Source organism: Ambystoma mexicanum, chromosome 4p, assembly GCF_040938575.1.
Source record: "Ambystoma mexicanum isolate Mex_15411 chromosome 4p, UKY_AmexF1_1, whole genome shotgun sequence".
NCBI lineage: Eukaryota > Metazoa > Chordata > Amphibia > Caudata > Ambystomatidae > Ambystoma > Ambystoma mexicanum.
The window spans coordinates 139,068,322-139,140,410 of record NC_090927.1 but is presented as its reverse complement, the minus strand read 5'-3'; the positions used below and the strand labels follow the sequence as shown (position 1 = coordinate 139,140,410).

The 72,089-nt window shown below is 45.9% G+C and overlaps 1 long non-coding RNA gene across 1 annotated transcript; it reads left to right on the top strand.

Annotated features, from left to right (window-relative positions):
- The first annotated feature begins 36,300 nt into the window (after positions 1 to 36,300).
- LOC138452554 (uncharacterized) lies at positions 36,301 to 71,854 on the top strand. The gene is made up of 3 exons (XR_011260216.1): positions 36,301 to 36,367; positions 40,171 to 40,221; positions 71,792 to 71,854. It is a non-coding gene; the product is annotated as an uncharacterized lncRNA (long non-coding RNA).
- The last annotated feature ends 235 nt before the right edge of the window (positions 71,855 to 72,089 follow it).

Here is a 72,089-nt window from a genome sequence, read left to right as displayed (position 1 = left end):
GATCCTCCTTGTGTCTGCAGGTGTCTGCAGGTGTCCGCAGGGGACGCCAGTTGCCAGTCAGTCTTTCGGGTTAGTCCTATGAGCTTCCTGCCACCTTCAGACCTTGTCTCGGGTGTGTTGTATTCCCTGTGATGTGAAATGCCAGTCCTTTGTCCCCTTTTAGGATTCTCCCCGTGTTGTTATAATATGCACTGTATCAGTATTTAAAAATTGCATTGTGAAAAATCAGGCCTTTTCTCCCCTATTTTGGATTCCCAAACTTATGTGTGGCCTCCCACCTGTCTCAAACCAGCGCATTCTGAAAACTCTTATCCAGAATGTTGCCGTCTGTCCTTTTGCTGAACTCGCTTGCCTCTCGCTGTCTTGTCTGCCTACTCCACTGACCTCTGTAGTGTCTTCCCCTCCCCCTTCCATCCCCCTCCTCTCCCGCCTACTCTATGGTGCTCTCTGTCCCTCCTATCTTTTCAAACTGCTTCTCTATTGACTATCCTGCTCCCCTCACTAAGTCTGGTAGGAAGAAGTTTAAAAAGGACATCCTGGTCTCCAACCCAGGCCTATCGCCGACACCTACACCAGTGCCTCCTCCAAGGAAACTCTCACCGACATCCTCTTTGTCGTGCCTTCGCCAGACCTATGGACCCTTCATATGGTCTCTGTGCTCTCCCCCTTCTCCTCTTCTCCCATTAATGGTGGCACCCGGTGGGATGCCCTCCTGGCATCCTTCCATTCCTCTAAAGTCATCATTATTGTTTACTCTAATGGGACTGCCCTTGCCCAAGGCCCTCAGGCCAACCTTCACCTCTTTGACAGATGCTTCCCGCGCCTCATCAACTTCCTTTCTTCTCCTGCTGTCCCCTCTCTCCTGTCCTTGACTACCTCGCCCCCCCTTCTGCCTCCTCCTTGGCTACCTTGCCTTCCCCTTCCCTCTCTTCCCCCTCTCGGGCTCCTTCTACACCTCTGCAGGGCGTACCTCTGATCTGTACCCCTCCTCGGAAGTCCTTCAAGGATGGCAACCTTCTCCATATTGCCACTCTAAACTCTCGTTCTGCTGTCAAACACTCCTTGGTATCTGCCGCCTTCTGGAAGAACTAGACCTTGATGTCCTCGTTCTCACCGAGACATGGTTCACGGCCAGCTCTGTCACAAGCTTTGATACGCTCCTACCTGACGGCTACATGATCCTCTCCGCACCCAGGGCCAACCGCTCTGGTGGTGGTGTAGACCTGATCTTCCCCGAGTGGATTCCTGCCTCTGTCACTCCTACGCAGGCCTACTCCTCTTTTGAATGCCTCATCTGCAGGCTCTCTCTCTCCCCTAGCCAATCACTCACTGTGGCTACTATCTATCGGCCACCTGGTCAGATTTCATCCTTCCTTTCTGAGTGGGCTGACTTCTCCGCCTCACTCCTGCCTCCACTACTCAACTCCTCCTCCTTGGAGACTTCAACATCCACCTGGATGCCTCCTGTCCTCCCTCTGGACTCTTTCACGACCTCTGCGACTCTCTCTCACTCTCCATTCTCCACCATTCTCCCCTCTGGTCCAACTCACTCTGCAGGGCACACTCTGGATGTTCTGATCCCTTCAGACCTTCCCCTCTCTGTCCCTCTCACTACTTCTCTCTCCTGGAGTGATCACCTTCTCCTCTCCTCCCACCTCACCCTCTCTACCCCTCAGGCCAAGCCACTTCCATCACTGCCACCCACCTTCTTGGTCATCCGACCCTTGAATCGCGTGTCAGCTGAGGCTTTTGCCACCACCTTCTCATCCCCCACCCCCCTGGGCTGACTCTCATCCTGACCCAGCCCTCTCCACGCTCCACTCTGCTATATCTGATACTCTTGATATCCTTGCCCCTGTCATGAGAATCCACTCGAAACCCAAAGCCAAGTGCAACTCCTGGTTCGACTCAGACCTCGTCACCCTTAAATGCAAGTGTAGGGTGGCCGAGAGGAAACGGTGTGCTTTATGTACATCCTCTGACAAGCTGGCCTGCCGCCTGCTGCAATGGCAATACCGGCTCTCTGTCCTAACCAAGAAGAGAGCGCATATCCAAGCCCGCATCTCTCTGGCATCTAACAACTTGCTGAACCCTTTAAAATCTGCAAGGAACTGGCCATTCCTGCCGCAGTCTCTACCTCTCCTGTCCCCTCCCAGGCCCACTGTACAGCACTGGCTTCTCACTTCATCTCTAAAATTCAGGACATCCTGTCCTCTACTCCTATCCCCCCCCCCACTCCCTGCTCTTGCTCTGGCTTTTCTGCAGCTTCCTCACCTCCCTCTTTCCCCGTCTTTCCCCTGTTCTCCGCTGACGAGGTTTCTAGACAAGTCTAATCTATAAAATTCTCGTCAAAACAGGTTCACCCCTGTTCCTCCAAAACCATAAAGGACTACATTGACTCCCTGGCTCTTGCCTTGGCTGATTTCTGCAATCACTCTTTTGCCACTGGAGTCTTCCCATCCGCCCAGAAGCACTCCCTTGTGCATTCCCTTCATAAGAAATCGTCTGCCAACCCCTCCTGCCCCATCTCCATCACTCCCTTGCTGGGCAAGCTCCTCCCAGCTTCAGCTTAATCTACACACTGAATCTGTTGGTTGTCTTCATGACCATCAGTCTGGCTTGAGAGCTGCCAGAAGCACGGAAACTGCTCTCCTGAACATCTGTGAAGACCTGCTCTCCAACCTTGACTCTAGCACCCCTTGCGTCCTCATCCTGCTTGATCTCTCTTCTGTCTTTGATAATGTCAACCATGCGATCCTGCTCATCCGTCTCTGTGATAACCTCGGTATCACTGGTCAGGCTCTGGCGTGGCTGACTTCTTTCCTCTCCGACCGACCCTCCCAGGTCCAACTTGGGCCTTCCTCTCTGCTATCTTTTTCTCTACCTGTGGTGTCCCCCAGGAGTCTAACCTCTCTCCCTGGCTGTTCAACCAATACCTGGTACTCCTGGCCAACCGCATAGCTGCTCTCTGCCCCAAATTTCAGTGCTACACGGATGACACTCAGCTCATCTTCGGGCTACCCTCGGCCTTTCCTCTACTTCCCTCATCTCTGACAGTCTGTCTGCTATCCAGGAGTGGTGTGCCGCCAATGACTTCTGCCTTAAAGCCAGTAAGACTGAGATTCTCCTCATCGGCACACCCGCTCCCTGCTTTCCTATAGCTCTCTGGCCGGCCTCCCTTGGTCCCCTCCCTGGTCCCACCTGCAAGGCTAAATGTCTCGGGGTCATCTTCAACTCTACACTCTCCTTCTCTCCTCACATCTCTGACATCTCTAAGAAGTCATACTATCAGCTGCACCTCCTCAGAGGTATTCTTCCTTTCCTCTCCTTCCCCCAGAAGCTCACTGTCTCCAGAGCTCTGGTTCTCTCCAGGCTGGACTATTGCAACAGCCTCTTTCTAAATCTGCCTGCTTTTACTCTCCTCCCTCCGTAACTTATCCAGAACAGGACTGCGAAACTTGTCCTTGGCCTCAAACCCAGGGATTGTATCTCTCCAGGACTGAAATCTCTGCAGTGGCTCCAAGTGGCTGCGAGGATTAAGTTCAAAACCCTCTGCATCGTCCACAAGGCCTTCTGGGGCCTGGGCCTCAATACCCTCAACTCTCTCTTCCTAAATACCTTCCTTCTAGAGCTCTTCGCTCATCTGCCTCCAATTCCCTCAGGGCCAGTCGCTTCTACAAGCAACGAGTTGGTGCTAGATCTCTTTCTTCGGCTGGGGCCTCCCTTTGGAACAGCCTCCCTGCCTCCCTGAAACTTGAGGAGAATCCTCTTCAGTTCCGGAAGCACCTCAAAACCTTTCTCTTTGCGTCTGCTTTTTCTCCTCCTCTCCCTTGCTGATTTCCTAGCTGACACTGAAACTGCACTGGTTACCTGGCCACCCTGTGATCTCGGGCCCAGGTCCAGTCCCCCGCCAGTCGCACTCCTGCACTGCCTTCCTGGCAACCCCCGCACTTGTTGACTGTTTTCTATATCCCTATGGTCCCACTTCCAGCTCTTGACACTTGCTGTCTGCACTTACCCCTTTCACTTGCCACCTGCTGGCCATACTTTTACTTATTGTTTATTTATTGTCTTATCCCATGTACTGCATTGTCCTCTCCCCTTCGCCCCCACACTTCTCCTCCTTCCCCTTTCCATGCACGTGCGATATCTGAATGACCCCTGGCTAGTAGGATCGCTGTCCGTCCTCCCTTTGTTCCCCTCCCTTGCCTCATCGCACCTTGAAACACTTGTGTATAGGCACGTTATAAATGCCATATCATATCATGTCATTGATTTGTTTCTCATCATGTTGCAGCAAAAAGATGCATTTGCTTCCACTGTGCCTTCTGGCATTTGATCCCTGGCTAGACTTCACACAGCACACAATGGGGACTCTGGCACTGTGTGAATTCTTCGCCTTCTCGGATCCTGTTCGGCTCTTAGTGCCAAGACAGATTGTCTTGCTTGGCTCCAATTTGGTCCCATCTTCGAAGTCCCACCTATACAGCACACTATACATTTGACCTCCCTTCACTCTGGCCTATCAACTTGGTCTGCCCGGGCTGACGCAGCCCCCATTCTCACCTCATGGGGGCATTGCCATTTTGCCATGCCAATTTTAAATAATGGGTCAGCGGATGGCCTTAACCACTGTTTAATGTCCTCAGTTTCTCTCTCAACATTCCGCACAAAGGCTCATGTCTCCCTCAGCCAACATTCTACCCTGACCACGCGCACTGGCTTTTCTTTTTATCCTGCTTTTGCTATTTTGCCATGCATGATCATCATTACAGCGTTCGCTTCAGGGCGATAATTTAGTTGTATGTTGGTACAGCTCGTTATAGCCTTCCCCGCAACTCTAAGGCGGTTAGATTCCAAGTGCATCTCTGCCCAGCCCGCACAACAAACTAAAGAGCCTTTAGAGAGCAGGCAGCCATTTTGTAGCATTCTGCCCTCCATCTTATAGTGAATGGTGCTGCTTCTAAAATGCAGTCTTGTTCCCTGCCGTAAGGAGTCCCTGTTGGGGCGAACACTTGCTCACTAAAGAAATACAAGAACCCAGCCCAGCCCAGCATTTGTTTAGGAGCACGCACAATTCTATTTTGGTGAGAATGGAAGGTTGAACGTGCTCCCGCTTTGCAGGTTTTCCTTATTCAAGTTTGCCGAGTGAAATGCGCTCAACTGGAGCAGTTTGCTTTGGCTTTTCCAATGCAAATGAAGGGTGGCTACGACAAACAGCGATGGCGAAGGCTTAATTAGTTGATTTCGGGACGTGCTGAAATACTGGCCTTGAATAAGATTCTTAAAAACCCTTTTATTTCTGTCCATTTTATTGTCATTTTTTCCGCTTAGTTTTATTTCTGTTTGTTAGTTTGTACGTGGTCAGAAATGTGTATATTGGCACTGGGGGAGGGGCTTGCTGATCAACAGCCAGCACAGAACTCATACCCTGGCTCGGACTGGCCTATAGGGCAATAGGCCCATTGCCGAACCAAAATCACAAAATGCTGGTGTGGGCCAGTTTTTTGGGTGAAAGTGATGAGTTAATTTACTCTGTGGCTAGAAGTTTTAACCAGTGTTGCTAAATAAATATTCTTTAAACTGCACAATTTGCATCACATTATTAAAAAAACTCCCCCTTGGTTACTATTCAAACAGTGTCACAAAAGGAATAAATTCCCATTTGCAACTGTGGGTCACTTTTTCATTGGTGCCTGAGACAATTGTATGGTCCATTCCGACTCTGCTCTTACCCACGCCCATTTCAGTTTTGGCTCAGATGTGATACTAGCCACAGACATGAAAAACAAGCACTGACAATGCCAACAGTTTCGGCTTTTGTGTAGGCATGGGAAAGGCAGTTGCCAGGCACTGCCATAGTGGTATTAACTGCCCATTGATGATAGCAGGTGCAAAATGGTAGTGCCTGGCAAATGCCTAATACTTATGCACAAGCCAAAACTGTTGGCGTTGCCAGTGCACATATTTAACAGGAATTTAGTTAAGGACACACATCGTGCTTATAAATCGAGTGGCTGAAGGCAGACCTAGTTTAGATGTTTTTATTAGAGCAGTTTTTACACCTCCAATTAAGTGATTAACCCTCAGAAGACAGCTGTGAAAAACACTGGCAGGCACTTTGAGTTCAAAGTTAGTTGGTAAGGCTTTTGAAAAAGCAAGCTCGAAGAGCTACCATGACGAGGTGTTTTGGGAGGGGTGCGGCAGGAACTGGGTGGGAAAAGCCATAGGGATTACATGGCCATCGGATGGGCAAATACCCAAAGAACACCTTCAATCTGTGTGTCCCTCCTCATAGGTCGCTTCTCCCTATCTGTACTGTAAGGCAATAGTGTCTTAGAAGTAGATCTGCCACCTAATAGCCCAAACTAAATAACTATTGATAGAGGGCATATACATGGGTGCAGGGGCATTTGCAGAGGAAAACACATGCATCAGCAGCATAACTAGTGGCATTATTATTGTATTATCAAGCTTATTGTCACATTAAGGTACTGCAAAGCAACATTTTCTGCTGAAAAATTGTAATGGGCTTATTGGAGCGAACAGAATTTTGGGTTGTGGGTGGGGACCATGCGCTCTTGTTGACACAAATGTATGTCTTGATTGAAAGATCTCTTCAAATCACATGTATTAAAGAAGAGTAGATTTTATTCATAGTCTGGACAGCCGACAGGTGTTTCGACCTACGGGTAATTCTCAAGGCGCATATATCGTTCCAGTTCAAGTACTGCAAATATGTTGCCGAACCATCATTCAATAGAAAACATGGCATCCATTGCCTTGCAAAATAACAATCCCTTCAATGGGCTCCGGACATCAGTACATCAGTGTCAAAATTATATATATAGAACCTATCGGTCCGGATAGAAACCAGTAATCAATGGGCCAAATCCCTGCAACAATGTATATTGGAGCGCTTGTGTTGCACATCTAAAGACTTTTCACATGTAAAAGTGAGCATGTGTTCTCTTCAGGACAGCCGCGAGTGCCACTACGCGTGAACAACCCTTTCCAATGCCTCCTTTTCATGCTCTTCTTTGTACTCTACTGACTGTGATCTTGGAAGCTAGCAGACAGAAATATGATTTATCCTATTAAAGGCACCATCTCTGGGAGATCCTGTGTTTATTGTGCTTTTTTTTTTAAAAACACTGAGATGCGCTTTATATAATCGTTAAAGTAAATCCCACATAAGATCTCTCTCATTTGCCATAAGCAATAAAGTGGAAACAACGAACTTGAGTCGAGCATGACCATCCCCACCGCACACGCCCAGAGAGTACAGCATGGGTAGGAGCCCACCTTCCCCATCACAAGAAAGGCAGGGCAGCATTAAGCTTCCCTCAGGCATCACCGTGTACACCACCAGAGGGCTATGAGCCTGAAACAACACGGGGCGCAGAAGTGCACGCTTTCTTCTCACATCGATGGTGCATCACCGTGTACACCACCAGAGGGCTAAGAACTTGAAACAACGCGGGGCGCAGAAGTGCACGCTTTCTTCTCACATCGATGGTGCATCACCGTGTACACCACCAGAGGGCTAAGAACCCGAAACAACGCGGGGCGCAGAAGTGCACGCTTTCTTCTCACATCGATGGTGCATCACCGTGTACACCACCAGAGGGCTAAGAACCTGAAACAACGCGGGGCACAGAAGTGCACGCTTTCTTCTCACATCGATGGTGCATCACCGTGTACACCACCAGAGGGCTAAGAACCTGAAACAACGCGGGGCACAGAAGTGCACGCTTTCTTCTCACATCGATGGTGCATCACCGTGTACACCACCAGAGGGCTAAGAACCTGAAACGATGGTATAGCAAGTGCTGCAACTTTGCAAGCCTCTTGGGCTGAGAACAGCCGGAGGCACTACAACATCCCTCGTCTCGCACACGCAGAGCAGAAAATAGCATGAGCATCATAGCCATAAACCCCCGCAAACAGGGCAGGCATGGTATGTGCAACCATTATGCAACCTTCCTGTGCAACCATTACGCAACTTTCCTGTGCAACCATTATGCAATTGTCCTGTACAACCATTATGCAACTTTCCTGTGCAACCATTATGCAACTGTCCTGTGCAACCATTATGCAACTTTCCCTCCGTTCGGTACGTCCAGTGGTGGCTGGTGAGTTTTTAAAGTGGACATAAATGTTTTTCCTGACCAGAACAAACACCCATATTTCAGGGTACACCCCCAAGACTTGTGGGAAAATAATACATTAAAATGGCATATTGTATGATACCGGTTACGGTTGAAGTCTATGAAAAGCCATAGAATTCGCCATCAGTTCTTTGGGTGGTCCGTTGAAATATTTCAATAGAATCCAGGTTGCTCACAGTACCCAGAAGCATTTTGCAACACATTTTAATGTGGGCCATCCCCAAACAAAGCCATGTGCCTTTGCCACAGTATATCTCAGCACTGGCATCATATAACACGTTTCCATACATTTTGTGCCCAACAAATATCATCAGCCAATGTTAACTATCCTCCATCGCGCTGCTTTTGCCCAACGCTTATCACAGTCACAACATTATGGGCAAGTTTTACCCCCTTATGTTGCTTGCACCCAAAGAATATCATACGTCCAGTCAGACCAATGCATGCAAGTGCTGCCCCCCTTATCTTACTGTGTGTGCACCCAAAGAATATCATACGTCCAGTCAGACCAATGCATGCAAGTGCTGCCCCCCTTACCTTACCCTGTGTGCGCCCAAAGAATATCATACGTCCAGTCAGACCAATGCATGCAAGTGCTGCCCCCTTATCTTACTGTGTGCGCGCCCAAAGAATATCATACGTCCAGTCAGACCAATGCATGCAAGTGCTGCCCCCTTATCTTACTGTGTGCGCGCCCAAAGAATATCATGCAGCCAATCAGACCAATGCATGCAAGTGCTGCCCCCTTATCTTACTGTGTGTGCGCCCAAAGAATATCATGCAGCCAATCAGACCAATGCATGCAAGTGCTGCCCCCCTTATCTTACTGTGTGTGCGCCCAAAGAATATCATGCGGGCAGTCAGAACAATGCATGCAAGTGCTGCCCCCTTATCTTACTGTGTGCGCCCAAAGAATATCATGCAGCCAATCAGACCAATGCATGCAAGTGCTGCCCCCCTTATCTTACTGTGTGCGCACCCAAAGAATATCATGCAGCCAATCAGACCAATGCATGCAAGTGCTGCCCCCTCATCTTACTGTGTGCGCGCCCAAAGAATATCATGCAGCCAATCAGACCAATGCATGCAAGTGCTGCCCCCTTATCTTACTGTGTGTGCCCAAAGAATATCATGCAGCAAATCAGACCAATGCATGAAAGTGCTGCCCCCTTATCTTACTGTGTGTGCGCCCAAAGAATATCATGCGGGCAGTCAGAACAATGCATGCAAGTGCTGCCCCCTTATCTTACTGTGTGTGCGCCCAAAGAATATCATGCGGGCAGTCAGAACAATGCTTGCAAGTGCTGCCCCCCTTATCTTACTGTGTGTGCGCCCAAAGAATATCATGCAGCCAATCAGACCAATGCATGCAAGTGCTGCCCCCGTTATCTTACTGTGTGTGCGCCCAAAGAATATCATGCAGCCAATCAGACCAATGCATGCAAGTGCTGCCCCCCTTATCTTACTGTGTGCGCGCCCAAAGAATATCATACGTCCAGTCAGACCAATGCATGCAAGTGCTGCCCCCTTATCTTACTGTGTGCGCGCCCAAAGAATATCATGCAGCCAATCAGACCAATGCATGCAAGTGCTGCCCCCTTATCTTACTGTGTGTGCGCCCAAAGAATATCATGCAGCCAATCAGACCAATGCATGCAAGTGCTGCCCCCCTTATCTTACTGTGTGTGCGCCCAAAGAATATCATGCAGCCAATCAGACCAATGCATGCAAGTGCTGCCCCCCTTATCTTACTGTGTGTGCGCCCAAAGAATATCATGCAGCCAATCAGACCAATGCATGCAAGTGCTGCCCCCCTTATCTTACTGTGTGCGCGCCCAAAGAATATCATACGTCCAGTCAGACCAATGCATGCAAGTGCTGCCCCCTTATCTTACTGTGTGCGCGCCCAAAGAATATCATGCAGCCAATCAGACCAATGCATGCAAGTGCTGCCCCCTTATCTTACTGTGTGTGCGCCCAAAGAATATCATGCAGCCAATCAGACCAATGCATGCAAGTGCTGCCCCCCTTATCTTACTGTGTGTGCGCCCAAAGAATATCATGCGGGCAGTCAGAACAATGCATGCAAGTGCTGCCCCCTTATCTTACTGTGTGCGCCCAAAGAATATCATGCAGCCAATCAGACCAATGCATGCAAGTGCTGCCCCCCTTATCTTACTGTGTGCGCACCCAAAGAATATCATGCAGCCAATCAGACCAATGCATGCAAGTGCTGCCCCCTCATCTTACTGTGTGCGCGCCCAAAGAATATCATGCAGCCAATCAGACCAATGCATGCAAGTGCTGCCCCCTTATCTTACTGTGTGTGCCCAAAGAATATCATGCAGCAAATCAGACCAATGCATGAAAGTGCTGCCCCCTTATCTTACTGTGTGTGCGCCCAAAGAATATCATGCGGGCAGTCAGAACAATGCATGCAAGTGCTGCCCCCTTATCTTACTGTGTGTGCGCCCAAAGAATATCATGCGGGCAGTCAGAACAATGCTTGCAAGTGCTGCCCCCCTTATCTTACTGTGTGTGCGCCCAAAGAATATCATGCAGCCAATCAGACCAATGCATGCAAGGGCTGCCCCCGTTATCTTACTGTGTGTGCGCCCAAAGAATATCATGCGGGCAGTCAGAACAATGCTTGCAAGTGCTGCCCCCCTTATCTTACTGAGTGTGCACCCAAAGAATATCATGCAGCCAATCAGACCGATGCATGCAAGTGCTGCCCCCCTTATCTTACTGTGTGTGCGCCCAAAGAATATCATACGTCCAGTCAGAACAATGCTTGCAAGTGCTGCCCCCCTTATCTTACTGAGTGTGCACCCAAAGAATATCATGCAGCCAATCAGACCGATGCTTGCAAGTGCTGCCCCCCTTATCTTACTGAGTGTGCACCCAAAGAATATCATGCAGCCAATCAGACCAATGCTTGCAAGTGCTGCCCCCCTTATCTTACTGTGTGCGCACCCAAAGAATATCATGCAGCCAATCAGACCAATGCATGCAAGTGCTGCCCCCCTTATCTTACTGTGTGCTCCCAAAGAATATCATGCGGGCAGTCAGAACAATGCTTGCAAGTGCTGCCCCCCTTATCTTACTGAGTGTGCACCCAAAGAATATCATGCAGCCAATCAGACCGATGCTTGCAAGTGCTGCCCCCCTTATCTTACTGTGTGTGCACCCAAAGAATATCATGCAGCCAATCAGACCAATGCTTGCAAGTGCTGCCCCCCTTATCTTACTGTGTGCGCACCCAAAGAATATCATGCAGCCAATCAGACCAATGCATGCAAGTGCTGCCCCCCTTTTCTTACTGTGTGCGCACCCAAAGAATATCATGCAGCCAATCAGACCAATGCATGCAAGTGCTGCCCCCTTATCTTACTGTGTGCGCGCCCAAAGAATATCATGCAGCCAATCAGACCAATGCATGCAAGTGCTGCCCCCCTTTTCTTACTGTGTGCGCACCCAAAGAATATCATGCAGCCAATCAGACCAATGCATGCAAGTGCTGCCCCCTTATCTTACTGTGTGCGCGCCCAAAGAATATCATGCAGCCAATCAGACCAATGCATGCAAGTGCTGCCCCCCTATCTTACTGATATCATGCAGCCAATCAGACCAATGCATGCAAGTGCTGCCCCCCTTTTCTTACTATGTGCGCACCCAAAGAATATCATGCAGCCAATCAGACCAATGCATGCAAGTGCTGCCCCCTTATCTTACTGTGTGCGCGCCCAAAGAATATCATGCAGCCAATCAGACCAATGCATGCAAGTGCTGCCCCCTTATCTTACTGTGTGTGCGCCCAAAGAATATCATGCGGGCAGTCAGAACAATGCTTGCAAGTGCTGCCCCCCTTATCTTACTGTGTGTGCGCCTAAAGAATATCATGCGGGCAGTCAGAACAATGCATGCAAGTGCTGCCCCCCTTATCTTACTGAGTGTGCACCCAAAGAATATCATGCAGCCAATCAGACCGATGCATGCAAGTGCTGCCCCCCTTATCTTACTCTGTGTGCGCCCAAAGAATATCATACGTCCAGTCAGAACAATGCATGCAAGTGCTGCCCCCTTATCTTACTGTGTGCGCGCCCAAAGAATATCATGCAGCCAATCAGACCGATGCATGCAAGTGCTGCCCCCCTTATCTTACTCTGTGTGTGCCCAAAGAATATCATGCAGCCAATCAGACCAATGCATGCAAGTGCTGCCCCCCTTATCTTACTGTGTGTGCGCCCAAAGAATATCATACGTCCAGTCAGACCAATGCATGAAAGTGCTGCCCCCCTTATCTTACTCTGTGTGCGCCCAAAGAATATCATGTGGGCAGTCAGAACAATGCTTGCAAGTGCTGCCCCCCTTATTTTACTGAGTGTGCACCCAAAGAATATCATGCAGCCAATCAGACCGATGCATGCAAGTGCTGCCCCCCTTATCTTACTGTGTGTGCGCCCAAAGAATATCATGCAGCCAATCAGACCAATGCATGCAAGTGCTGCCCCCTTATCTTACTCTGTGTGTGCCCAAAGAATATCATGCAGCCAATCAGACCAATGCATGCAAGTGCTGCCCCCCTTATCTTACTCTGTGTGTGCCCAAAGAATATCATGCGGCCAATCAGACCAATGCATGCAAGTGCTGCCCCCCTTATCTTACTCTGTGTGCGCCCAAAGAATATGATGCAGCCAATCAGACCAATGCATTCAAGTGCTGCCCCCTTATCTTACTGTGTGTGTGCCCAAAGAATATCATGCAGCCAATCAGACCAATGCATGCAAGTGCTGCCCCCCTTATCTTACTGTGTGTGCGCCCAAAGAATATCATGTGGGCAGTCAGAACAATGCTTGCAAGTGCTGCCCCCCTTATGTTACTGAGTGTGCACCCAAAGAATATCATGCAGCCAATCAGACCAATGCATGCACGTGCTGCCCCCTTACCTTACTCTGTGTGTGCCCAAAGAATATCATGCGGCCAATCAGACCAATGCATGCACGTGCTTCCCCCTTACCTTACTCTGTGTGTGCCCAAAGAATATCATGCGGCCAATCAGACCAATGCATGCACGTGCTGCCCCCTTACCTTACTCTGTGTGTGCCCAAAGAATATCATGCGGCCAATCAGACCAATGCATGCAAGTGCTGCCCCCTTACCTTACTCTGTGTGTGCCCAGTGCCCAAAGAATATCATGCGGCCAATCAGACCAATGCATGCACGTGCTGCCCCCTTACCTTACTCTGTGTGTGCCCAAAGAATATCATGCAGCCAATCAGACCAATGCATGCACGTGCTGCCCCCTTACCTTACTCTGTGTGTGCCCAAAGAATATCATGCGGCCAATCAGACCAATGCATGCACGTGCTGCCCCCTTACCTTACTCTGTGTGTGCCCAAAGAATATCATGCGGCCAATCAGAACAATGCATGCAAGTGCTGCCCTCCTTATCTTACTCTGTGTGTGCCCAAAGAATATCATGCGGCCAATCACATTAACATATGCCATCAGGGCCTAATTCACTAATGCTACTTATGTCTAAAGGATATTATGAGTACAGTCACAACAATTCATGCCTTTGTTATCATTTTGCTTATGCCAAAAGAATATCAGCCAGCCGGTCCCAACAATAATATATTTCCATGCTGACCCCCTTGGCTGCAATGCTTATTTTGCCCAAAGAAATCTATGCCAGCATTTGTATAGTAAATGAAATTTTGAAGCTGTTTTTGCACATTCTCTGACATATTTGATTTTCTCTGCCCAAAGTTCTAATGCGGCAATTTCTGAATTTTAGGAAACACTGGATCAGGGATGTACTGTCAATCACAAGTGGCCGTGGACATGTGGGATCCCATATAACACTGTACAAACAAGCTAAACCCTTCTAAATGAGGCATGGGGGTTCTCGTGCAATAACATTTAGACACGTTAGTCTAAATAGTGAATTTTGAAGCACATTTGTACTAATAGGGATTACAACATAGAAAATCATAGCACAAAACCTTCATATAACATTTGTTAAGAGTGAGGAACAACATACTGGAAGCTTTATAACACATTCTTCACAAAAAGGGTCCCATGGCGTGGTGGCCCACCTGGAAATATCCAGAGTTCCTTGCACCGCACTGGATGTTTAGATGATCCATATGTCAGAGAAAACCCTCTCCAAAGATTCCTTCAGGGAAACATCAGTAATCTTGACTAAGCAAGTTGGGCATTGTCAAAGCCAACAGTTTTGTAGTATGTGCAGGTGTAGGATAGGCATTTGCCAGACATTGCTACGATACCACTTGGTGATAAGATGGCAACAGCTGGCAAATGGTGGGACTAGCTGGGCAAATAATTGAAGTCCCTGGCACATGCTATGTTGTGTCTATAAATGAATCACGCTCTTGGCTTTCCTAAAGTTCTTTTCGACAGGAATTGAATGCAAGTACAGACATTGATTACAAATCAAGTTCCAGAAGGCATACTTGTTCATGACATTTTTGTTAAATTAGGGTCTGATTTACAACTGCTATCAAGTCATTACCTTTCAGAAGATTGCTTGCAGATAAAGTGAGCACTCTGCTATGCTGAAGGGGAAAGTCAAAAGGGTGAATGATGATGAGGAAGGTTAAATAAAATGCCAGCATAGCCACCAACACCATTCACAGGAATTCAGGATTAGTGAGTGACTGGGCAGCGGTTCTTAAAACGTAAAATGAACACGATCTGAGCGGCGTTGTCCAGATGCAGCCAGGACGCCCTGCGGCAGTGGGGCTGCACTTGGAAACAGATGCAGTGCAGAGGTCTTAGCATGTTGGATGATTTGCAGCGCAAACCGTAGCATTGGATTGGTGCGCTTTTTGTAAAATGCCTGCGGCCCAATAGATTTGTTTCTCCCTTGATATTGGAGCTCATTTGGGAAATTTCTTTTCACACTTTATTAGGTGTGTTGTAGGCCAGCTCATTCATACTTAGCTTTGAGGCTACATTAGTTAAGCTAAAATTGCATCGGCCATGTCCCTTCATTAAGCCATACGAGCCCTCTGAGAGGTTAAAATAAAAGCACATCAGCACCTCTGCAGTCCATTCCAAAGTGAATGAATGTGGAATTAATTAGGGAAGCCAAGTTACACAGAAAACCTGTAGAGGTTGACAGCTTTGTTTGGGTGTGTTGCAGGGAAGTTGAGCCCTGACAGCGCAAAGCCTCGTTTACAGAGGGCCTAAAGCAGAGGAAAGATTTACTCAGTCCTTGAAGGCATGTGGGGGATGGAGCAGAGGGAGTTTTAATGTACACGGGTAAACATCTCCCTCATACTAACTTGCAAGATCTTCTATAGGGGGCCAAGGTAAGTGACTCCATGGCACGGTGCTATTTTCCTAGTCCTGCACGCTGCACCGTTGTTCAATGAAACTAAAATCCGTTATGGGGTTTTGGAGCTGGTTAATGAGCACTGTCAGCCTACAATTCACAAACTTCCACCAGCTCCAATTTGCTCTTTCTCTACACTATCCCAGTTCAGCTATTGCCACCCCAGAGGCCGAAAGGCACTGGCGGAATAACAATTACAAAACAATAGGTCACCTCATCTGCCTTTGCATGTACCTGTGTCTCTCTCTAGCAGGGCCACCACCCACGGCCCACAGAGGCAGGCTACAGATGGTGCAGGGGCAGCACGGGCCATGGACGGTCCAGAAGAAGAAGAGCATTTGCACAAGCCTCATCAGGGCACGTGCGGTGATAATGCGTTGATGCGGCCCGAGGCCCTGCGCACTGCACAGCGGCAGCACCACACCCAAACCCAACCTGAACCTCACAGTGCCTGCTGCGCTGCCTGCTGCTGCAGACAGTGCTGAGAGATTGTGCCTGCGCCATCAAGTAGTCAAGACGGCTCGAGAGAGAGAATAATAAATATATGTATACCAAACATGTATACGTGGGTATTGCTTTCAGTGGCATTTGCCGCTGGAACATTTTCGCATTATAGGCAAGTGCCTAACCTTGCCTAGTGGTAGCACCGGCCCTGTTGTTATGTATGTATGTACAGCATGCTTTGTTAACGTGCTGCTTAGCACTGTTTGGGAGTACACTGGAACTTGCCTACACAGAATTCCTGCTTTTACCAAACATGCATCTCCCTTTTATAATCTATTAAACACTCCACTGGCCATTATCAACATACAGAGATGGAATAATCACCACCTGACCTCAGGTCTCACACAAATGATACCACTACTTGACTAGAGACACACAGACAGCCTTTCCAATCTCTCACTCACAATTGTCCCAGGGCAATCAGCTATCAATTTCTTGCAGGATAATAAACTGTCCGACTCATTATAACCATCTACAATAAGGGAGAGGTGAAACATCAAGCCAAGCTATAGCCCTAAGCAACATTGCGTTTCGCCATCTGCAGCTCTCTCCACAGTTTCCCAGCAATGCTACCAGGCTCCACGTGACTTGCACCACTGAAGTATATGAGAACGTGACACCCATTTCCTTGCACCAAGTTGTAAATAGTGACATGGGCGTAAGGCCCCAGGCCCAGATGGCCTGGGGAACGGGTATTATAAAATCTTCCGCACACAGCGATTGGGCCCACTAACGCACCTATTCAATACCATTAGAAAGAAGGGTTCGGTTACGCCCGACAACGGAGAAATCCACGACCATGCTGACCTTGAAACCGGGAAAAGATCCCTCAGAATGCACAAGCTACTGCCCCATTGCACTCCTAAACACAGACGCGAAGATCTACGCCAAAATTCTGGCTAACAGGTTGATGAAAGTCCTCCCTGGTATCATACACGACGACCAGGCAGGATTCATCACGGGTAGGCAAACACAGGACAACGTGAGGCGTGCCATAGACATCATAGATATGGGGACACGTACACAACAAGGTTTCTCGGTGGCTGCACTAGACGCTAGACATGCTTTTGACAGCCAGGACTAGGAATACCCGAGGTTGGTGTTGGAGGGCTTTGGATGCGGCCGGGAATTCATCATGATGGTACTAGCCAACTTCCAAATCCCATCAACGAGCTTCACAGTTAATGGCCAGAACTCGGAACAAATCAAAATAAGGCCGGGCACGCGGCAGGGATGTCCCCTTTCCCCTTTAATCTTTGCGATGGCAATAGAGCCTTTCTCGATCCAAATTAGGCTAGAAGTAGAGTTTAGGGGGGTGATATGTGGAAATAAGATATAATGCTCTTCATGAAAGACACCAAAAACACATTACCCAGGGCCATGTCAAAGTTGCGAGAGTCCAAATCTAAAGCACTAAATATAATAGAGAGAGGGGAAGAGATCGAGAGTCTGGAGTAGACATTCCCCCTTATCTTGGAAAAAGAAACCCTGGAATACCTGGCAATACACTTAGCAAAAAGCGTAGGTAGATTATACAGGGCAAACATCACACCCCTCTGGAAACAGCTGCAAGAAGACATGCAAAGGTGGGAAACTCAAGAACTGTCATGGTTAGCACGTATCGCCTCAGTGAAAATGGCCCTCCTTCCCCGGCTACTCTGCGTGGTAGGGTCACTGCCTGTAGCTATACCTCCCAGTGAAATCAAGGAATTACAATGAGCAATATTTACTTTCATCTGGCAAGAAACCTCAGCTACAAAAACGTATCTTGACGCGCCCTCCACTGCTGGGAGGACTGGGAGTTCGGGATGTGGGGAGATATGTGCTGGCTGCACACCTGGCGCCAATGTTGAGGTGGGCAAGGCAAGAGGACCTAAAAGGCTGGTGCGAGATAGAGCAGGCAGCCACAACGATCCCCCTGAAGGCATTGCAAGCACTCAAGCACTCAACACGGGAGCCCGGGAGAGAGGGGGGCTTTACTGGAAGCAACCAAGATGTCCCCACAGAGCTGGGACAAAACCCTAGGTTGGAAACACATTAGGCGAGGGATGGGCCTACTCACTCCTCTAGCACATAACCCAGATTTCATACCAGGACTACAGCTGAAATTCTGGGAGGGGTGGTCGGAGGTGGAATCATTGACCCTCAAGGACATGTATAGAGATGTGTCCCCGTTGCTCTTCACGGATTGCCAACAGAAATTGGGAATTGGGGAAAAAGAGAGATATAAATATACACAAATCAGACATTGGATCACGCACCCAATGGTGAGAAGGGCAGGCACAAGGACATTGTCCGGTCTGGAGTTAACTATGCGGAAGGGCCAGACGACGAGAGGGATAACTAGGCTATACAGACTATTGGATAACGCGCAGCCAGAAGATAATCTCCCATACAAAGGAAATTGGGAAAAGGACATAGGGGATACAATATCGGAGGAGGAGTGGAGTCAGATATGGTCAAGGGCACACAGCTTATCCAAATGCACCACGATCAAAGATTCGGCCTGCAAGTTGTGTTACAGGTGGTACATGTCTCCCTATCGCCTACACAAAATCAATGCAAAATACATGTTGGAGACGCAGCGGGGAGAGGGGGGACATGTGGTGGTCGTGCCCAAAAGCAGTAACATATTGAATGTGTATAAATGTAAGACTCTGGACACTAACGAGTTGGGGTAAAGGGAGGGGGGGGGTTTATGTTAAGATTATACTGGAAATAGTCGGGGGCAGCTGAGTAGCCGTCAAACGCGACAAAGTTGGTACATTGGAGTTCATGTGATACGCAGTTGGTTTATTGTAATTTCTGAATGCTTTAAAGCCTCCGACCAAAAATAAAATTGTTTAAAAAAAATAAAATAGTGACATGGGCTTTGCAGACTGTGATGAATCAACATCCGGGGCACCAGGAGTCTAGGGGTGAATATCGGTTTCTAAACCATCAATCAGCCCCACACCTCTAGTACACCAGAAGGGATTCAAACTGATTGGAAACACAAGTAAATTATAAAACTCCTTGTCCATTTTTGCATTTTTGGTAACATGGACGGAATGGCAGGCTTATCTCTGAAAGGTTGTGGATCATTGGTTAGTTGCAGCACAGCCGAAATACAATTATTACCCAATGATAAAAGGGACTATCAGTCATGGTTGTATGAAAATATCTACCTTATTATTATCACAACAGACGGTTCCAGAAACACTACAAAATACAACCAACCATGAAAATGAATGCAGCGGACAGACAGTTTCAAAGAAGGAAAAGGGATACAGTCTGGATACTGACAGGAGCATGGTCAGTATGGTAAATGATTGAAACAGTTCAAGGATACTTGGCTTCAGCACAAAGGGAGCAAGGGGTCTAATAAATGCCTCTAGGGGCCTTCAGAGAAGGTCCGGGGGACAGAACCACAATGTCCCTGGTGCTTGTAGGTGTTCTTGGTGCGTGACAGGGTCGGGTCGGTTTCAGGGAGCTTTGTAGCTTCTGCAACAGAGCTCAAGATGGGCGACAGCAGCAGGTATCATGCAGCATGAATTTCGGCGAGTGAAGCTGGACGGATGGCTGTTGGCTGGCCTACATGGAGGCTCGGGGTCAGAAATAATTGTCTCAGTGCTGGTTGGCGCTTCTGAAGCACTGGCCGAGGGGTCTCAGATGGCTTTAAGTGACTACAGCTTGACAACGGTCAGCGTAGCAGTCAGGTTGCAGCTTGAGGAACTCGACTGCCTCGAAAATGTCCTTTAAGGCAGATGTCAGTAGATACTCGTCAATGCACTTCTCCTAGCTTCTTCACTCTGCTTGTGTCATCCTTTAAGGTGGACTGCCTTCTCCTTGGTTTCGGGTTCAGAGACTCTCTAGCACTTCTGATTTAGGAATCTTACTGCACAGCTTAGCAGGGCACCCTGTGTGCTGTCTGGGTACCGGTTCTGGAGCTGCTGGAGGGTCCTCTGGTTTCGGTATTTCCCTCTATTCCCTGGGAGATGTTTAGGGCAGGGATATTGCTTCCCTCTTGGAGGTCCTTGACTTCCTTCACTGGCTGAAGATGTAAGGCTGACTGTACCTTCAGCCAGGGTCCAATGATGAGTTCTTCCTTCAGCTTCTGGTGAAGCCTTCAGATGATCTGCCAAAAGAGGGGCGCTGCCCGCTTTTAAAGTCAAATGGCCACAGGGATTGGTGTAGGCTAAGACTACCTTAATGAACCAATCCTGGGTCCCCACCAACAATCTCCTGTATGCGTGAGGTCATAACCAGAGTGCTTTGCAACAGAAAAGGTAAAGGGGTGAAAATATGTAATACTAAGTCCCACCCATCTTCCGGTCTGTGTGGATCAAAGAGTCCCTGTGGTAATGGAGCTCTCTGTGGTTCCGTTTTAAAACGGCAGTTCTCCCTTGAAGCTGCAGTAAGATAAGACTTTCTGGCTCTGTCAAACCACATACCTGTATCTTCTGAATGTGTTCCCCCTGTGGAGATGACTACTGTAAACATGCAGTCCCAGACATGACATTTCACTGTCAATCGATACTGAGGTTGAGAGATGGCATCATGTCACACAGTTGCATGTGAAAGGGAGTTGGGTTTTCCTGTTTCCTTTGTTAGCCTCTGCAGCCAGGTCCCATGTGGGCCTGTTTGAATTACTCTTTGAATAGTATGCAAATTGCTGCCACTAGCTGCAGGGCTCATCAAAAGGACAGGACGGATCCATGGAGCCTTAGATAGTTAATTAGGCTGGCCATGGCAGGGGGAATGTTTGCCCCCCCTTGTGGCGATACATTGTGTACTGCTCCTGTCATATCTCAACTAAATATGACAGGGGGGACTGCACCTGTAGGATGTCTCCACCCAGAGTACACAGGTCTATGTGTATGTTGCGCGTTGAGCATAGGAAAATGTATGCGGATTAGCCCCACACATTTTCCAGAGGTTGATCTACCATCATTCAATTTCATTTAAAAGTTCCAAAAAAGCCAAGGCGAGCGCACATCCTCCGTGTGGATGGTCGAATTCCTCACACATACCTAGTGGCAGTCCGTCATTCGTTTTAAGGAGCAGGCATGGCTGCCAGCCACACTGAAAGGCTAAAAGTGCATATCTCCTCTGTGAAATGCTGCAGTGGCATTCCTTCCAAAAAAACCTTAGACTATTGTCTGTGTGTGTCGGGGGTCAAAATGCCCCTCATCTAAGTTCCACCTCTACTGTATTCTGCTTAAAGGTCTTTTTAAAGTATCACTACTTAACCAAACTGGCTAATTTGGCTACCAATAAGTACCAGATTGCAAAGATAATGGTAGGATTTGTTGGTGGATCTTTCACATAAATAAACAGCTCATGACTGATTATAAACCTGTCCCTGCTGTACCTGTTTCTTCTATTTGGGAACCCTGAAGGGGAAATGTGCACTTTGTTGCCAGGGGTGCACCTGTTCTCTGAGGGTAGTGTGTCCTTCCGCTGTCAGGGGTGCACCTGTTCTCTGAAGGTAGTGTGGCCTTACGTTGCCAGGGGTGTACCTGTTCTATCTGTGGGGGACGCGTGCATTACAGTTGCCAAACCTGTAACTTTCTGTGTGTCAGTGAAGCTGGCAGTCCTGTTGCCAGGAGTGCACCTGTTCTCTGAGGGTAATGTGGCCTTCCGTTGCCAGGAGTGCACCTGTTCTCTGAGGGTAGTGTGGCCTTCCATTGCCAGGGGTGCATCTGTTCTCTGAGGGTGGTTTGGTCTTCTGTTGCCAGTGGTGCGCCTGTGTTGTGTGTGAGGGAAGCGTGCATTACGGTTGCCTATCCTGTAACTTTCTGTGTGTCAGTGAAGCTGGCAGTACTGTTGCCAGGTCTGCACCTGTTCTCTGAGGGTAGTTTGGCCCTCTGCTACATAACATTTGCCTATGCTGTATCTTTCTGTGTGCCAATGACGCTTGCACATGTGTTGCCAGTTGTGTACTTGTTCTCGGAGGGCAGGTTGCACATCTGTTTCCAGAGCTGTAACTGTTCTATGTGTGAGGGAAGCTTGCACTCCCTTTGCCTATGCTGTTTCCTTCTGCGTGTCAGTGCTCCTGTTGCCAGTTGTGGACGTGTTCTCCTAGGGCAGTTTGCACTTCTGTGGCCAGGGCTGTATGTATTCTGTGTGTGAGGAACGCTTGGATTCCTACTGCCCATGTTGCACCTTCCTGTGTGTCAGTGTTGCCTGCACTCTGCACTCCTTGCCACAAGTCTGCAGCTTTGTAGATTAGGTGCCTGCGTGTTGCATTAGCTGGCAGAGGTCCTGTGCCTGAGATCCTCAGTAGATTAAGCTATCAAGTAGGGGCAATATACACAACTATAGATGGGCGGCTATTAACTTGTAGGTGGGATGGCTTTCTGGGCATAAAAATTCCTTCTTTAAATTCCTTTTCTTGTTTACAAATATATCCATGAAATGCACCTTCACCCCCTAGCTGGTTGACTCCAACTCTTGCTACTCGCCCCCTTGCACTCTGATACCTCACGCCCTCTCAACCTCACCAGCCTTGGTCGTTCCTGTGCGCCCTCTCATGTTCGCTCGTTCATCCGTTCGTTTGTTTGTTCGTTTGTTCATTCACTCGTTTGTTCGTTCGCTCGTTCATTCGTTCGTTCGTTCGTTCGTTCGTTCGTTCGAACGAACGATCGTTCATTTGTTCATTCATTCATTCATTCGCTCGTTTGTTCGTTCGTTCATTCGTTCGTCCGTTCGTTCGATCGTTCCTTCATCCTAATAGCCCCTTCCTCCGCACCCACCTTTCATCACCCCAAATGTATCAGGCTTCAGCATTGTCGTGGCCATGAAGATGTGCTCCAGTGGTTAGACAATCCTCCCCCAATCCCCATCCTTCCCTGTCTCCTGTACATATGTGCACATATTGCATATGACCCTCTAATCTATACCTTTTCCATACTTTATGAATGAATCCTGTCCTGTGAGTGCTGTCCCCATTGCTGCCGCAAAGCCTCCCTACCACACTCGGTTAATGTGTCTGCCATTCCTGCTCAATTTCTAATATAAGGCACCCACCATGGCACTACCCACTCAGCCATATGTTAACAGGTACAAGCTCTCCTCTCGACTCAAATACATATGATATGATATGATATGATATGATAGGTTATTTATTAAGCACGGACCCGGGGATCGAACCTGTGTTGCTCCGTGCCGTCTTGCTTCCAAGGTGAGCACATTGCCCTTGAGCTATCCTCCCGACACATACAACTACAAAGTGAATTCCACCGATGAGGGCCCAGCGATAGTAAAGGAGCACATGTAGAGAAAACACCCTCAGTGGCAATTTTAGACAGAAATAGGTGGGACTGGTTTGCGTTATCAAAAACTAGCTATAGACGAATAATGTCCATCGGGTCACTCTATGGTGATTGAGCTCCTCCCTGAGTTCTCAAAGGTCACGGGTGCCAGTAAAGAACATATGGCATGTTGTGGATAGGTATGGCCTGACAGAATGGTCATCATGAGGCATTGGCCTAGTGTACACCAGGACATGCGTCATTTCCCCAAAATGAACACTACTAAGCTGCAAAAGAAGGTGGAGGACCGCAGGAGTATTGCCGTAACTAATGTCCCGAAAGTAGTAGATAAGGATTCACGCGAATGGTTACCCAGGAAGTTGGCAGGCAATGTGCCCCTCTGTATCCCACCCTGCTGAATATCTGTTCTGTTGTTACCTCTGAAAAACGCTCTGTTATGTATCTATAGTGTTATATATCTCTATGAACCGCTCCGTTATGCATCTGTACAGTTGTATCTCTCTGAAAAGTGCTCTGTTATGTATCTGTATTGTTGTATACCTCTATAAAGCGCTCTGTTATGTATCTGCACTGTTGTATACCTCTGTAAAGTGCTCTGTTATGTATCTGCACTGTTGTATACCTCTGTAAAGCGCTCTGTTATGTATCGGCACTGTTGTATACCTCTGTAAAGCGCTCTGTTATGTATCGGTATTGTTGTATACCTCTATAAAGCGCTCTGTTATGTATCTGCACTGTTGTATACCTCTGTAAAGTGCTCTGTTATGTATCTGCACTGTTGTATACCTCTGTAAAGCGCTCTGTTATGTATCGGCACTGTTGTATACCTCTGTAAAGCGCTCCGTTGTGTATCTGTATTGTTGTATACCTCTGTAAAGCGCTCTGTTATGTATCTGTATTGTTGTATACCTCTATAAAGCGCTCTGTTATGTATCTGCACTGTTGTATACCTCTGTAAAGTGCTCTGTTATGTATCTGCACTGTTGTATACCTCTGTAAAGCGCTCTGTTATGTATCGGCACTGTTGTATACCTCTGTAAAGCGCTCCGTTGTGTATCTGTATTGTTGTATACATCTGTAAAGCGCTCCGTTGTGTATCTGTATTGTTGTATACCTCTATAAAGCGCTCTGTTATGTATCGGTATTGTTGTATACATCTGTAAAGCGCTCCGTTGTGTATCTGTATTGTTGTATACATCTGTAAAGCACTCTTTTGCTTCTCGAAGCCAGGTCCGTTCTCAATAAATACCATAATAATAATGATAATAATAATAAAAGCTTCGGGAACTTAAGGGGATAGAACGAGTCCATATAAATAAATGCCAAAACGATTAAGACAATAAGACGGTGTGGGCTGACAAATTTGTCAATGTATAGAAAAAAAATGTTAACCATCCGACAAGTCCCTCTCAGACATGAGACTTCCAAACCTCTGAATTTAAAACCGAGAGCTGCGGCATCGAAGGGGCTTGTTCAAGGAAACCCCAGAAGGAGATGCACCAATACACCAGAAGTTGCCACAGATCACCCTGGCGGGCCGAGGAAAGGAGGTCCAAACACTGGACGAGAAGCACGGACACCACTGACTAACACAGACTTATGCACATCTGAGAGGGGAAAACGACCAACCAAGAAAGCTGGTTTGATGATGAGTATGAGGCCATGAAACACATCTTAATAGCAGTACGGTGCAAGCCTTGAGAAACACCGTCACAAGGGAGAAGAAGTCGGTATATCACAGAGACTCGAGAAAGTTCTGGAGCTTCAACGCCTCAGCCTTCCCGGTTCAAAGAAAAGACAGAGGACAAGATTGGATTCTGAATTATAGGAACATCTTTCAAGATAGGGCATCAGGAGACACTGAAACTGCTATAGATAAGGCAGGGTGTTTGCACCAACGAAATGCTGGGACAAGACCATTCAGAATGCAAAGATATGGGCAACTGGTTTTCCAAGGGAAACATCAAGGAATCAATCCAGCATTTAATTGGAGGAAAAGTCCCCAGCCAAAACATGATTCCCCCAGAGTTATTGAATCACTTCAGGCATGGTGGGTACCCCTCTTAAAACATTGTTTTGGAGATTTTGTTGATTCACAATCTTCTCCTGCCTCTTGCACCAATAGCAGAATTGTCCCCCATTCATAATAAAGGGCCTACTGATGACCCTATATGAAGATCCATTTCTGTTACTTACAGAGCGCTTTCGCCTAAGTGCTGTACATAGAACATCTTAACATACAATTATTACCCAACCAAAGTTGGTACTCGTTTATCACCCTGGGAAGGATGAATGGCTGAGATGACCTTGCCGGGATTCGAACCTGCGTTCGGCATTTCACACACAGATCACAGCAGCAAGCAATCAACTCACTGAGCTGCATGATCGGCATGCAGAACTAACAATTCTAATTGATGTCGACTGTAAGCTATTTTAGTGGGTCACATTGAAAGTACTATAAGACTGGTTGAAACAGGCAAACATCCTGGATTGTGCACAGGGGGCTCTCGTGCGGTCCTTTCAACCATTGATCGGGTCTTTTCTCACTGCACCGGATCAAGAAATTTAGCACAGCAAAGAGCATGCCAATTTCTATGATATTTCTAGGCCATGGCAACTCTTTGAACCTGGTCAATGGACATAAACTGTATGAAAGTATCCAATATGCAAACAGAAGCCGCATTGTTCAAAATCATTCAGTCCCATTATGAAGATAGTACGTATCAAATCCCGATCTCTGATTCTGGAAGAGTAAGCAGGCATTGTAGAACAAGAAGGGGCATGAGACGAGGGTGGCCTGGTCACTACAATCCTTCTTCATATAAATGATCTCCCGAGTGCTGGTGGTAATGTAACAAGATTAAATGGAAGGGAAGTTCCAATGTTTCTGTACGCGGATGACTCTGTCGTTCTTGCAAAAACACCAACGGCTCAGCAATAGATATTGGATACGATGCATTTCTATTGCAGAAAAGGCGGTCTCAAAATCAATCCATCCAAAGATGATGATATTTGGGAATAAAGCAAACTCTGATATTTACAAAGAAGTGTGGGAGCTTCTTTGCAGGGAATAAACATGGGTTAAATATCCTGTTCTATGGAATTTCTTATATTCAGGAGGGTCTAGAACCACACTTTAGCTTTCTGATATTTAAGCTAGGACTGTATCACTTGGAACAAGTGAAACAGCTCTCTCATCTAGAAATTATCATGGCAGACTCTTTGAGTTGGAAACATCACTTGGGGCCAACAGCAAAGAGTGTGGGTCAAGCTGGTCATGGTTTAAAAAGCTTCTTGAGGAAACATTGCGATGCATTGGCTCCCAAAATGAGGGAGGTATTTGCAGCCACATGCGGTGGCATCGTGTGCTATTGCGCCGAAATGTGGGCTACCACTAAGTGCCAAGGGAAGCTAAATGTAGCAGAGCACCACATATGATATGATATGATATGATAGTTTATTTATATTGCCCCCATACACAAGTGTTTCAGAGGGAGGCGGGGGAGGGGAACAAGGGAGGACAAAACAATTATCTTACTAGGCCCAATGACATTGAGAACGCGCAAGTGCAGGGGAGAAGGGAGGGGAAGAGTGCCAGGGGCAAGGGAGGAGTGGAAAGTGCTGAACACGAGATCAAACAAACAACAGGTAGTGCAGCCAGCAGGTGGTAAGTGCAAGAATAAGGCGCAGACAACAGGTGTATAATAAGTGCAATAGGGGGACTGTAGGGTTGCAGATACAGACCCAAGTTCAAGTGTTGCCAAGAGGCAGTGCAGGTGTGGCTGGGTGGGCAGGGATCTGGGCCCAAAATCAGAGGGTTGCCAGGTGCCCAATGCCAGAGCAGACAGATCAGCAGGGGAGAGGAAGAGCGAAGGCAGAAGCAAAGAGGAAGGTCTTGAGGTGCTTCTAGAATCGAAGATGGTTCTCCTCAAGTTTCAGGGAGGCAGGGAGGCTGTTCAAGAGGGAGGCCCAGCCGAAGTAAGAGATCTACCCACAACTCATTTCTTGGAGAAGCGATTAACCATGAGGGAGATGGAGGTGGAAGAGCGAATGAGCTTGAGTAGGAAGGTATTTACAAAGGGAAAGTTGAAGATATTGAGGAATAGGCCCCAGAAGGCCTTGTGGACAATGCAAAGGGTTTTGAATTTAATCCTAGAAGTCATTTGGAGCCAATGAAGAGATTTCAGGGCTGGAGAGATACGATCCCTGAGCTTCAGGCCAAGGACAAGTCTTGCAGTCCTGTTCTGGATGAGCTGCAGAGGGTGGAGAGTAGTTGCAGGCAGATTTAGAAAGAGGCTGTTGCAATAGTCCAGCCTAGAGAGAAACAGAGCTCGAGAGACAGTGAGCTTCTGGGGGGTAGGGGAAAGGAAAGGAAGAACACCTCTTAGGAGGTGCAGTTGGTAGTTGGACTTCTTAGAGACATCAGAGATGTATGGAGAAAAGGAAAGCATGGAGTCGAAGATGCCCCTCAGGTTCTTAGCCTCGCAGGTGGGAGCAGGGAGCGTCCAAGGGAGGCCGGCCAGAGAGTGATAGGAAAGGAAGGTGCAAGTGAGCCAGTGAGGAGGATCTCTGTCTTACTGACGTTAAGGCAGAGATCATTGGTGGCACACCACTCCTGCTTAGCAGACAGACAGACAGAGATGAGAGAAGGAGAAGAGGTGGCAGATGGGAGCCTGAAAGCGAGCTGAGTGTCATCCGCATAGTACTGAAAATTAGAGCAGAGAGCGGCAATGCGGTGGTCGAGGGGATGCCAGGTATTGGTTGAAAAGCCAGGGCGACTGGTTAGACCCCTGGGGGACACCACAAGTAGAGAGTGAGATAGAGGAAAGGAAGGACCCAAGTTGGACATATGGCAATCAGTCCTCAAATTAATGAAGTACTTTCCAACTGCTGCGCCATGACCTCGATCTGAGCTCAGCTCCATTCTGAGTGGAGACTGAGACAGTGCAAGGAAGGTATTTCCGTAAAGTGCTGCACATCACAGAGAGAAACAATAATAGACGCTGCTTGGAACGAACAGGCGGAAATGCCAAAAGCTGGCCCGACCAGGAAAACATTATCTGCCCTAAGCCTTGACACTGCTTCTTGGGTTTACTTACCATTGCATGCCAAGCAGAAAATAAGGCAAAACATCTAAAGGTAATCAAAACATGACACTAGCAAAAAGAACGGAGGCCATCTACAGTAAAATAGACGGCATCTGCTAGAACGGAGTGATCGAAGCTAGCGAGCATCCACAAGTATTTGTTTTTGAATTACAAGATCCACAAGATTAAAGAATATTCATGCTATACCATTATGAATGGGTCATTCTAAGTGGAACAATGGTACGTAATGACAAATTAACACTGACACGTGGTATGTATTGTGGTGCAAATAAAGAATCTTTAGCCTATTTCCCGCTTTACAATGATCTGAGAAGAAAATGGATCTCGTTGAGCATAAACCCAGAAGGCCTTCATAATGTTAAATCAGCCGTAGCCTGCTTACGGAAAGTACCCTCCATGATGGCAAGACTACTAAGGATCCTGCGCCGCGCCGTGAAGAGAAGAAACCTTTGATAACCATCAGAAATCAGAACATGCCGGATGTTGAGGGAAGACTACTAAAGCTGATAAAAGATAATGAGATGAGGCCGTCCAATTATTAGGAATAACAGTTTGGTGCCTTGGCAGCTAGGAGTTGATTGTGGTTATTCTATTTCCTGTTTTCTATATTTTTTCTATTTTTACATATTTTTTCCTTTTATTCTTTTTACGCCACTTTGAATTGTAAATAATGTACTATTGAGATATGTTTGTTTCAATCACATAAGGCTTTTTATATCATGAAATGTATCTGTGGCATGTAGTATTTATGTCATCAAGATGGAAGCTAACAAAGTATTTAATTGCTTCAATATCACTGGTATTTACAAATGGAATTTAATTTAATTTAAGGTCTCATTTTAGAGATATTTCCAAGCCTAAAAAACTGATCCAAACAGCATTTATCCTAAAGTCAATGATGTCTCAAAATGTTCCATATTTATAATACAGACTAGCAAAAAGTACTCGTACTCTGCACGGGTTGTGTAGACAGATATGGCAACACTCTCATCAATTGTTGAAAATCAACGATCCTGTAGGTCGCTGTTCCGAGTCGCTTATCGCTTGATGTGCTTTGTACTCTGAAGTAAACTGCACTGAAAATGGGCACGTGTGGCTGGCGGACATACCCCGGAGCAGACCTGGAGGGGAGGTGAGAGTTGGCATGCTGCAGCATACTGTTACCTACTGTGCGCTCTCCCCACCTGCTGCCTCACCCTGGCACGGTGCAGTACATTGCAGTGCAAATATCTCGGAAATGATGCTTCCTAGGGCTTTGAAATATGGTTTTCAAGATCCCTATCATTCGAGTTTTGTTCCTCGCGTCAAGACGCTTAAAATGAGATTTGGCCAGTCCTTCTACGACCACATTGATGTTTTGTGGATTTCAGGCAACTGTCTTACGTGTGAAGGGGCAGAAATCCGGGAAAGGGGTGGGGTGCCCAAATGTCATGTAGCCAGTAATGTCCGGAGTGTCCTGCAACATCTGGTGCAGATTGGTGGAACAGTGTGGGATTGTATAAGGAACAAACTAACATATGTTCTGCTTTATATATAGAGAGATATGCAAATGAAGCGTGGTATACCCTCAGTTATTCGTTTCTTTCAAATATCAATTTGTATGATCTGTTTCAGGTACAAAATTTGGATTGAAGTTTTGGAAGATGCAATGCAGATAGATCAACCACTGTTGTCCAAACACAAGTGCTCGAGTACAATAGACTTTCATTTGTGTTTATTGTGTTAGAACCAACCAATGGAAGCTTTAGTTAAAAATCAAAATCTACTTCAAAGATACTTGATGCTGTAATAGTGTGAAATAAGAGTAAAGACAGTGACTGCAAGCCCCTTGCAGAACACTTTGAAAATACAACTGCAGACTAGATAAGCTAATGTAATGCAAGGTGTCATTTGTCCTGTTACAAGAAGTGCACAAACACAGGTAACATTGATAGGGTACAGGCCAGATAATAAAACACATGTGCATAATATGATGACGCTGGTGAGAGCTCCGTGATGAGGGAGCAACTTCCCTGTACAAGATGCCTCCATGATGCGGCCCCTCCATACCTTGTCCAGAGGATTGTCAAACACATTGCCACAAGACCTCACAGAGAGGGGTACTCTAACCTCATCCTTGTGCCTAAAACCAAAAAGGCCCGTTCAGGCAGATCCAGCTTTCCCACGATAGCCGCCACTCAATGGAATGCCCTTCTGCCCAACCTAAGAATGATCGAGTCCCACCTAGCCTTCCGCAAAGCAATCAAAACACAACTCTTCATCTAAAACCACTCAATCGCTTTCTTATGTCTGACTAAACTGTGTGTATGTATGACTGCTGAATTTTGTAACTGCAACTAAGAGACCTCTCGGTCACATGCAACCTTGCCAACTGAAAATGTGTATACACTTCATGTAACAAGCGCCACGATGCCCCTGGGCTGCAGGTGCGCTATACAAATGCAAATAAATAAATAAGCTCCCAAAGCACAGGTAGGCCGGTCAGAAGATGTTCAGTTGAGTGAAAATAGCTCATGGAAACTGAAGCTTAGTGGCTGCAGCCATCCAAGGAATGCTCATGCGTATGCCATAGTGCATAACAAGGAACGTACAGCGAGAATTGCGCACCAGGTCCTGCGATGTGTCGAGCAACCTCCTGAAACACCGCAGAATGCGCCCAAGTGTGCAAGTCGGGAAGAATTAGAAGTTGGCACTGTGCCTGAGCCACACTACAAGGACATCGGTTGCTCAAAAGGTGCTAAAGAGGAAGGTATAATAGAGAAAATAAATGAAAAAAAGTACAGAAAATCAATGTTTTACATGAACGCAGTATTCAGAAATCCTTTCAGCAGGATCGGACTGGGACAACAAATAGGCCCGGTCACCCAAAAAATGTGGCTCACCCCTCGCCTCAAAAAAGTGGCCCATCCTCGCCTCACGGCCCTTGACCTCTGATGACATCACCGGAAGTGATGTCATTTGACCCCACCCCAAAGTGACATCCCGGGAAGCGATGAAACACGACCTTTCACCCCTTGACAAAACAGGAAGTGGCATCAAATAGCATTGTTCCTAAGTACACTAAATTACTGGGAATCCAAGCAGACGTCCAAGGCCAAATGATAATATGTTATTGTATAGAACTTTCGCTTAAGCTCTTTTTTATAGAACAAATATGCATACAATATCACCAGCCTGTGTTGTTGGTACTCCTTTATCAACCTAAGAAGGATGAAAGGCTTTTTGAAAAAAATGTTAAAAAAAAAATTTGAAAAGACATTTTTTTTTTCTTTCAAACCGGCCCAGGCATGGCCAGAAACCGGCTCCCTCCCTCCAGGGATGATGTGACGTGGCCGGGCCGAAAGGCCGAGGGGCCAATCCGACCCTGCCTTTCAGCAAAGCCAGTCACCGCGTATTCCCGTGCAATCCGCTACCAATGCTGTGCTTTCACGCGCAGACACACGCGCAAACACACGTGCAGCAGATATTAAGGCTGGTGTTTCAGGCTCCTAAATGTACATTGAAACGCGTGGTGGCAGAACAGTAGAAACGTGCAGTCTCATCACGCAGGACAAACTTACAAAAGCAATCCCACGAGAAGCGCTATCCTTCTTCAACTAGCATTAATATGGGAAGCCCTTCAGGGCAAAAAGACCCCTTTATTAATACATCATACAGGGGCGGGAAGAATGCGTGACAGCTTTTAGGTTGGAAACGCACCTTTGCTACAGACGGCTCATTCCTAGTCACGCGCGCTTATGTATGAGCGCCTATGGAAGACAGACCTCATATGGTGGCTTAACTTCAGTAAAAGCGGCACACCCAAGTAAGGGTTGCTGTTGGCCTAATGATGCATTTTTTGTATTTATTATTTATTTGTTGCATTTGCTACAGGCCCAAACCCAAGGGTATCACAGCGTTAGTTGCCTAAAAAGATAACTCGTTGCAGATTTAGGAAGCTAGTTACTTACAAACGTTCAGTTACAACACGTTAACATCATTGTCGGAGTGAGTAGACATTAATCAAAGAGCCAGGTTTTGATCATTGACTTGAATCGCAGGTGCGATTGCTCATTTCCAATGTGGGCCGGAAGAGTGTTGGTGCAGCTACCGGGACCGTAGAGCCTCCCGCGCTTATGTTCTTGGAGTGAGGAACGTTCAGGTGTGTGCTGGTGCAAGCTCTTAGCGCTCGGGATGAAACCTTGGCAACCCACTGTGAGCATTCTTGGTGCCGTTGGTGCATGGCGCGGGTTCCTCGAGACAGGTGGGTTCCTCAATAGCCTATAAGAAAGCTCTCAGGCGTGAGACAGGTGGGTTCCTCAATAGCCTATGAGAAAGCTCTCAGGCGTGAGACAGGTGGGTTCCTCAATAGCCTATAAGAAAGCTCTCAGGCGTGAGACAGGCGGGTTCCTCGATAGCCTATAAGAAAGCTCTCAGGCGTGAGACAGGTGGGTTCCTCAATAGCCTATAAGAAAGCTCTCAGGCGTGAGACAGGTGGGTTCCTCAATAGCCTATAAGAAAGCTCTCAGGCGTGAGACAGGTGGGTTCCTCAATAGCCTATAAGAAAGCTCTCAGGCGTGAGACAGGTGGGTTCCTCAATAGCCTATAAGAAAGCTCTCAGGCGTGAGACAGGTGGGTTCCTCGATAGCCTATAAGAAAGCTCTCAGGCGTGAGACAGGTGGGTTCCTCAATAGCCTATGAGAAAGCTCTCAGGCGTGAGACAGGTGGGTTCCTCAATAGCCTATAAGAAAGCTCTCAGGCGTGAGACAGGTGGGTTCCTCAATAGCCTATAAGAAAGCTCTCAGGCGTGAGACAGGTGGGTTCCTCAATAGCCTATGAGAAAGCTCTCAGGCGTGAGACAGGTGGGTTCCTCAATAGCCTATAAGAAAGCTCTCAGGCGTGAGACAGGTGGGTTCCTCAATAGCCTATAAGAAAGCTCTCAGGCGTGAGACAGGTGGGTTCCTCAATAGCCTATAAGAAAGCTCTCAGGCGTGAGACAGGTGGGTTCCTCAATAGCCTATAAGAAAGCTCTCAGGCGTGAGACAGGTGGGTTCCTCGATAGCCTATGAGAAAGCTCTCAGGCGTGAGACAGGTGGGTTCCTCAATAGCCTATAAGAAAGCTCTCAGGCGTGAGACAGGTGGGTTCCTCAATAGCCTATAAGAAAGCTCTCAGGCGTGAGACAGGTGGGTTCCTCAATAGCCTATAAGAAAGCTCTCAGGCGTGAGACAGGTGTAGCTAATGAAGTCCCCCACACGCGTGCAAGACAGTGTAGTATGTGGAACCTGTGAAGGGAAGCTTTACATGCTGCGCTGCAGATAGTCTGGACTTGCTTGAGGGCACGCCTAATGGCAAGGGAACCTTTCGTGCAGCTGGAATGAGTTCTTACCGCGAATGTCGCAAAAGGTGGAAGCCCAGTCCGTAACGCAGTACGACGACACGAGCATGCTGGACTATTGACTATAGCTACTGGCCTGCTGCGTGACCGACCTCACCTTCCACCAGGCCCAAAGCTTCTAAGCCTAACGTCTATTTGATGCTGACAGTGAGAGCTAAGCCTTTGAAATGGTATTGGCCTAATTGAATAAAAAACATTTCACCCAAAACATTTTATCGGGTTCTTTGCACCTTCTTTGGGTGAAATTTAATTAAATATGTATGGATAGGGTATAGATTGGGTTGAGTGGAAGTGGGGGGGACTTGCGGGGGGCCTCCCCCAGCATTTTAGACTGAAAAAAAGGTCAAATAAATTCGATCAAATGTGGTTAGGTAAAATGTTTAGGTCAAATAGAACCAAACCTTTGAAATCCTTTCAAGAAGTAGACACAGCGTTGTTTCTATGAAAATCTGAAAGTACAGCAAATTGTACTCCTTTGAATGTTGAAAGCACAGAGCCTGCAGCAGGATGGACGATGACGGGATGGCCGGAGGCCTTCCACATGAACCTGGGAAGTCCAGTTCCTACTCTGGGTGTGCTCCAACCGGAGCTGTTTTCAGGGTAACATTGCAAAAAGTATGAAAGCAAATACCTTGCTCAGGTGTGTGTTCTGCCAGTTGTACCAGCACCCTAACAGATCCTTCAGTTTGGTTGCCTTTCTTGCATATATCTTAAACATGAAACAAAACATATCTGTGGAACAGACGCAAAATGTGCCGTGACATTAGATGTGAGTCGCCACTGTCCTGTCCAGCAACAAACATTGTCTCACCATTGTCTTTGCAATTGCTATGTCTAATGACCGGGCGAACTGCACATCTGCATGGCATTACCCTGTGCTATTGCTTGTCTTACTGATTAATCTGCTATCCCCCAAATGTGGGATGTCTGCTACAGGCGGAGCACAGTATGATTACAGCAGAAACAGATGTGTGCGTCCAAGGAGCACTCAAACACACACATGCTCCACGGTATGCCCGCTGGCTGCAAGTGTTCACCAAGAAGCCTTCCTGTGCAGACATGATCAATACGTCCAAATGGATCGAGAGTGGCACTATTCAAGACCTGAGAGCAACCATGGAGCAATGGAAGGAGTTTGACGACAGCTACAGGAGTACCTGCTTATGGCACAATCTTTGCTGCAAGTGATGCAGTCTGCTAGATCGGTTCAGTGGAATGCATAGGTTTCATCAGTGGAAGCAATCCCTGGGGATTTCTTTCTCTTAAACGGTCATATGATATGATAGGTTATTTGTACCGTGCTAAATACCCAGAGGTTTCTAAGCGCTGGATTCAAAATGGAGATACAATTGAGCAGAACATATGACTAAGCATAGCACCCATCACATGTAGGCAATGCCTCATTGCTGGGTGCTTCAAGCAAATGTTGAACCTGCCTTGTTCAAAAGTCTATAGTGCTGGGCCATGGCAGAAGCAGAGCACTTGTGAGTTCTTGAACTGCATTGTGTTGTTTCATTGCTAATGAAAGCTGTCCATGAATGCCCCAGAGGAAAAGGGGTTGCCCTAAATGTATTGTGTGGTCATGTAAAGTGAAATGATTGCATCTACATACATACACATCAGCTCACATTCTTAGCCACTCAGAGAGTGACCGTTGCACAACTTCCCCTCCCCATTTCAGGAGCTCAACATGAGATCAGTGCTTACACATGCAGTCAGAATCAGACACCTCTATGGTTTACTTACTATGCATTTGTTTATTGTATTAACACTGTATTCTGATGACTATATCTGCAACCTAAGTCTTGTATCTTCTTACAAATGCGCCCAGATACCTTCCAGTCGGCGAGCACTATAAATAAACAAACAAACAAACACCAGCTGAATGAGGAGAGACCCGTTTACTAACACAGTAGATTTAATGCTCCTTAATTGAATCAGGAAATCAGTCAAGGTTAATGGGAAACTTGAAAAATAGCAATTGTTTGTCAATTTCTGTTCTGTGAAATGACCAATTTTGTAAATACCTAATGTGCGACTTACACACAAACACACACACGCGCGCGCTTTGATAAAGAGACAAGATGATAATGTGACTAACTTTACTGCTGGATGTGATTTGCACGTTTTGTTTACAGAATTGCAATATTGCTATGCGTGCACAGCTTGCATGTTTGGGGAGTTTAGTAAAATATTGAAAAGTCTGCATACTCCATCTTTTGTAAACGCATAGCATTCAATGCCAGTTCCCACATTTTGAGTGTTGTTAAGTCAGGTGTTTATGGTGTGTGGGTAAAACCTGTGCATTTCTCCATAATATCCTAAACTTAACAGGTAAGCAAATGCATGTTCCCAGGCGAGGGGCTCACCACAGACCTAGGAGCAATGCAGACATTTTGTAGCGTGGAAGGGAGTTCTACCTGTGGTGTGGGGCAGTCCTCCCTCTAATTCGATGCATGGAGCTGGCATTGTACACGCTAGGCCTTTCATTAACTTTTCAATTATATTTAAACTCTTTTTAAGTGCTCTTGGACTACACCGGATCCTGAGGAAGAGAGCCTATGGAGGCGTGTGAAGCGAGCTATCATTGGTAAGCCGCATGTACTATATGTTTTATTGAGAACTCTCGCTACCCATGTATCATTCGCTTTTCCAGTATACAGACTTTATAACTCACATTTTATATAGAATGAATATATAACGAAAATGATATAACGAAAAACGTAACGAAAATGTAGGTGGGGCTGGGGTAAAGGGTTAAATCTTGTCGGGAAACAGTTGGGGTGCATTTTTAGGGATGGGAAACAAGGATTTCTGAGCCCCAGTCCCCAAAAAAAGAATTAAAAAATTGTTATGTTTTGTTGTTATAGCATTCTCACTATATGTGCATTTGTTATAAAATTATTCATTATAAAAACTTGTAACCGCATTTCCTTATTTTTGAAAAGTGTGATTTATTAAACGCCATATCGGTCCTGCACTGCCCAGTCTAGTCTTGCTCCCAAGACAAGCTCATTGCCCTCGAGTAAGTGTGTGAGACATGGGTTCCTAGTTATAGTTTCGACCGTCAAAGTTTCGAATGCCAATAGTTTTGACACAAAAGTGGTGAAAAAAAGTTTTGATTTTGAATTTTTTTTTTAAGGGGGTTTCCCTCAAACCTCCATTTAAAACAAAAAAAAAACACTTCTTTGACAATACGAATTACAAAAAATACTTTTATATATAAAAAAATAATTAGAAACTTTTTTTCGGCACTTTTGTGTCGAAACATTTGGCATTCGAAACTATTGTTTCGAAACTTTGACTGGACACCTGAGACTTGAACTACACCGTGCATTACACCTGTGTATTGTCAACCTATGGTTTCCACATGTACTGTTATTTAAAAGGAAATTTCAGTGGTTCCACCAGAGTTGGGTTCAAGCTCTGTGAGTATGTAACATACTCTCTGCCATCCTTAATGGATATATGCATTTTGAATTTTGAAATATTTATTAACGGGCACACAGCGAACTTAATCGCATCCTGGCGCAGATGGTAGCATTTATAACGAAAAGCTAGATCATACTGAGAACAAGTAGCACAGAATTTGAAAGCTGAACTGGACACTCATCAGACTTAGATAAGTCTTTAGACCTGCTCTAAATTTCAGCAGGGAGGTTGCCTGTCACAGGCACAGCGTAAGACTATTCCATAGTCGGGGTCTGGCCACTGAGAAACATCGATCACCTCTTGATATATAATTTGTCCTCGGAATAACAAGACAAAGTTGATCTTTAGATCTAAGAACTCTGGTTGGTTGGTATCGCTTCAGTTTCTTAGTCAGATTTGGTGCCAGCCCATTCAGGCATTTGGAAACCAAGTCCCCTGTTTTGAATTCGATCGGATCATCCACCGCCAACCAATGCAGATCAATACCCATAAAGGTATGGGTGTTTTTGGTTGCACCATAAACCAGTCTTACACCCGCATTTTGAGCCTTTTGGAGGCGATGGATCTGGTTGGCTGGAACTCCAGCCAGAAGTCCATTGCAATAGTCTAGGGTGGAATTGACTAAGGCCCCAACCACCACAGCATGATCCGTAGTTAGTACATAGGGTAGTGCTTGACGCAAAAGGCGGATGTTGTAAGAAACAGATTGAACCTTGGCAGAGAGCTGGGCATTACAACCCAGGTCAATCTACCAGAATCAGATATGCAGCGTCTAAAGAGACACTAGCGGCTGATGCATGCCTTGCCAACCTTTCAGGCGCAAAATGATCATGTGCTTTACATGTGCATTTGCAGAATCTGCATAGAAGATTTCCAGGAAGGTTTCTGTTTGAAGCAGTTAATTTGGCATAAAAAGGGAACATCTTCATAATATAGAGATGTCTTTTGGCCCTCCTTGCCCTATCAACATGCACCCTCATTTTACATGGGGCAGTGCAAGACATAAAGACGTCAATGCAATGCGGGAATGCATTATGCCCTGCATTTACGCCTCCATTTCTCGCTCTGCCTCTTTTTCCTGCTGAAACAAAGTAGAGAGGGAGCGGGGATACAGTCTCTGCAAGGTTCACCTTCTCGGTCACGGGTGAATCCTTCATTTGACGTTTTATGAGAATATCATGCATGTGTAAAACGTATGGATTCCTATTGAATCCGTCTCGGTTCTGCACCTGGTCAATACCAAGTGGATTCCATTAGTAATGTGGCATGCAGAGTGGTTTTTCCAGGGGGCGTTAACTTTTCCACGAGATGCAGTGGAAAATGGAAGAGCGAGTCTGCCACGCTGTTACTCTTTCATTGTCCACTCCTCCTTGTAGACATTTAAAATTGCATGGGATCCTAAATCATGTGAGTCATGGAAGATCCCACATTTCTGTGACGGTGAGTGATTTCTCATGTGTTTGGACACGCATGTCTCTGTGTACCACAGATCTTTGAGATCAGAGCACCGTTTACACGCAAACCTGGTTTTCAGTAAATGTGAGAGGCCTGGTTCCAGAATTTCGGAATCCTTCAGGATAATCTTTATGATATGATATGATTCCAAAGATTCGGAACGGTGTTGATGCAAACTAAACGCTCAGATTCAGATTCCTTGTTGGTCCTATGCCGCTGTGCGATCCTGTAAAATAATAAATGTGCCAGCCTGATAAAGGTTACTTAATGCATGTTATCTTAAAAAATAAAAATATACAAAAGGATTGTTCTGGTTAAATGAGGAAATCAATAATATAAAAAATGTATACAGATTTTTATATCTACAGAGTTTAATCTTATTTCGCAATATGAATATTTTGATAATGTTCTTCCATAGGTTGAAAGGTTCTGATATCTATGATTCATGTTAGATCCCCCGCCGAATTCACTATACATGGATCTGTTGGATCTTTGTGATTACTGCGACCCCCAGAAGTCTGACGGCCGAAAAAAAAGCTGACTTTTTTTTCTATTTCAACCCCCATTACACCACATACATATGCAGGGGGAGACCCCCTTAAAAAAAAAACATACTTATATTACATCCCATGCCACCCACACATATAGAAGTGGTTTAAGAGGGGTAAAAAAAAGTCTGAATTTTCGGCAGTCGGAATTCTGTAGGCGACATTTTGGAATAATCCCGATCTGTTCAGTCTCATGCGTTCTACGTCCCTAATGCGCTGAATGCCTGGATACAAGAATGCAAAATCATCTTAGAGACTGTAAATGCATCTGCATTATATCTTCACATGAATCCTATGGGGGTCAAGAGGAGATGACAGCTCTTAGATTGGTCACAGCCCTGCTCCGATTCCTGCAAGCATGAGCTATTTATATATATATATATATATATATATATATATAGTGGCTACTGAAAAAGCATGGAAAACTTTACCTAAATATTTAAGGATGTTCCCGAACAGGAAATGGATGGTTGCTTTTTAATGTTTTAGGCTAAATCTATATCTAATTAGGGAGATCTCTGGCTGCAGGCAGAAGGTCCCCAGAGATAGTGCACTGTGCAGATTTTGTTGCACTGAGATTAAAAAGCTGCCTCACTTGTTCATTGACTGCTCAGTTTTATATGCAATGCAAACACAATTTTTTAAACACTGTATCCGTAATGAATTATCTATCCCTTCAACAGCCCGATTTGTGGTTAAGAATTTTAAATGGCAATACATTTTGTGCCCAAGGTCTTAGACATTGATTTTTTTATTAAATGATATTTTATAATTGTTCCTAAACTTTATAAATGATTGTTGTATGAATTGTTCTGTAATGTTATTTGTGAAAGGTTTAATGATCCAAGCACAATACAATAAAACATTAAAAAACTGTCCTACGAAAGGTTCAAAGTTTCAGATAATTTTCTAAATCAGCCTTTGTATTCTTTTTCTCCATGTTTCTTCGATTGAGAAGAAACTACGGCCACACCAGGAAGTGCAACCACTGCGAAGCAGGACCTCCTGCGTGAGTAATGTCACGGGACAAACATCCAGTCAATGTTTCTGAAGATTTGTATTTTCAGATTGGTATTTGTATTTTTTGGGCACCTTAACAATGTTTTTTTTTGCACGCCTGGTGAGAATAAAAAAACGGATTTTGCTTTCACAATTCTGACCCGAAGAAAGCGAAATAGAGGCAGAAAGGGGATGCGTGGGGACTAGAAAGTAAGAACGAGAAGAAGAGAGCGACAGAAATATGGCGAGAGAATTCACAGGTCTACTGTTTGAGAGTATCAGAGTACAAACCAAAACACCATTCCTGTCTCTTCAATGTTATGTTTAGCAGCTGTGGCTTGCATCCCGAGGCATCAGGCTAGTTGTTCTTTTGGGGGGGAAGAGTGCCCATTGAACACCATAGCTGTTGGGTTCCAATATGGCCGCCTGTTTGATTTCTTTTTTTTTTTTAAAGTGAACGCATTGCAAGTTGCACCTTTATAAGGAATGTCATAGCAGACCTTTCTGGTTTTCCATTCTTTACATTATCTGAACAGTCCGCGGATGCGGTGCACACCTTTTGCTTTGGGCAAATTTCACTGCGTGTACACTGATTAGATGCGTGTTGCTACACACACTGAAGGAAGGCACATGTACTACCTGACAGGGTCAGGGGCCTGACCATGTCAAGAGGGGATGGAGACCCCTGTCAACCTGGCAGGAGGCCTACTATGGGGTTTTACAGAGACAGTCCTGCCCCAGAGGTGGGGTGTGGGAGTTGAGAGGGCCCCAGTCCCTGTCCCTTGTAGATGTGCTTGGCTGAATATTTCAACTGCCCGTTGCGCCACACCTGCTGCGGCTTGGCACTCTTACTCTTTTCTTTTAGGACAATGCATAGGGCCTCTCTTGGCCCTCCTCCCGCTCCCACCTGTGAGGCTAAAAACTTCGGGGTCATCTTCGACTCCACACTCTCCTTCTCTCCTGACATCTCTGACGTCTCTAAAAAGTCACACTACCAGCTGCATCTCCTCAGAGGTATTCTTCCTTTCTCTCCTTCCCACAGAAGCTCACCGTCTCCAGAGCTCTGGTTCTCTCTAGGCTGGACTACTGTAATAGCCTCTATCTAAATCTGCCTGCCTCGACTCTCCGCCCTCTGCAACTCATCCAGAACAGGACTGCGAGACTTGTCCTTGGCCTCAAGCCCAGGGATCGTATCTCTCCAGGACTGAAATTGCTACACTGGCTCTCAGTGGCTGCGAGGATTAAGTTCAAAACCCTCTGCATTGTCCACAAGGCCTTCTGGGGCCTGGGGCCTCAATACCTTCAACTCTCTCTTCCTAAATGCCTTCCTTCTCGAGCTCTCTGCTCATCTGCCTCAAACTCCCTCAGGGTCAGTCGCTTCTCCAAGCAACAAGTTGGTGGTAGATCTCTTTCTTCGGCTGGGGCCTCACTCTGGAACAGCCTCCCTGCCCCTTGAAACTTGAGGAGAACCATCTCTGGTTCCGGAAGCACCTCAAAACCTTTCTCTTTAATTCTGCTTTTTCTCCTCGTCTCCCCTGCGGATTTCCTGGCTAAAACTGAAACTGCACTGGTTACCTGGCCACCCTCTAATCTGGGGCCCAGGTGCCCTCCTCCACCAGTCGCACACCTTCACTGCCTTCCTGGCAACCCCCGCACTTGGGGACTGTTTTCTGCATCCCTACAGGCCCACTACTTGACACCTGATGCATGCACTAACCCTTCACCCCTGCACTTGCCACTTGCTGGCCGTACTTTACTTATTGTTATTTATTCTATTATTCCATGTACTGCACTGTCCCTTCCCTCTTACCCCCGCACGTTCACCCTTCCCCCTTCCCATGGACTTGCGCGATCTGAATGACACCTGGCCTAGTAGGATCATGGTCTGTCTTCCTTCTGTTCCCCCTCCCTTGCCTGGTCGTGCCTTGAAACACGTGTGTATAGGCACGTTATAAATGCCTTATCATATTATATCATATCATATGATACCAGGATGATTACCAAGGAAAACCGTAACAGGCAGCTCAATTGGGTGAGAGGCGATGACCGACAGAGTGGCTGAGGAACACGTTTATTCAGAGCGGCAGTCCAGACACCACAATTATTCAGGATACAAACTCTGAAAAGTATTTTCTTTACAGTGGGACACTATGTCCATGTATGTCTTCTGATCATTGTAACTCGGGACCTGGAGAAACAGAAGCCAGCATTGGCCCGGGGAACTAGATGACAGGAGGGGGGCCAATGGAGGTGACAGAGGGAGGGTAAAAGGTGCAGAGAGACCAGGAGAGTGTGCATTGTTTGGGTGAGGCCATCTATGGAAAGGAGGACCAAGAGACCATGCAGACAGAGGACAGTCCAGCAGAGCATGGAGGCGAATTCAAAACAGTATATGCAAGGTGAATTCTTGGTTGCTGAGAGCAAGTGATACTTGAGTGTGAGAGTGCATGCTAGATGAGTGAGTGAGACTAAGGCGGATTGTAGGGGACGTGATTGAGAGTGATTGAGAAAAGAGATTTAGAGAGTGAAAGGAAGGTTACTGGGAGAAGTTATGGATGGCGTGTAGAGAAGTAGGAGGGAGTAGTAGGAACAGTGGGGAGTAGTGGGAGAAAAAGGGGAGAGTAGTGAGAGGAGTGGAGAGCAGTGGGAGGAGAGTAGTGGGGCTTGTGGAGATCAGTGGGAGAAGTGGATAGCAGAGGGACAAATAGAGAGTAGTGGGAAGAGGAAGTAGTAGGGAATAATATCTGAGGGTGCAAGGAGGGAGGAGAGAGAGAGGAACATCGGTGGGTCGGAAGAGGAAATGTGAGGGAGAGTAGTGGGAAAAATCGCAGGGTGAAGAGTAGGAGGGAGGGAAAGAAGACAAAGAGAAGTTCAGTTAAAGGAGCACAAGGGCATTGAAAAAAGGGCAAGTGAATCCTGGCTAATAGGGTATTACCTGAATTGTTCGAGTACAATTGTTCGAATGATACAATTAACCGAATTACAGGGGTCCGAATTGACCTTCTGCACAATTGACCGTATGGTCATTTTTATATATATAATGGGTTGGGTTGGGGTAATAATTATATAAGGGGATTGGGTGGGACGTTGGGGTGGGGGTTGGATTGGGTGGGTGGCTGCAGGGGGTTTCCCCCCACATATATATCCTAATTGACCATTTAAATTCGGTCAATTGTGCAGAAGGTCAATTGTCATTCGGACAATTGTCATTCGAACAATTTGTATACAACCGCTAATAAGAAGGCACTCAATCCAGAAGGAAAGCTCATTGTGATTTTTGTAGTAATCCCGGATAGGATTCCCCTAGCAATTCCCAGAGGGAGACATATACATAAGGTGTTTGTCTTTAGGCCATAGCACCAGGAAGCTAGATTTCCGATAGTAAGGGTTACCGATCTCTAGTGGTAACCTTGAGGCTCCGGGAGGCCTGGGCTAGAGAGGGAAAAGCCCACAGGAGACAAGAAAGCAAGGGATGGACTTTAGTCAGCCCCTTTGCAGATATTGCAATAGAAATCCCTGAAACGTATTTGAGAGTTGGTGTGTTCTTGCGCCCACCTGTGACATTGATTGTGCCCTGGGAGCACGAATTACAATAGACTTTTCATGCAGACAATTTGACTAATCTCCTATATCTCTAATTACCATTTCTTAGCTTTATTGGCGTTTTTAGGGGATTCGTTGATTCCTTTTGAAATTTTGATGTTGGAATTCAGAGAACTACCTTGAAGCTTAAGATCTATTTGGGAGGTTCTCTTTACTTCATATTGACTGGGGGGGTTGGATTTGGCATTTGGAGAGCACTTTAGGGCTGATCTAAGTTTATTTCATGGATGGGGTTATATATATAGGTTTTGTTTGGAACATTTGTATTATTTTAGCAACATAGAAACAGAACAATGTTGGATCCTTACAATCTAGTAGTAGATAGTAGTAGATATGCTTTATTTCGGTTACATTGAACCATAAAAGCCAAAAAGAGAGTACAATGTTACAAAAGCAGCAAGATGTCATCTTCATGCATGCTACAGAAGTTCCAAGTATGAGACATCAGAAATCACAATATATTCACAATAATAAACATTTTTTAAAAGAGTAATTTATAATGGCAAGTGCCCTAAACTAGTCTGATTTCTCTTTGGGTTTTGCAATAGATGAGAACTGCAAGTGCAACAACCAACCTTCCCATTTTAACAATAAAAACAATCTTCTATAGCCACAGGTTCCAGGTTTTAAGACCCTAAAAAAAAGCACAAATACACCAAAATCATTAAAAAGCTAGCAGTGCGAGAATTAAGACCAGTTACAGGCTTTTGCAAGATAAATTGATACTACAAATACTCTAGAAATGCTTTGAGGGTTTGTACAAGAATCAGGTTCACCAACCACAGTATCAATCTTATCTGAATTAAGAAATGGTAAAAGCCACCTTCGTCTAAGGTACCACAGAACCGGACAAAACAACATAACATGAATTTAATCCTCTTTTGCATTTCCACAAAGGGGACAACTAGCAGTTGCCGCGGCAGATCTGTTCTTTGTGAAATTGTTTCATTGAAGGATTCCCGATCGTAGTTTTACATACAAGCATCTCTCCAATGGTTTAGTTATCCAGGAGAGGTATTGTTCTAGCCTTAATGTAGGTTTGTTGCAGAGGTATTTATGAAGCAAACTCTTTAGTTTGTTTCTTCATAAATAGTCCGGCAAGGCCACGTCCCAATAAAAGGTCTTGAATATTTGAGAACTGGCTTTAACCAGAATTTCTGGACTAGACCAAAAAGAGTCCAGTTCACTCTTCAGTAATACGGCCGTCACGTACTTAAACCAGGTCCATGGTTAGGATTATTGGCTAGGATAACCTTCATTGACCATTTGTAGACCTCCAATTCTGGTCGCGTCTATAGCTTACTCCAAAGTAGAACTCGTTTTAACTGGGCATGATAGTCAATTCCAGCCTGTCCCAACTCTAGGTTATCTACTGTACTCAAAGTGCCATGGGGTAAGCCTAACAGTTTTAGCGGTTGCATGATAACCCAGACTTCCACAGCCTACAGTACCAGTTCATCTATTTATAATTACATTCGTTTTTTGAAGTTGGGAGTTCCAAAATCTGGTAGTATTAAATCGGACCCCAAATAGTCATACAATTCAACATTTTCTATTCTAACACCATCAATTTCAATGTCACGGGGGAAGGCGTATATTGGAGCAATGCATGTTTATATTTGTGATGCATTTATAATCAACTATTTTGTGCTGCATATTGATACACATTCAATAAAAGTATTTTTTAGGACTTGGGGGATACAGAAAACTGTACTAATCCACAAAGAAGCGGATGTTTGTACACTCATTCCCTATGAAAGAGGCACCAGTTTTAGACCTCAGTAAAGATCTCGCAATATCATCAATAAAAAGTGTAAATAGATAAGGGGCCATTACGCATCCCTGTTTCACCCCTTTTGTGACAGGGAAAAGCTTAAGTTTGTTCACCCTGTTATCCCCATCTGCCTGTAGCTATATTAAAAATTTAAAGGGCCTGAATGCAAGAAACTAATGGAAAATGAAGACCCAACTCCAGCAAAGTATCACATAATAGTTTGTAGTCAGCGTTATCAAAGGCAGCTTTTAGATCAATAAATGCCATGTAGAGGGGCATAGCCTTTTGAAAAACATATTTATGGACAATCAAATCTAATCGGAGGCTTGTTCAATCGTACCTATGACCCTCCAAAAGCATGCTTGTGTATAATGAAGAAATTTTAGCTCATCAATATGTAAAAGCAAGCGATTAGCAAGGATCTTTGCATGACCTTTCCCCAGGCAGTCGAGAAGTGAAATAGGTCTATAATTTGTCAGGACATTACTGTCTCCCTTTTTGATGATAGGGACTACCACAGCTGAGCACCATGACATTGGTGGTTCCTAATATTTGGTGAGCAAATTGACAGGTTTTAGAAGAAATGGAGCCCAAAATGAGGGTTCTACTTTAAAAAGATCAATGGGAATGCCATCCGGTCCTGGTGTTTTATTATTCCTTTACGCAGCGAGAGCAGAAAGCACTTCTTCCTCTGTAAATCACAGAGGAGTGTCATTGGCAATAGACAAGTCTTCGGGCACTATTGGAATGGAATTATTTGTTGGTGTTGACTCATAAAGTCGATTAAAGTGGTCACACCACACAGAGGCAGGAACGGTCATAATAGGACTCATACCTGCATTTAAGTTGCCACGTGAAAGAATCATCCAAGCCTTCTTTTGGTCATTTTCCCAGCATGGTTTCTTTAGACTGTTGCATCTACTTTCAATTTCGTCCTCTTATTTTCTTGATTATAGCTTTATAAACAGTTCTCCTTTGATTTACCAAATTTACTGCATCACGACTGTCAGAATACAAGTTTACTCTTGGCTTTTTTACAGTCCTCATCAAAACAACTTTTGTATTTCCTCCTTTGGCATGGGTATTATACTGGCAAAGTGCTCGTCTTGGAAGCAAATCGACACAGAGCAATACAGGTTTAAATCCCGGGTCTGTGCTTTTAGCGCGTTATAAAAAACTCCATTATAATTTTAGTAGTACATCAGGGTTTAACAGGTGGTCGATTAAAAAAGGGGCATATATTGTGTGCTAGATCTGCATAAAAAGTGAACTTGTGATGCTCACGGGAATTTTCATTAATAAATACAGATACGATCGGATCCACTCCCCTTAGGTCTCATCCCTCAATTGTTCATTATTTAAAGGGTCCCACTTTATGTTATGGCCATTGTTTGATCAGGTACTATAAAGCACATGCGTTTAGTAATACGCTTCTGTATATCGTAGTTCTGAGTAACTGTCAAAGCATTAAGTTTACTTTCATGTTGATCCGTGACACTAAAGGTTTTAAGTATATGCCAGTGAGGGATGCTAATCAAACAATAATCAATAAAACTAGCTACGTTCATTGCCCTAAATATAGGTTTAGCTGGGACATCTCCCAATACAGCCATATTTAGGGTTCTAAGGCCTCATTCTGCAAATATTGTGGCCAGCTCTTGTGTATGACTGTAACATGTTCATGTGGTGGGTACCAAGAACCTTGGGATACCTGGGACCTCATCCTCAGCTTCCAAAATATCTATGGTTCTATTTGGGCATCAAGGTCACCGGATACCATGATGATTTCAGTCCTATCCTCAACCCCAGATTAGGACACAGTGTCCAACCAGTGTCATAGTGAAGCGATGATCATAAAAGCAGAAGTGGTGCCAAGAAATTGAATATAGGAATTAAACAAAACTAACTGTTTACCATCTGATACGCACCTTTTCCATTTCTGAATGTCCGGGCATATTTAATCAATAGCCACTACTCTAGCGTTGATGTCAATTCTTGTTGTGATTAGGGGACCACATGCTAGATGTGCTACGTGTACGATAAACTGGTAGAGAATTCATGTGTGCCTGTGAAGTGCCATAATTACTTTGCCTTGGGGGTAATGTTGGTCTTGTTTCTATATTAGTACTCTTTGTATAAACCAATGGGCCTATTGCTTTCTGTGCTTGTTTGTCAATCACCATCAACAAGGATTCAATATGCCTTCAAAAACGATTGCTGGTGCTTCCCAGGAGGCTGGTGCTGGTCAGTGGGGGCTAGTGACGCAGTCTCTTGGTTGATAGGAGTCCCCTATTCTGCAAGAAATTCTGTAGATTCCTAGTGAGGCCTTTATGACCCACATCAGGAACATCATTTCACCAAAATGCCAGGGGTAGCGGATGTGACATCACACGACCCTTGACCCCCTGATGACATCACAGGAAGTGGTCATTTGACCCCACCCCAAAGTGATATCACGGGAAGCGATGGAACACAGCCTTTCACTCATTAACAAAACAGGAAGTGGCGTCACATAGCATTGTACACTACGAAAAATATGGTTGCGATACCACTATAATGTGATGTACATTTCATACAAGAATGGATCGCCATAGGTATCGTTAAGATCAGTGTGTATAGGCCCATATTACCAAATTACTGTGAATGCAAGCAGACGTCCATGACCAAATGATAATGATGTGTTATTATATAGCTCTTACGCTTAAGCGCTTTATATAGAAAAAATATACACTCAATATCACCCAACCTCGGTTGGTACTCATTTATCGACCTCAGAAGGATGAAAGGCTGAGTTGAGGCGTTTAAGAACAGACTTAATCAGTGATTCAACCCCTGAAGTGTGCCTGAAATAAACCTTTAATGAGTCTAGCAATTATTGTATAGATTTCCAGAAAGACACATTATTTGGTATTCCTATTCTTTTTTTCATATAGGGTCTGTGCTGAAAGTGTTAGACTTGTGGCGATCCTGTTCTTATTTTTCTTCTTTTTTTTTAAGGGGCCTGAACAAGAAAGCCAGCCACTCCAGAAGCCAAGAGCCACATGGTGCTGGCCACAGCCCAGGAGCTTGTATAACCAAAAAAAAAAAAGTTTTTTTTTTTGGTTTCTTTTTAGAGGTCGCAAGGGCGACTTCAGAGGTCGCAATTGCGACCTCTGGCGATCCCTAAATGACATCCCTGACCCACATCTGCAATCAAGGCCCTCGATTTGTTCCCCCCACATAGAGCACCCAGTTCTCTTGTGACGTCAGATATTACTTCGCTCAGGGCAAGGAAACCTTTAATTTCTTGAATATCTTTCCTCAGAAGGCCACCACCAGAACATCTGCTCCAGCCAGCATTATTAAAGATAAGATTTGCATTTTCAGACCTCACCGTTGAACGGATTGAGAGTGATACAGGGTCTAAAAATGTTTTGGGCGTATGGGGGGATTGAGGGATGGATTCCTCAGCAAGGGGCCGATTCATGGGATTTTCTAGCGCAGTGCGAAGTGACTTTGCACTGCCAACAAACACCCTGATTCACAAAGCGGTGCACCGCACTGCCAGCAAGCACCCTGATTCACAGAGCGGTGCACCGCACTGCCAACAAACACCCTGATTCACAGAGCGGTGCACTGCACTGCCAAAAAACACTCTGATTCACAGAGCGGTTCACCGCACTGCCAACAAACGCAAAGCGGTGCACCACACTGCCAACAAACACCCTGATTCACAGAGCGGTGCACCGCACTGCCAACAAACACCCTGATTCACAGAGCGGTGCACTGCACTGCCAAAAAGCACTCTGATTCACAGAGCGGTGCACCGCACTGCCAACAAACGCAAAGCGGTGCACCACACTGCCAACAAACACCCTGATTCATAGAGCGGTGCACCGCACTGCCAAAAAACACTCTGATTCACAGAGCGGTGCACTGCACTGCCAACAAACGCAAAGCGGTGCACCACACTGCCAACAAACACCCTGATTCACAGAGCGGTGCACCACACTGCCAACAAACACCCTGATTCACTGAGCGGTGCACCGCACTGCCAAAAAACACTCTGATTCACAGAGCGGTGCACCGCACTGCCGACAAACGCAGAGCGGTGCACCACACTGCCAACAAACACCCTGATTCACAGAGCGGTGCACCCCACTGCCAACAAACACCCTGATTCACAGAGCGGTGCACCGCACTGCCAACAAACACCCTGATTCACAGAGCGGTGCACCACTTTTGCCCCAGTGCAAAGTCACTTGGCACAATTCTGTGATTCAGGGCGTTTGGTGGAAGTTCAAAGTCACTTTGCACCAGTGTAAAGTCACTTTGCACCGTGCTACATATTCCATGAATTGGACCCTAACTTTTACCCAATCACCGGCCAGAAACAAAAATCTATCAGAGCAAGGAATGGATGGCACATCGATTACATCCTCTCCTCTAGTTCATGTACCTGGTTCGCAGAGCTGTCTACCGCAGCCTCAGGCTGTATTTGAGCCACGCCATTATCTAATGGTTAGTCTGACTGGGACAACAGAAAGAGCAGGGCGTCATCTCTAATACTTGCACGGCAATCAGCCACAACAGTGTAGCATTGGCCACCATCTTGTACTGGTGGTCGAGAGGATCTCGCATAGCTCAGGCATTGGTGCTTGAATAATGGAGTCTGTGGTTTTCTATAGGTTTTTTAAAAAACGTGGTCTGAATACCTGTGGACTTTTCATTATCTGGTTTAGTGAGAATAAACCTTGGGAAGATAGCTTAGGGGCAACGTGCTCGCCTTGGAAGAACGACGACATGGAGTAACACAGGTTCGATCCCCGGCTAAGCACTTAGAAACCTCTGGGTATTAAGCACGTTATAAATAACCAATCATATCATACCACAGGGTGAAGAATGTTTAGGGTTGGAATTATGTTGGCAGACTTTCCCATTCATTCTGGAAGAAGAATATTAATTTATTTCCTTGTTATCCAGATGAACTAAAATAACCTTTATTTCATTGGTCAGTAAGTTTGCATCCTCTGTCAAGGCCATCAGTTTGGCAGTTTCTGTAGACTTCCCATCTGGCGAGGTTGTGGTAATTGCCTTTCTTTTAAACATAACGAGTTATCGTATTAAGCTCCGAGGCAGCATGCTCGCCTTGCAAGCAAGATAACATGGAGCAACACAGGTTCGATCCCTGGGTCCGCGCTTAGAAACCTCTAAGGATTAAGTGCGTTATATGAGACAGAGTTGATTGCTTCGAAGTCGGAATAAACATCCTCACGGACTCAATAACCACCGTCCTTGTAGTTTCCACGCATGACTTCTCCTATCATGTGTTTCATTCGAGATTACTTCTTCAATATAGCGAAGTAAAGGCATATGGCATAACTATTCTCTGTTGGTCAATGCTAGCTCATCCCTGGTTTGATCAAAGGATTTTGGAACAAAGTTCTCATACAGATGTGCAACTGGCATGTCCCATCAACAGCTTCTTTGCCTGAGAAGGGTCTCGTTATTAGAATGCAGCAGCAGCGCCGCCATTGTGCTAACCTAAGGCGGAACTATCGTGGTGGGGATAGATGTGTGACGCAATGTCTGTTGCCAGATGTTCATCATTTGGCCTACTATGGCATGGCGTTTAATATGTTTGGGGATCAATCTAGGCGGAATAGCGATAATCTCGACCGGTGTAAAGGGTTGAAGTGCTGCTATTTCCATTACCCACCAACTGGACCTGTCCGAGTTACTCATCCGCAGTTTGAACCAATACCACTGTGTCGCTTGGTGAAACGCTCTCCCCTATCTTCTTTACTGGCCTGTATGATTTTGAGATTGATTCTGACTTTCTTATGCCGTCATAGGAACATACTAAAGTAGGGCTCACCTGGGCCAGATAAACCATTTTTGGTGAGGGAGTTCATTTTAATAGTATTAGTCCTTGCAGTCAATGATAATGGGGGGATATTCCATCTGTCCAGGCCCAATTTCATTCTAGTCACCATCGGTGGGTAATTGATGTTGTCAATCTATGGCAGTCGGGCCGACGTGTATTCCCACATACTTAACTGCATCGGTCTGAAGACTAAAGGGTGTTACTTCACCCGGATCCAAAGGGATGTCTGTTCTAAGTGGCATCATTTCTGAAGTTGACGTTATATCCTGCAATCAGTCAGAATTCCCACAATAATGCCAGTGTGCATGGTAGAGTTCTTGGACAGTAGCCTGTATACAAAAAATATCATCAGCATATGGTGATTTGCGATGTTCGTTTTCACATGTTCCGATGCCTTTTTATCTGTAACAAACCTGAAGGCTAGGGGCTCAATCATCACCAGGACATGTTATTGCAGGGACAATAGACAACCCTGTCTACTGCCAGTGTGCAATAGGAATGGAGGTGATACATTGCCATGCTTCCTTTGCTCTGTAATATAGGAATTTGACCATATCAAGAAAATATCCCCCTAATGCCGAACCTAGCCAATACCATAAACATTTTATCCCAGCGGACTCTATCGAAGGCTTTCTCTGCATCGAGGGATAAGATCACATCATCCACGCCGACCGGGTCACTATTATATTCAAGAGTCTCCTCATATTGTCTTGAGAGTGCCTGCCAATTATAAATCCTGTCTGATCATGAGGTACCAGTTTAGGCAAAAGGTGTTCAAGCCGCCCCAAGACATTTAGCCAGAATTTTCACATCAGCATTGATCAAAGGTATTGGTCTGTATGAACCACACAATGTAGGGCCTTTGCCAGGTTTATGAAAAATGGCAATGTTGGCTGAACCCATTGAGTGGGGCAACCGGCTCACCCTGTGAGCCTCATCGAACAGTACAGCTATTTTGGGTGAAATATTATCTTTCATCTTCTTGTAAAGCTCTATCGGGAGACTGTCCGGTCCAGCCACCGTGGTCAGCTTGGTATTGCGCTATTTATCTCGGCCATGGAAATCGATGTATTTAAGGACTTACGGTTTACGGCTCTTCATCCGATAGTCGTGGTAATTCTACCAGTAATAGGAAAGCAGAGATTTGGTCCAGGTCTGTATACAGAAGGGACGCATGCATGTCAGAGTAGTAAGCTGCAAATGCCTTATCAATAGCATCTGTCACTTTCCACCTTAGTGTTGAGGCACTGTATTTCTTTTATAGCCGGGTCCAGTTCTATAGAAAGAGATTAATGGTTATCTTCCACCGGGTGATGAAATGACAGAAATGACAGAGTCTCTCTCCTGAATCACTTGTTTTTGAAAAGAAAGTCATTGCGGAGGTCACCGGCATGGAAGATAACCATCGGAGGACGTTTCACAACCTATCCAACCAGGAACGCAAAGCCCTTGACTCCTTGTCCACTAATCCATCGATCATTATAAAGAAGGCGGATAAAGGTGGAGGAATTGTGGTTCTTAACCGCACCGATTACATTGATGAATGCGAGAGACAATTGAGCAATACCTCCTACTATCGCCTATTAACTCAAGATCCTACCCCTGAACTTCAACGACTTATAGCTGATAAAGTGGGGAAGGCGAAAGACCGTGAATGGATCTCTAAACAAGAAGCGGACTTCCTCGTCAACAAGAAACCTAGCATTCCAACGTTCTACACCCTTCCTAAGGTACATAAAACTCTTCTGAACCCACCTGGACGTCCCATTGTAGCGGGAATCGATTCAGTCCTAGAACCGCTCTCCACTTTCGCTGACCACTACTTGAAAATATATGTACAAAAAATGCAATCTTATCTTAAAGACTCCAGAGATGTTATCAAGTGCTATGAAAATCTTGACTTTGACCCCACGACCAACCTACTTATAGGCTTGGATATTGTCTCCTTGTATACTAACATACCACAACAAGCTGCAGTGGATACCATAGAAGAAATACTTCTAACCCGAGAAGACAACGACCCAGTACCCACCTCATTTATCCTCTGGTGCGTGGAACTCGCACTGAAACGAAATTACTTCGAGTTCAACGGGAAATTTTATCAACAAACTGAGGGTACAGCTATGGGTGCCACCATGGCTCCGAGCGTGCCTAATCTATATGTTGAAACTTTCGAGAAATCACATATTTATAACAACTGCAATCCCTTCAGCAACAACATCACCAAATGGAGTCGCTACATCAATGACATTTTGGTATTGTGGAAGGGAACACAGGACGACGCCAACAATTTCTTTACCTGGGTAAATGGTCTCAATCCCCAACTACAATTCACAATGACTTCTAGTAATGAGTTTACTAACTTTCTGGACCTTACCATCTTCCCCCCTCAATGGGGTTTTGAAAATAAAACCTTATCATAAAGCGACAGATAAGAATTCCCTTCTGGATTATTCTAGCCACCACATCAAACATTTACGTAGCAACCTCCCCTTTGGCCAATTTCTCTGTCTTAAGAGGAATAGTTCTGATAAAGAAACCTACGAAGTTGAAGCTTCCACACTCAGTAAAGAGGCTACCCCAAAAAGTTAATTAAAAAATCAGCCAAAAGGGCATTTAATAATAATCGGGAAGCACTGTTAGAACCCAAGCCAACAAAACCAAAAGAGGATCGTATTGTCTGTGTGAACACCTTTACGGACCAGAGTTTTGAAATCACCAACATCATAAAGAAAAACTGGAAGATTTTCAGAACCGCTACTCAAGCTATCCCTATGCCTATTTTTGCTTATAAAAGAGGCAATATAGTTAGTAATAGCAAACTGAAATCGGTCAATATTCCGGAACCTAAATTGACCACCCTTTGGGGTCTCCCAGAAGCCACTGGGCATTATCCCTGCGGCACATGTGGCATCTGCAAATTAACTGCTAGAACTAAAGAAGTTGATGTTGGCCTCTCAAAACGCTGGACCCAAAAGAGCCTCACTAATTGTAATACCGATTTTGTGGTATATATGATTACCTGTATATGTGGATTGCATTATGTCGGCAAAACTGCCAGAAAAGTAAAAACATGCATAATGGAACATCGGAGCTGTTTGAAGAACAGAACTGAGAATGCTCCGCTTGTGAAACACTTCAATCTCCTGAAACACAAATATGAGGACTTCACTTGGACGGTCCTCCTGGCCCTGAAAAGAATGAATAACACAGCACGTGAAAAGAAACTGTTGAAAATGGAACAAAAGATGATCTTTACCCTACATAGTGATGTTACGGGGCTCAATGAGTCGATCGATTGGCATAATAGTTCGTTTTCTCTTGTAATATCTCTTTGTTCATTATGACATATGGAGTATCTATTTACGATGTACCTACAGGCAACTCTCCCACTGTGGTTGTATCACTCTGGAGCTCATTGGTCAGTTACCTCGCTCACCCCGAGTTTTCCCTAGCCCCCCCCTTTTTTAAGATCCTCCTTCTATTAGGATCCTTGTCCTTTCTCATATCACAGGTTTTCTCCACTAACTCACACTGGTATACTTCGTGCCCGTTATACACTATCTGCCACTTCATTCCAAGATGGCTGCCGGGCTTTACCTATTCACGGCACCCTTCTTCGGTCGAACAGACATAGTAGTAGGACTCCCGGGGTTACCCTTGACTACCAGCCTGCATCAGCCGCATCGCACAGCCACTGGATACATTCTGTTTGATCCTACGAGTGCAGTAGACTTGCCCGCCGTGCACTCCTCCTCATTTGGTAAGTGATTCTGCGATCTAACGGTTTGCAAGATGCTTCTCGCTCTCCTTTGCATCACCTTGTCCTTTGATGCAGGTTCGATCGTTTTTTAACCCTGATCGTACTGTTTTTTCTCAATTTTTATTTTTTAGTGCGGATCGCGGTGATTCATCCCCCGTTTCTACATCTATGGGCTTACTAAGGTAATTTATTCCTTTTACTTGTGATCACCGACACGCTGTCCACCGCGGGATTATTTTCCCCGAGTGTTGTTCACCTGGGCGGATAGTTGTGCTCCGGTCCCATCGATCACCATACTATTGCACACTTAATAAGGGATTGTCACTGCCGTTAGGTCCCCGCCTGGTGGCCCTACACAGACTTGGCTTGGTCACTTGTTTCACGTGTTTCTTGTGATGCAGGCCCCGCTAACTCTCTGCCGGTTTCTCTTTTTCTTTTTTCTTTTTTCTTTGTATATTGGTGGGACTTACTGTTAACGGGTCCCCCTCTCTCACTACGAGATGCTTTTACTTAAAGACACCTACAGGGTGTCCCTTTCCCAATATTTGCTGCTGTGTTGTGTGTACTCTGAGGCTTTTTCATTTCAGCAGAAACTTTTGCTGTAGATTATTCTTTATTTCTTGTAGGGCCGCAATGGTCGCCTCCCTACACCTACTAATCTAAGTAGAGAGCCCCCACTGGCACACTGATAGGTAATTATTCCCCTTGATATGGTGCCTAGCTCATTTTTTGAACTTGCCAACGTATCTAGTTATTGATTAGCTAACCCTTTGATGTCTGTTGTTTTTATCTTTTGCAGGTGCTATGATACTTTAGTTGTATTGTTTACCACTCCAATTGTTAAATAGGCTATGCTGTAAATTAATTTCCTCCTGATGAATGTTCCACACTTTGTTTTAAAGGAACAGAAACATGTCGGGACACATTTCTGGACTGTAAACAGAGAGTAAAACTTATGTCACATTTATCCATGCCTGGTTGGGTACCATACTATTTGCTTGACAAGTACCCGCAGTGTTCGTATTTTTTCTGTATTTTTACTATAACATCGTTTTAAACTGGCCATCCGAGCCTGCTACGTATTCCCTATTGTTGTTTTGTACATTGGAAGTGACAATTTCTGTATTTTTGGACCAATCTATTTAATTGGATGTTTTAAATTTTACAATTTTTTTCGTTATTAAAATTTGATACTGACTTTTTAACTTTCACTGGTCCTTCCTAGTGTTTTACTAAGAGTGTTAATGTTTGACACCTCTAGTATCTGCTTTATAACTTTGTCTCCTTATACATTGACTACTATCCTCCCGGATATAGACAAAGTATACACTGCTAATTGTGATTAGACAGTAGTATACCGGGTTTCCTCTCCTTGTAAGTAGTATGGAACCCTTCCACCATGCTTATTCTCTGTTCATTGTCGGTGATACGCTCTGCAAGCACGTTTTATGCGACTGTTGATCTCTTTAGTCTCATTCACGTTGTCGTGAACTGTGGTGTTGGTTTCTGAGTTCTTTGGTTCAGGGTTTTCATTCGTGACAGAATCGTCTGTAGCTGGGAAGTTGTATCCATTTTGTTGTGGTTTTTGGAGGAGCTCTGCCCTCTCACCAGTGTGGCGGTCAGTGGCACTCAGTGTTGTTCTTCTGGTGACAAGATGCTCTTATGAGAGGACGGTGAAGATAATAGATGGGGCGGGCATCAGGATTTGTTGTCTCTCCTAGACCGTGTAAATGAGAAGAGCATAGATTAAGGAATTGCCCTGTGATGTCTGACCTCCTCTATGTTGGGTTCCTATGCACGTCACGCGACAAGCACAGTTGTTTGTTGACAAGGTATAGCGAGTACAGGTGATCCCCTGTCTCTCTCCACCAGTGCGCTCAGCGCCTAGAAAATGATGCTCAACCCTGGTTCAGTCATGCTGCCAGACAAACACGGAGAACCATAGGACTTCTGTCTTCAGCGACGTGGAGAGGTGCCCCCTTCTAGTGCCCTCACAGAGGATACGTTCTTGACAGCGTGTGCGGGGTGTGCTATATGTTCTGTTGTCCCACCTCCATACAACCCTGGAGGGCAGGCTGGTCAGGGGCGCGAAGGCACATCACCAATCCACTCAATTCTTGCCCAAATTCGCTCACAGCCATGGGGCCAAGGAGCTGTACAGCGCAGGCGAATGTGCTCCCCACCAGCGGCTCCGCTACGGGACCAACTAGCTGTCCAACAGGTCAAGCAACAGTCACATGAGCCTCTGCCTCAAGCCCGTAGGTTGTGTGATATTTCTTTTCCATCAACTCACAACGTATTGCCGCCAGAAGGGCACGCTGATACAAGGTCAGGTAACTCCACCCCCAGCCAGGCTGTGAGGACCCCAGACGGGGCTTGAGTTTCACAGATCCGTCTGTCCAGCAGCAGCGTCAGCTAGGAGGAGCATACCAGCTAAGCCGGTCCAGCGTATCATCAGCGCACCAGGCACTGACATCGGAGTGACTTTGCTCGTCGCACTCATCACCACACATTTCAAAGCAGGCTCTCCCGATCACAGTCACTCCCTTGTTGCGACTTCCATGGCCATAATAAGTGGTTGTCCCCAGTCATAGAATGGAGCTACAATAGGATGCAGCCATCTTGCTCAGCACTTTTGAGCGTCTCCCTACCCCACTGTGGATGGCGACATTTGTAGTTGTATTAGCTACAGCTTGGTTATGTTTTTGCTTCTTTGTGACAGCATGGACCTTGTTGAGAGATTTATAGCCCGTCTTTCATTCCAAAATAATATCTATGAAGATTTGGATGTAATTGAGTGCCCTGAGATGAAGTTGTGGCTCATGGGTCTGGGTGTGGTAGAACTGTTGCCACACCATTAACTCATGACTGTGTTGCGCGATGCTCAAGTCTACCCACGTATTTGTTGGCTCATTCATACATGCAACCAGCACACTGGGAATAGCGAATATACTTAGACAAGGATGGGACCCTGGTGTAACGAAGCTTAAGGACATATTGAGTCATTTCGATAGGTAATCGTCAACAGCACTAACTTCATATCAGAAATGTTTTGGGACCGTCTAATTGCTGGGGTTCACAATCCTCATACAATTGCTGTGGTGCAGGTTCTTGCAAGCTGCAATATTGTTGACTAATGCTGAAATGTATCAAAAGATTTTTATTGTTTTATGCTCCCTTTCTTGGACATGAATTGTCTTTTATGTAGTAATTTGTAGAACTTTTGTATTTTGTGTTTATTGGTAGAATCATATTGTGCTCCTTTTCTCAAAATTTTCTTTGTTCTTGTTTTGAAAAAGTAAGAAATCAGTGCCCTTTTTTTGTAAAAGGTTGTTTCAGCCAAACACACAAAAAAAGTAATCGTCCACTGTCTAGGCCGCACTCCTTAAGGGATTATTTAGGGAGCCCAGACCACTGCTCTGCCCCACCCCCATCATTTATGCCCTACACCCCAGCGGAGATGAGCTTTACAGAGTATATTTTTAACATTTCCAGCACTGATGTAATAAGGCGACCATAGCAGGTATTGATTAATTCCCCCTTCTGTATTCATTCTCTCAATCTAGGAAAGATGGATGGGCAGGTTGGGAGGTGTTTGAATCTCTGATTTTCAGGGTGTTTAGAGTTCTCTGTGGCAGGTGCATTAACTAATTGAGCTGCCGCAATGGCTTAACCGGCACAACGTTGTATGCCTCTCGTGAGCCCAATGTGCAGTGAACTATTCTGACTTTGCCGCACCTGCCTGGCAAGGACTCCAGGTCAACACCGGCAAGCGATGGGATCATGAAAAGGGGCACCCAATGCAAATGGTTGAACTAAAACTCAAGAAACAGACACTGCTTTAAACGGTGTTACTGTGCAAGTCCCTCTAGTAACACGCCATGTCTGTTGCCATGCTGCACTGCAGCAGAGGTGCAGGGAACTATAGCACAGTGTGGGAATTCATACATGCCAACATGCCCCATTCCATTCTGCAGCTAATTGTCTTTCTATTCCGGGAGTTGCAGCCCTGGATCCCCCATTGCAAATCCCGGACTACAAGTCCCAGAATGCAAAGTCAAGCACATCGGACTGAGTAAACACCTCCTGAATGGAATGGGGCATGTAGATACACAGGGGAGTTACTTTTCTAGCGTGTTCAGTCGCTTATGCCTTCACCTGTAGCACAGGGAGGACTCCATGTTGCCACGGCCACTGCAGGGCACGCGCACAGCATAATTGGCGCGTTCCTCCTGAGCTGTGTTAATGGAGGAGCCCTTTGCACAGGCAGGGTGGGATGTTTTCTCTGTGCTCTGTGCCACAGGCAGGCATAGGCCGGCTAGGCAAGACTCTTTACTATCTTTTTATGCACCCCCTTGCCCACCCGCATGTAGTCCAGAGTTCACCTTAAGGGATGTGCTGCACTGGAGAGGAGAGGGTGTTTGTGGGAGGGCGGTGCAGGCACACACGGTAGCAGGTACTACCCCTTATGCGGTATGTGCATCCCTGGGGAGCCTAGGCTGCAACATTTTTTTTACACATGTGCTCAATTCATGAGAACTGCCCCTTTTAAGAGGGAGAGGGGCTGCCGGATGACACCAATGCCTGCTAGAAATTAAGGTAGAGGGTTGCCCTGCCCAGGAATGCCCCTAGGATTTGCCCGCCATGGCGGCAAAATATTTGTGGTCACCTCCTTATGTGCATACATAGGGGCATCAGTGATTACAGAAAATGATATCACAGAATGAGCCTTTACTATGCAAAGATATCATGGGAAGTTCAATGAAAAACAGGTTGCCATGAGCAGGAGTCAAATAGACTGTCAGGTCCAGTATATGAATTGTCCCTGTTAATGTTTACCTACGTGGCAATATCAGGAGTGAGGCTTCTTTTCAGTAGCAGACAGTGCGAGCTGAATACTTGCAGAGACTCCTCATTGTGGGAATGAAGCATAGGGAGATGAAGCATTTGCCTGGGAGCACACACTTTGGTTAAGTGGCGAAGCCGGGATTTAAAACCATTTTGCATTTCGGCCACTTGAACACATCTCTTTCCAGATGCAATTGGTAGAAATGTTGCTTGTAAAATGTATTTTTGAAGCTTTGCTTTGAAAACACCATCTGACTGTGGAAGGCATTGCAAAAATATGGTGATTGTGTTTTGCTAACTGAAGCGAACGGCTGTTGTTCCGGACGTATCACGATTGGTTTTATTTTTATTGCGTATCTGTTTGGTCATACTGCCCAAACTAGCAACATGCTTTTATTTAAGAAGGTACAGATAAGGATTATTTTGACTGACAAAACAACCCTTCTCTGCCTACGCCTCAAGACTATGGAACCTCCTCCCCGTCAGCATCAGACACGCCCCCACGCTCCTACAATTCAGAAAAGAACTCAAGATCCAACTATTCAAGGAGTCTCTCCTCCTCAACACCTGGGTCATCACGTCGTCCCTCGCGCCACCTGGCTCGCTAGACGCCGTCCGCCCCTCTGCTCTCCTCCCTGCCACCTGTTACAGCTGTACCCCTCCTCTGTGCCCCTCTGTATCCTACCCCGCTGTATGTCTGTTCTGTTGTTAGGACGTAAAAGCACTCCGTTATGTATCTGTATTGGTGTATACCTCTGTAAAGCGCTCCGTTATGCATCTGTATTGTTTTATACCTCTATAAAGCACTCCGTTATGTATCTGTATTGGTGTATACCTCTGTAAAGCGCTCCGTTATGCATCTGTGTTATTTTATACCTCTAGAAAGCTCTCTGCTATGTGTCTGTGTTCGTGTATACCTCTGTAAAGCGCTCTATTATGCATCTGTGTTATTTTATACCTCTAGAAAGCTCTCTGCTATGTGTCTGTGTTCGTGTATACCTCTGTAAAGCGCTCTATTATGCATGCATTATTATTATTATTATCTGTAATGTTGTATACCTCTGTAAACTGCTGTGTTATTTATCTGTATTGTTGTATACCTCTATAAAGCGCTCTGTTATGTATCTGCACTATTGTATACCTCTGTAAAGCACTCCGTAATCTATCTGTGTTGTTGTATACCTCTATAAAAGTGCTCCATAATGTATCTGTATTGGTGTATATCTCTGTAAAGCTCTCCGTTATGTATCTGTATTGTTGTAGACCTCTATAAAGCGCTCTGTTATGTATCTGTATTGTTGCAGACCTCTATAAAGCGCTCTGTTATGTATCTGTTTTGTTGTAGACCTCTATAAAGCGCTCCGTTATGTATCTGTATTGTTGTAGACCTCTATAAAGTGCTCCGTTATGTATCTGTATTGGTGTATACCTCTGTAAAGCGCTCCGTTATGCATCTGTATTGTTTTATACCTCTATAAAGCACTCCGTTATGTATCTGTATTGGTGTATACCTCTGTAAAGCGCTCCGTTATGCATCTGTGTTATTTTATACCTCTAGAAAGCTCTCTGCTATGTGTCTGTGTTCGTGTATACCTCTGTAAAGCGCTCTATTATGCATGCATTATTATTATTATTATCTGTAATGTTGTATACCTCTGTAAACTGCTGTGTTATTTATCTGTATTGTTGTATACCTCTATAAAGCGCTCTGTTATGTATCTGCACTATTGTATACCTCTGTAAAGCACTCCGTAATCTATCTGTGTTGTTGTATACCTCTATAAAAGTGCTCCATAATGTATCTGTATTGGTGTATATCTCTGTAAAGCTCTCCGTTATGTATCTGTATTGTTGTATACCTCTATAAAGCGCTCTGTTATGTATCTGTTTTGTTGTAGACCTCTATAAAGCGCTCCGTTATGTATCTGTATTGTTGTAGACCTCTATAAAGCGCTCCGTTATGCATCTGTATGGTTATTTACCTCTGTAAAGTGATCCGAAGTTAGGTCTGCGCTCACTAAATGCCATAATAATAATAATAATAATAATAATAATAATAATAATAATAATAATAATCCTAAAAAAAACTCCAAAAAGGGTCCCAAGGATTTCATGTCAGGGCAGGGATTGGGCCTGAGGCCGTCTGGGGAGGTTGCGTCTACTGCAGGATTGCCTTAAGGTGCTATAGAGTCTACTTACCTGGGGGTTCTTGAGGCACTGAGGTGATGAAATTGCACAGGTCTTCAAACATTAACAGGGCTCAAGTCCTAAAAAAACTGTGAGTGGACTTAATACTATACACATAGGAGCTGAGTATATTGGGGCAGTTGAACCTGTTCTCCTTGAACAACTGGGTCCGTAGAGTAATTCTGCCCCTGTGCAGTATTTGCATGGGTCGACCAGACACAAAAATAAGCAGTGGCAATGCCAATAGTGTTGGCATTTACTGTTATTCTTTGCATTTGGTATTTATATGCACAAGGGTGTAAGGAGGAGAGTGCAAAGTTTGAAAGGAGGATGCGATAAGGGGCGCAGGTGTGCAATAGAATGAGAAGGGGAGTAGAGCATGGGAGGAAGCCATTGATAGAAGGAGCCGCCGATGATGAGCAATAGAATGAGAAGGGGAGTAGAGCATGGGAGGAAGCCATTGATAGAGGGAGCCGTCGATGATGAGCAATAGAATGAGAAGGGGAGTAGAGCATGGGAGGAAGCCATTGATAGAGGGAGCCGTCGATGATGAGCAATAGAATGAGAAGGGGAGTAGAGCATGGGAGGAAGCCATTGATAGAGGGAGCCGTCGATGATGAGCAATAGAATGAGAAGGGGAGTAGAGCATGGGAGGAAGCCATTGATAGAGGGAGCCGCCGATGATGAGCAATAGAATGAGCAGGGGAATAGGGCAAGGGAGGAAGCTACGGATAGAGGGAGCCGCCGATGATGAGCAAGAGGAAATGTGAGCGAGAAAGGGTGAGAGTGAGGTTGGGTAGGAGGGGTAGGGTAGAGAGAGATGGTATTTCTAAAGAGAGTTGGGTTGGGTAGGGTGGGTGTTGATGGTTTATAGTGATATTACCGAATTAAATTATGTCGAAAGTCATAATGTCGAAAAAAAAATCGAATGTCTATTTTTGTTTATTTTTTGTTCGAAATGGGGGGGTTCCTCCCAACCCCCCTTTTTTCTATTTTTTTTTGTTTTACCCCTTTTTTTTATTTGCGGAACCCAAAAAAATATATAAATAAAGAAATAAAACATTCAGAAAAAAGAATTTCGACATTTTTTTTCTCGACATTATGACTTTCGACATAATGTTTTCGACTTTTTCACTGCACACTGGTGGGGATGTAGATAGTGGGGTAGGGTGGGTGGGGGAGACAGTGGAGTTAAGGTGGGTGGGTGGTGGTAGGGAGAGGGGTAGGGTGGGTGAGTGGTGGTATGGTGGATGAGGGTAGAAAGAGTGGGGGTATGGTAGGTTGGTGTAGAGCGAGTGGGTGGGTAATGGTAGAAAGAATGGTGGTCGTGTGGTTGGGTGGGGTAGAGAGAGTAGGGGTAGAGATTAGGTGTATGGTGGGTGGGGTCAGAGCAGGGTTTGGGTTGGTGGTGTTAGAGAGAGTGGGGGGTGGGTTATAGAGAGTGCTATTTTGATGCTTGGAGTCTTGGTAGGAGTCCACATCAAAACATCTAAACTGCAGGTTAATCCTGCGCAATGAAAACAATGCTTTTGAATGTTGTGCAGATAACACGTTATCATCCTTTATACAGGAGGAGGTGTGTGGCATCTGCAAGGATTTGTGTGCGCAGTGGTAGAGGGCAGTGTGACTGCACCTCACTGTACCTTGTAGAGAGCGCCTGTGGCCAGGGGTTGGTGGTCATCCACAGGAAACCTATCGGGAGTATCACCACCTGCAGGCTGAACTGGAGCCCTCCAATTTCCCAGTCAATTAAAGCGACATGATGCAACAGGCTACCTTCCTCTCAGCGGCAATAGAAAATGTCCTCTCCGGTGCTGCCGCGTGGGGGGTCTGCGCTCTTGCCCAGCCACTGCAAGCAGAACGCTGCCCGACTGAAGCGCCGGCTTCAGGTGCCGGGGCGTTGGGGGCCTGCGCTCTGGCCAAGCCACTGCAAGCGGAACGCTGCCTGACTGAAGCTCCGGCTTCGCCTGCTGGGGTGTGGGAGGTCTGCGCTCTGGCCCAGCCACTGCAAGCAGAACGCTGCCCGACTGAAGCGCCGGCTTCAGGTGCCGGGGCGTTGGGGGCCTGCGCTCTGGCCCAGCCACTGCAAGCGGAACGTTGCCTGACTGAAGAGCCGGCTTCGGCTGCCGGGACGTGGGGTGTCTGCGCTCTGGCCCAGTCACTGCAAGCGGAACGCTGCTTGACTGAAGGGCCGGCTCCATGCTGACACACACGAAATGCCCAATGAAGGTCCTGGAGAGTGGAGACGAGGAAGCACGTGCGCTTTTGATGAGGTGGTTTTGAATTCAGATCCACGTCTTTACTTCACCTTGAAATGAAAGGACGCTTGAAGGGCACAAAGGAAGTAACACTAGTTATTATAGAGTGCAGGAGAGGCTGCTGTGGTACGAATAGAAAAAGAATATGCTGTGAGGTTGATTTTCCGTTTTGAGTGAAATTCTCCCCACTTTGTGAGTCCCCCAGCATTTGTGCTGGACTATTGGACTTTGTAATGACTAATTCTTCTGAGTGAGTGGGAACCTTTCTGGACACTCAGCATTTTACGCTGGCCATGGGAACCCTTTTTGGTAATTTTTAATGGATTTATACTTTCCTCTAACTTTAATGGCATCTGCAATTTACTATTGCAGCACAAGCACTTTCTATACAGTGTTGCTGGGAGCTGCTAGAGCGTCCATTATTATTCTCCCTGCGTTAACACACTGTTACCAAGGCAGGGGGGGTACTTTTTATCTTACCCGTGTTTTATTTTGCAAGATCAGCGCACCCCACATTAGGTGGAGTGCTTAGGGGAAACATTGTCTGCCTTTTCTCGCCTCTCCGGTAACATTTAGTTACTGTGACAAGCTCATCTAACAGGCTGGTGGCTGTGTATGTTTTTACATTACTTTTTGTGAACTTTCATCGCAGGCTGCTGTCACAGCTGCGGCAAAAGACGCAAGAGGAAGGAGGAAGGATAGCTCAGGGGCAAGGTGTTTGTTTTGGAACCAAGACAATGCAGCGCAACACAGGTTTGAACCCCGATCCCGCGCTTAGAAACCACTCGCTGGTATTAAGCTTGTTATAAATGAACAATTATGATTAATTATAAAGGGTCACCATGTTTTACTTTTCTAAGCCCTGTTCTTGATGACTTGTCCTTTCCTGAGCCTTCTCCTACCTAGCTGGGTGGGGGAGGTCTCACTGGGTCATTTGTCTTTCCCAGGCATCCCTTGGAAAGCTCACAAAGGCTGAGTGCCTGAGAGGACAGGAAACGGGGGAGGTGACCCAAACTACCCTGGTCTTTCTCCTTCAGTGCGCCTGACTTCCACTAAGAGGCTGGCAGGCTGCCTGGCCCCATTGGACAGTAACCCCCAAGTTTGAATGGATGCATGTCTGGTGATTGGTGGACTCAGCCAGTGTGCATACATAAAAGACGAGGGTCCTGGGCCTGAAACTCAGAGTCACCCACTGGACCTCAAGGAGGAATTCGCAGAAGGACTTCCACAGCAACTGCTCAAGACCACCTGTATTTTGCACCATCCCATGAAGAGCTGCAAGCTTCGAGGCCTGCAAACTCCCAATATCCTGGGGCCTGTGCCATTTTGCAGTGCACCGTCTTGTGAAGCGTGGTTTCGGCTGAAACCTGTGGGCATTCTTCTGGGCCTGCAGTGACTCTTTCCCGCTCTTAGACGTCCTCTCAGCCGAGCCAACGACCAAAAAACAGAGACAAGTCTTCCGGACGGAAAACTTCGCTGCACCGAAGCCTGTGAAAGGCTTCAATGCACCAGTGCCGCGAAGATCCTGTGCTGGGTTTCCCACTGCTTGAGTGCATTTGTCTGATCCCGCCAGAGTTCCTTCTTCAACCACCAAGGGCAAGAAACCCAAAGCAGGGTGTGCTGTCGCCTCCACTTGGGGACCTTCCTGCTGCATCGTTTTCTTAATTGAAAGGGATGACTAAACCAAAAAGACACGGACATCCCGGACCTGAGAGAGTAACGCCCACGGCACCTGGACGGGTGACACCGGCTAGACTGGAACACAGGCGATACGCACAGAGACTGAGTCCCACCAACACTTTCTCCCGCCCCTTAATGAACTACCGCCAGGTACCACATGGGTGTGGAATTATCGAGATATTGGCAATCGCCCCACTACCTGAGAGGTTGTCATTGGCAGGTGCAATGGCCACAGGAGTATGAATGGAAGATAAGGGGAGCTATGAGAGAGCATGTCAGAGGCGGGGGCTAGAGGAGTAAGGAACCTGTAGGCCAGTCAGACCCAGATCAGGACAGAGCCGCAACAGGGGAGACTACACAAACAGAGCGCTTCAATTCAGGATAGAGACGCAAACTAACCAACACCTACTAACTATTTCCCTTTCTGCATACACCTCTCAAACTCCAAACCAAACACAACCAAAACCTACAGCACAACAAACCGCACAAACCTCACTACACTGCAACAACAAAACAAAAACACACATAGCCTTGCACAACAGTACACGACGACTACCGGCCGCAAACACCCCAGGCCCAGACAACGGACCCACCAGGCTGAGGCCGCCAACAGCACATCACTGCCCTCATGCACTTTTCCTGCTTCCTCCCACTAACTCAACCTCCCCTCCTGTTTCAGAGCTGCCAGAGCGCCAAGGGACCACTCCGGTGGTGATAGTGCGCGGTACAAATGTCCTTTAACATTAACATTAACATTAACATTGAAAAGGTACTGTCTCCCTCATAGGTACTTACCTAGAGCTTGCTGCATTGCACGTGTGCTCTGGGGGGCTGCAATCCACTTTTGCCTGAATCCCTCCAGGGCCTGCCTTGAGCCCCATTGGGGTGGACGACCCATTGGGTTTAATTCTGCCTTAGGACATTTGTTTTTGAGGCATTGCTGCAAGGGAAGTCTTAATTTCCTTATGTTTTGTGAAGCCTACCTGTCTTCTGGACTCTGCCTTCTGGAACACTTTACTCTGCTTTCCCACCTTTTCTTCAGCAGCCCTGTGCTACTGGTGTCGCAGTGCCCCCTCCTGAGCTCTCTCAGGATAGGGTGGGACTGCCTATGTTAGGCAATACTAAAGTATAACAGTTTCTACAAATGTCTGTATACCTGTTCCAAGTATTTTACTGGTCTTGATTTACTTGCCTTTGCAGTTCTTGACTAGTATTGACTACAGTGAATAATGCTATTGTGTTCTACTATATTATTGTGATAGTACTTACCTTACTTGAATGCTATAAGCTTTAGTGTATATAAAATAAATACCTATTTTTATTTAACGTTTATGTGTATATGTGTTTCCTTAAACTAAGCGTTTGTTCTGGTTGTGTGTGCTGCCCCACAGCCCTCCTGGCTGCTCAGCCACAGCTACCAAACCTTTCGGTAGTTCAGGCTAAACCTGAGGGCTGCAACCCAGTTCACTCATAGTGGGCTCCTAAAGTTGTTGTTCCAGACAGGACTTTACCAAAACCCCCTCACAGATGTTGCCAAAGGTAGCCCAAGCATAGCCCAAGTGTACATCAAATAGCGCAAATAGCCCAATTTGGCAAATCACTACGTGGCTGCAAAATAGAAAGCCTGGCCGAGTTGCTTCTTTCAAAGCTGCTGATTGGAACAAATCTTGTTAGGGAGCACGTCATTGGGTAGGTCAGCAGAGGAGTTTGGGAAAATACATTTTAGTGAGTTGGCCATTTCATTACGTGGGATTGATGGTTGCTATGCCAACTAGATATTCTCAGTACAGAGCCCCATTTCCCCCTCTCTCCCTCTCTTTTGTAACAATGGTTTTGGCAAATTTGTGGCTTGTGCCAAAAAAACTCACCAGTATCAAACAAGATTGAATGCCATTCTCCTCTAAATCACTGCCTCCTCTTCTGCTGGGTTCTGGCTTGGTGACGTGCTGGCATGCATCTTGCAAAATTATCAAGTGTTGTCCCCTTCAAAATGAGAAATTAACCTCATCAATGTACCCCTTGAGCCTTTATTGGAGGGGTGAGCAGGCAAAAACTTGTTGGCGGGCGCGGGATTATCAGGGGGACGGTAGCAGGTAATCCTATAGCAGATTGTTTCAAAGGCAACTCAGCAGGTTAGGAGACTGTTACTGAGATGTTATATGTTTATACCTTCTGTACAACATATAGATTTTCCTATTCCTATGGAAAAGTGTGGTGTTACGACCTCGCCATAGGAACTTCTGCCCCCATAGCGAAGATCAAAAGCTGGCACCGAATAATGTACCAACCCGTTGCCCGACCCTGAAGTACCAGAAACTAGGAACCAACACAATGGTTATTGAAACAATAGACAAAATCCAAGAGAACATTGAATCAACCTCTCACAGAATTAGAGCCCCCTGCACCCAGGCACACACACTGCTCCTCTGGATCGAATTCTCTCATCTCTCTCCACCGCATTGTCTCCCCCCTACCCCATGATCCCTTCTTCAGTGCGCACTGAGGCCTTTGGGCATGTTGCGTCTTATAAAAATGTAATTCATTCATTAATCTCCTAAAAATGATTGCCTCCCTTACACCTACTTCTTCCTCTGATGATATAATCCTGGCTTTCATCACTAGCATCATCAATAACTCCCGCACAGATGGGTCCTACCCGGACACCCTCTAGACTGGTCTCACATGACCTCTTTTGAAAAAACAACTCTAGATCCAGACAACCTGGCCAACTACTGCCCCATTACGAACCTCACGTTTATTGGCAAAATCTTGGAAAAAGCAGTTGTTACACAACTACTTGCCAGAATCGAACAACTCCACCACCTAAAGGACTATAAGTCAGGGTGTCAAGTGTAGCATCGAGAAAGCCACCATCCAGACAGTGTATGATTCCCTCCAAATCATGGATAAAAGCAATTCATGCAAAAACAAGGGTGGTTCTGGGAGTTTCTCTGCTACTGGCCTATATCCCGGGTTAGAGTCTCATCCAGAGTTTTAGCTCACCGTCCTTTCACAGAAGAGAAATGTCCACTATATTTCAGTCTTTGTCCTCCCCAAGAGCAGTCCAGTGCCCCAGACACGAGTTTTGACCTGGTTGTGCCTCTTTATGAACAGTGAGCAAGGGTTCCACGCCTGGATTACCCTAGTAATTTAGGGTGAAACCCCAAAGCTACTTAATATTTAAAAACAATGGTGGTTCTGGGAGTTTCTCTACTACCGGCCTATATCCCGGGTTAGAGTCGCATCCAGAGTTTTAGCTCACCATCCTTTCACAGAAGAGAAATTTCTACTACATTTCAGTCTTTGTCCTGCCCAAGGGCAGTCCAGCACCAAAATGCCAGACAATTCTCTTCTGAACAAGAGTACCAACAGCAACCCCAGACACGTGTTTTCGGCCTGTTTGGGCCTCGTTCTGGGGGAAAACCGGGTAGCCAAACACTTGAACAATCTTGCCTGCCTCAAAATCACCAAAGGGGGTGGGGGGTGTCTGCCCCTGAAAAAAGTGGACGGATGCTGTCCACCCGCATGTATCCTCTACTATCTAAAAAACAGCACATGGCCACAACCAGGGAAAAAACCCTCGCCATTCTCCAAATTGCAACCTCTCTTGCCACATCCTGGGCAAATATTCATGGCCTCTCTTGCTCACTCATCATTACTCCTCCCGACCCCGTGTTTGGCTTTCATCAATATTCTCTTTTTCTGAAGATGGCCTGAAAAGTACACAAAACTATAGTAAGGTAAATCCTTATAGGAATGTGTTAGGCAAAAAGTGTAGAATTGTGGCATTATTCCTCCCACCTTGAATGAGCACCTACAAAAACCAGACTGCAATTCAGCAGAAGGCAAACAATGGTTTTTGAGTTTTTAAAAATGTACTTTCAAGACTCGTAACAAAAAGTAATGCGTGAAACGTTACCTGTTTGTGTTTCAATGTTTCACAAATGCATGCTTCATATGTGATGTGATGAAAATATTACACTCACGCAAAAATAAACACTTTTTGGTGTGTTAAATAAAAACATCTGAAATAATGTAGTTAGTTGAAAACTGTTTTCTGTGATATATTTTAATTGGCCTGGGGAAGGCCGTAGATTTAGACAGTTAACTTTTGCATTTCGTAAAACGGAAATGTCAAGAACGTCTTGCCCAAAACAATGGTCTCTTAAATTGGCCATGACTTGTAAATCGCTCCCACTTTAAATGCTCTGCCAGAAGAAAGAAAGTGCTAAGCAGTCATATAGGGGCCTGCAGCGGCAGCTGCTAGAAGGGGCTACTTGACTGTAGAGAGTCAGAGAGCTGGGCAGGGCCCCCCTGACAGAGGCGCCCTGGGCCAGCGCACAGACTGCCCATGCCTCAGGCTGGCCCTATATGCATTTGACAATAGGAAGGAGGGACGGGAGCTTTGAGCCTGCCCCCTGAGTCCCAGGCAACATAGGGGTCTCTTGCACAGGTTGGGATTTGTGTTCGGGTAGCTGTTGCATCTCATGCAGCTTTGTATGGAGCCTGGTGGCGCTCTTAACACTGGGAATGCTGTCATCTGTCCCACAAAGCATTTCCGCATGCGTCAGGACCTACAAAAGACACCAGATTTAGCAACGTGCCTCAACAAAAGAAATCCCCGAAGGGTGTGTTTTGGGCGGGGCTGGGTAGAAAAACGTTAAAATGCTCATATGTTATAGCCTGGGCATGGCGTCTAACCAACAGGGTTATACCCGAACAACACTTAGGTGCATTGCCCCAGATCTGGGGTCATGCTTGCAATGCCTGCTCATTTTGCTCATAGTAGAATTGTAAGGTGTCTGCTGTGTGCAGACCCACCAGATCCACCTCGTCATACACCCAGCGAGCGCCACAAAACCATGCAGGTGGCAACAGTGCACGGTGTAAGAACCTTTAACATAGCATAACATAAAAGCAAACCTGCATGCATTTGGAAACCCCTGCAGCAGGTCTCAACACAATAGGCACTCCCTGCTGGACCGGCACTCTCTTGATAATTGGTGGCTATTAGCAGCTGGGTGTATTTGTCTCCATCATAATGTATGCACCCCACGGGTTCCCCAGACTGTTCTTCGCTGTAAGCAAAGGGGGCCCCCCCCAACCATCATGTTGAAGGGTGCCCGCCCCACACTTCTTCAACCGAGCCGCCTGGGCAGACAGTGTGGATGCAGGTGAAAAGCTCAGAGCGATGTTGGTGGCCTCTGTGGATGGCGGACTGAGGGCTCCCAAGTAAATAAGATGGACTCAAAACAGAGACACCAGAAAAACAGAAGTCCAGAGTCACAAAAAGCCCAGAACGTGTATATTCTCCTTCCAGCCCCCAGACCCTGCCTCTGTCCCAACATACAGAGTCAAGGAGAGATCTTCTGCTGTTGCTCTCATGAAGTCAAGGACTTCTCTCTCAATATTTCATCAGCCTCACCCCTCTTTCACCAACACAGCTCCCCAACCCATCATTCGCTCATCACTGTGTAAGCATGACATGTTACATTTGGAAGACATTGTACTAAAGATGTCTCATGATTCAGGTGAGAGCACGTGACCAGAATGTGTAACTGATTGCATTTGTATCCTTCTTTGTTTTATCTCCCATAACAGCAAATGAAACGTCAACAGTAACAAGAGCGGCAACATCCACCACAACATCAAGCGATCTACTCGGTGAGTCAATGCATGCAGCGGAACAAGGACATGTTGCCTTTCTCTGAAGGTCGTTATCTCAAGGTGTGGGTCTATCACCTTATGGCCTCATGCCTCTAAAGAGATCTCCACATTATAGCACGTCATCCATACATTTGTCGAGGACAGGCAAAGATGTGGTGCTTCACGTGCGACCAATCACCTATTGGATCTCTCCCAGCCAATAGAGTAAATCGATAGAGTAGGCTGATTTTAC